Source organism: Cupressus sempervirens, chromosome 3, assembly GCF_028749045.1.
Source record: "Cupressus sempervirens isolate cs-2001-9-10 chromosome 3, ASM2874904v1, whole genome shotgun sequence".
Lineage (NCBI taxonomy): Eukaryota > Viridiplantae > Streptophyta > Pinopsida > Cupressales > Cupressaceae > Cupressus > Cupressus sempervirens.
This window is the reverse complement of record NC_143120.1, coordinates 1,109,990,921-1,110,057,431: the sequence shown is the minus strand read 5'-3', so window position 1 is coordinate 1,110,057,431 and position 66,511 is coordinate 1,109,990,921. Positions and strand designations below refer to the sequence as shown.

Below are 66,511 nucleotides of genomic sequence, written 5' to 3'. Positions count from 1 at the left end.
GATGAGGTACTTTGTGATACCATACCTATAACATATGTCATACATTGCTGGGTAGGCCATGGCAATTTGACAAGAATGCTGTACATGATGGACGAGCAAATACCTACACTCTGACCAAGGATGGAGTGAAACATAAGTTGAAGCCATTGAAAGAGGAAGCAAAAAAGGTATGTAGTGCTGCTAGAATATGTTTTGTTGATGGAAACAAGTTTGTCAAAGGTATGAAGCATGAATATATGTGTTTTTCTATAATTTCAAAAGACAGTAAAGAAGAAGTAGAGGAGGTATCTGCAAAAGTTGCATATATGTTGGGAGAGTTTTTTGATATTGTATCAGATAATGTACCTGATGGATTGCCCCCAATGAGAAAGATTAGTCAGCAGATGGATTTGGTTCTAGGAGCCAATTTTCTAAACATGGCAGCACATAGATTGACACTAGCAAAAAGTGAAGACTTGAACAAGCAAGTTCAAGAGTTGTTGTAGAAGGGGTTGATTCTAGAGAGTCTAAGTCCATGTGCTGTACCAACTGTGTTAGCACCAAAGAAGAATGGAGAATGGAGGATGTGCACAGATTCTCGTGCTATCAACAAGATCACAATCAAGTACATATTTCCATTGCCAAGGATGGATGATATTATGGATTGTTTGAGTGGAGCTGAGTATTTCACATAGATAGATCTAAAGAGTGGGTACCATCAGATTCATATAAGAGAAGGTGATGAGTGGAAGACTACTTTCAAGACAAAATAAGGACTATACAAGTGGTTAGTCATGCCTTTTGGGCTAGCCAATCCACTGAGCACTTTCATGGGGCTCATGAATGAGGTACTGAAGGAGTTTATGGGTAAGTTTTTCATTGTTTACCTAGATGATATTTTGATCTTTAGTAAGACATTGGAGAAATATTTGAATCATATTCACAAGGTGTTTGATAAGTTGAGGGAAGAAAAGTTGCTGATAAACTTGAAGAAATGTGCAGTTTTGTAAAGGAGTTGATGTATTTGGGATTTGTAGTCTCAACAAAAGGTCTAAAAATGGATCCAAAGAAAGTGAAGGCTATCCTTGAATGGCCTACTCCAAGAAGTATGACAAAGGTAAGATCTTTTTATGGACTAGCTAGTTTTTACAGAAAGTTCATAAGAGGTTTTAGTTGTATTTGTGGACCCCTGACTACAATGAGAGGGGATAGAAAAGAATTTAATTTGTTGAACAAAAAGTTACTAAGCAACCTGTTTTAGCACTTGCAAATTTTAACAAGGTATTTCAAGTAGACTGTGATGCTAGTGGTACTACAATAGGAGTTGTTTTGAACCAATAAGGTAGACGTGTTGCTTATTTTAGTGAGAAGTTGAATGATACAAAAAGAAAATATTCTATCTATGATTAGGAATTTTATGCTATAGTTCAAGCATTGAATAAGTGGAAACACTATCTTTTTCCTAATGAGTTTTTTGTATACTAATCATCAAGCTTTGCAATATTTGAATAGTCAAGGAAAATTAAACCAAAGGCATTTGAAATAGGTTGAGTTTTTGCAGAGTTATACATTTATTTTGAAATACAAGAGTGGGAAGTCTAACAAAGTCACATATGCTCTTAGTAGAAGACAACTTTTGCTAACATAAATGCAAATAGAGGTGGTTGGGTTCAAGGAACTCAGTACTTTGTATCCAGATGATCTTGATTTTGGTGAAGTGTAGAAGGCTTGTATAGAACTTGTTACACTTGACAAGACAAAATGGTTGGATTTCATGATCTAGGATGATATGTTGTTCAAAAGAAGCCAGTTGTGCATTCCCATAAGTTCAATGAGAGAGAATCTCATCAAGGAGAAGTACAGTGGAGGATTGACTAGACATTTTGGTAGAGATAAGACCATTTCTTTGGTTGCTGAAAATTATTACTAACCACAGTTGCAACAAGATGTGAAGAAGTTTGTAATGAATTGTACAATATGTCAGAAGGTGAAAGGAGTGAGGCAGAATATAGGGTAGTATCAATTATTACCTATACTAGAGAAGCCGTGAGAGGAAGTCAGGATGGATTTTGTTCTTGGATTATCGGGGATGCAACATAGGCATGATTCTATCTTTGTGGTGGCTAATAGGTTTTCAAAGATGGCACACTTTATTCCTTGCAAGAAGATTAGTGATGTTGTTCATGTAGCATAGTTATTTTTTAGAGAAGTGGTGAGACTAGATGGTTTACCAAAGAATATAGTTTCAGATCAAGATACCAAATTTATTGGGTATTTCTAGCATACATTATGGAAGAAATTGAAGACAAAGTTGAAGTTCAGTTCATCACATCATCCACAAACTGATGGATAAATGAATGGGAGTTTGGGAAATTTATTGAGATGTTTGGTTGGAGACAAACCAAAAGGATGGGATATGATTTTACCATAGGAGAAATTTGCATATAATAATTTTGTCAATAGGAGTATCGATAAATCACCATTCCAAATTGTATATGGGAGTAGTCCCAAAAATGCTTTTGAATTGTGGTAGTTGGATAAAGGATAGATAAGTAGTGCTAAAGAAGAAGAATTTGCTAAACATTTGAAAAACATCCATGAGGAGGTGAGGAAGCACATTATGAAGATGAATACCCAATATAAAGCTAAGGAAGATGTGAAAAGGAGGTATAAGGAATTTTAGATTGGAGATAAAGTCATGGTTCATTTGAGAAAGGAGCATTTTTCAATGGGTACATATGATAAGCTAAAGATGAAGAAATTTGGATTGTGAAATATGGTGAAAATACATGATTCTAGAAATGCCTATGAAGTAGAGTTGCCTACTGAATTGAATATTTCATTAGCATTTAATATTTCAATTTTGACAGAGTATTATGAAGGCGGTGATGGAGATGAAGTTGCAGAAGCATAATGGAGTATTTCAATAGCTAGTTTGACTACAAAGGAGATTGAGGAGATACTAAATAGTTGTGTTAGCAAAAGTATAAGGAATTTTTTATATGAGGAATACCTAGTCAAATGGAAAGGGATGCCAATAGAGGATTCATCATGGCTAGCAAGGGAGGAGGTTAACCATCTTGGTTTTCCTTTGAACACCTGAGATGTGATGGAGTCACTTCTCAAATTACCCTTGGTGTCTGATCTAGGAGCATCCTGGGTGTAAGATAAATCTTGCATCACCTAAAAATATTTCCTTTTTAGTCTTTTCTATTTTAATAATGACTAGTAGACAAGGGGTTTCTATTTTTTGGAAGTTGCTATTTTTATTAAGTTTTTAATATGAGCTTAGAATGTTCTCATTTTTTACATGAAGTTTCATTTTAGAGTTATAGGCCTACCATAAAAATCTTATTGCTCCAACTTAAGTATTAGAGAAGTTATTGCAAATTTTTGGTGGAAAATTTTATAGAAAATTCTTCAAGCTCATCGTTGGAGGCCTTAGAGTGCTCGGATGAGGTCCAAAAACTTGATGGAAGGGCACTTGCATAGCTTCGAGACTGTAGATTAGGAGCTGGCATTTTAAAAAAGTGGTTATAATAGCCAAGTAGAGCAATAGTTTGAGTGTTCTAGCCTTTCAAAATTGGGCTACCTGAAATTTCTAAAATAATTATCAAAGATGTATTTGGTCGACTCTATATGTATTGTTTGGGTCTGTCAGCCCTAAGTATTAAGTTTTAGTGTCTAGAACCTCCCGACTGGCATAAAATTGCCTATTTAAGAAAGGCCCAAACATTGTCTAGGACAACTTTGATGGTAGCTTGCAGCTTAGTCTTACAGATTACTGCAATGAAGGTACCCATGTGGGTTAGCATATTGTACTTGTGAGTTTTGTAATTCTGCATTTGCAACACAAATAAGAAGTCCATATTTTGGTTCTTGCATTTGCTATTGTTTCTTTGTTTCTGTTATGTGTTTATGGGTTTAAGGGGAGCATCCTTCATCAAAAATTCTCTCTTTACACATTCCACTCTTTTCCATCCATGCAATGTTTAGGGTTTTTCCTCCTTAAGAAGACCTAGGTGACTTAGGGTTAGGTATAAACCAACAATTGTGATTCACATATTTTTCCACTTAAAACACCCCTTAAAATGATTGGTTGCATGTTTGTATATGGATCCTCAATATAGATTCATCCTTATCATCTAGAATCAAAAAAGCTCCTTTAGTCTACTATAAAATGGTTTACATAGAATTTTGTGCCATTAGAAATAACTATGTCCAAAACTATTTACTCAAGACTTGAAGTGTCTAATGCTTGACATCCACTATCTCTTCAATACTGTAACTCAGCCTTTGAATGACTTAGCATCCATTGATCACTCGATATCTGAATGAGTCATCATCTACTATCTACTTGGCACTTGAGTGACTCGAGACTTATTAGTTACTTGACATATACTATATATCTCATTCGGCATACACTATCTGACATCTTATGCTCGACATACATTACTTGTTCGATATGAACTAAGAAAATGACTTAAGTGTATTGTCACTCATATGTCAAAACTAATATGAGATTAACAATCTCCCCATTTGACATGAATGGAAAAAACACTTGTTCATGCATGAATAACCTTAGCTCTTGAGCATAACTTAGATAATCTCTATACAAAATTTCAAAATATCAAAAATTTGTAAAACTTATGACTTATTAGTCAGACCTCAAAATTCTATAACTCCCCCTAAGTTGATTGTTCCATTCTGAATCTAAAACTGAATACTCCTACTGAGTAGATTTGCTACGTTGGCTCTATTTTTGTCTCCTTTTAGACTCTATTTTTGTCTTATTTTTCATGCATTCTTCCCCTTGCTTCATTCTCTTCCAAGAAAGATTTATGGACCTCCATCATTATCTTCAATGATGCATCCCAGTTGTCACATGCTACCTCTAGAGATTTTATCTATATATCTAACTCGTTAACAAGGGTGACTAAGCCTTCATGTGTAGAAAGATGGGGATCTTTCTCAACAATGTCTCTGCATAGGTTAGTTCCTTGTATAACACCTCAACGTGAGGGATTAAGATGGATTGGATTTTGATTATTGTAGCCCTAATATTTTCATCTTGAGCATGTAAAGCTACTAACTGACCTTGTGCCAATAATAAATTCTTGAAATAAGACTAAATTTGACTAGGAGATTGTTGTAGAATGTTACCTTTTTTCTTCAAATCTCCCTCCAGATGGTCAATATGTCTCTACACTTCTTGTGTGATCAGGGGAATATCACACACTTGGTGTGAAGAGATAAAATGTTCTCCAACACCTTCTTCACACCCTCAATCTTGGTTGCTAACTCAACCTGGTGTAGTTCAATGGCACTAGATATTTGTTCATCCACCTTTGTTTGAAATTTCTTCTCAAACCATTCCATTAATTTGACATTGGAATCTAGGTTTTAATCATTAATCTTTTCCACAAGATTTTCTAATTTCCCAATGATTACTTCATTAGGTATAGGTACGCTGAATGCATCAAGAAATATGTCCTTGATGTCATGAAGTGCTTGTTTCTGCCTAATCTCCCTTCTGAGTAGTTCTTGGTGTTTCTTCTTTGGTAGAGCATCTTGCAATATGCTCATTTTCTCTATTGTTATTGTTGTAAGATCATACTTTGGCAACTCAATCACCTCATCTAAGTTGATGTCATCATAGGATGTTACCTCATCAACCTTAGATGTGCTAGGACTTGGCCTTGATGCTTATAATGGTGTAGCTTCAGTACTTGACCTATGAAGTGCTTAACTAGGAGTAGGAGTATCAGTGTCTAGTAAGGTAACCAATATCTCTATTGCTATTATTTCCTCTAGCTTCGTATTCAAGACTAAATCTTTAGTCCTATCCTTCTCCTTTTCTTTGATTTTTGCTCCACCTTATGTTTGTGGTGTAAATGCAAGATTGGCTTCCTAACCTATTTGGACTGGTGCCCTTTCTTTCTCAATTATTGCAATTGTAGGTATTGAAACCTTTTGTACCTTGGTGCTGATATGTGAGGACATTATGTCCTTCTTTTGATATACTACAATATACATTGTAGGTTGCAACTCTATAGATTGAGAGGGGGTAATGGATAATGCTTATGTTTTCTCCCCTACATATGCCAATTCTGCCTTCTCAATCTCATCCACACTCACCAAAATAGGATGGCTTCATAGTTTGCCTTGGTGGTGGAATCAGTCAGTATTTTATGCATATCCTCCTTTGTTAGGGGATTGATGTTCTAAATGGTGGTACTATCATACATGTTCTTAACCTTTTCTATATTTGCTCATGGACTAACACTCGACATGTGCACTTCTAGTGCACTTTGGTCTTGTTGTTGCTCTTCCTCTACTATTGCCTTTATAAAGCATTCCCCATGTACTTCCATTAGATATTCTTCATTTGTTATTTCAACTACCTCTTTTTTTTTTTTTTCTTCACCAACTTCCTTAGGTGCTTTGTCAATAACCTTTGGTGTTATTAGCTCATAGATCACCTTCCATATTTGTGTGCTCTGCTGAACAACAATTTCAATTTTGTTTTGTAAAATATTAAAAGCTTGGTACTTTGGATAAAATATTCTCTTATACTTTTTTATGGCCTTTTTCATCTTAGATTTTTCCAAGTCTAGCATCACTCTTGCAAGTGTAGTCTCTCTAATGTTTCTCTCTATTGTGAGACTATATTTCCACCTTTGCTCAACTCTATCATATAGGCTCTTTGGTAAAGAGTTTCCAATCTCATTTGGAGTCATCTTAAAAGTTTCCATCATGGCATATATAGACTCTTCTACTTTATCCATATCTAACTTCCCAAGTTTATCAAACTCAACATGTGTAAATCCACTTAAATCAACATTATTATTGATATTTTCACACAAGTTGTCCAACATAGAAGAGGGACTATGACTTACCACTTTGAATTGATTGTTGTCATTTGAATTGGTCCTTTCCTCATTTGATTCAGTTGGGGAAATATATTTCCTTCTTTTCTTCTACTTAGGTTCCTCTTCTTTTGTAGCTTTGCTAGCTCTCTTGCCTTTAGCCTTTTGAACTTCTTGAGTCTTTTTGGCAGTAGCTCTTGTGCTAGCCCTGGTAATAGGAATTGTAGGATTTTTTTGTGAAGGTTTCACAACCTTTTTAGTTTTTCTTATTGCTAGCTTCTTTTCTTTTGTGGCAACATGTGCTTAATTAGCCTATTCTGCCTCAACACCTTCATCAATTTCTACTTCTTCTTCTCCTTGGTCCTCGCCTTAACCCTGTGTGAGAGCAAGTGGTGCTTAGGTAGGTTCATCTTCATCATCCTCATTATCTTCTTCCTCTTCATCTCCTTCTATCCCTTCACCAAATTTTTCCTTGAACTTCTTCACAAGCTTATTCTTCTTCCTTATTACAAAAGTTGTCTTTAAGTCCATTATGATCTTTGACTTTACTACATGATAATTTTCAAAAGCAGTAGCACTCTATCTACTTATTCTACTAGTAGGGTAGTGATGGTTGCATATGCCTCATCAACATTAATCTCATAAGGAAATGGCTTGATCCATCTTACCCTTGGAACAACAACTTGAACATGAGTGAAATCAACATCAACTAGGGAAAAAACATCATTGAAATGCTCATGTACTAGTGATACTAGAATCTTAAGTCTTTATTTCATTGACTTCTTAAAGTCTTCAAAATAAGTAGTCATTATAGTCTCAAAATTATCTCTTAGTTGCTCTATAAATTCACCAATCTGTACTACAATTGACCTATTGATCTTCCAAGCTACCTTTCCAAATGAGGGAAAAGTGTTCTGCATATAGAAAAATATACAAACAACTATTGAACCAAATTTTCATTGTACAATTTTTGTTTTCCTTAAGGCTCCAAAGTTTTTAGATAACTAATGGAGTTTTTAACTCGACAAGGTCATAAGAATGGTCTTTCTTAACTATCTTGTAACCCAAATCTACAACCATACGTGGTACACTGTTTAACTTGCTAGATTGAAAGAACTTATGTGCAATAATTATCACTACAAATGCAATTAGGGGATCAATAATTATGTCTATGGTCATCCCTCTCTTGTTCCATAGTGCCCCTGTATTCTTCCCAATTACCTCTTTTGCCTCACTTCCCATTATCTTAGGTTTGTCTAGGGTTGGATACCCTATGACTCTATGAATGATCCTCTTTGTGATTTTGATAGGGCCATCATCCAACTATACATAATTGTCATCAATTATACTAAGAACAATCTTAATCCATTTTGTCTTGAACACATTTGGAAAATCTAGGGCACAAGTTAACCCTTTTCTCTCTACAACCTTGTATTCTTTTTTCAATACTCTATTCTCACACAATTTTCCATATCTCTATTATTTCCATGTCTCCAATGCTTCCAACCTTACAAGTGTAGAAACACGTTACATCTTGTATCATCAAAACTTGTGGTGGTATCATAGATAATGCACTAGGTGGGTCTCCTTTATATACAATGTTAGGAATTGCCTAGAAATGTGGTTGCTTGATCTTATTACTTATCAATTAAACACTCAAAACTTCCTTTCCTTCCTTAACTATAGCAGCAGAAGAGCTAGACACCATAACAACTAACTAAGGTTGTGATTGTCCTTGTATATATATATACGTGTGTTTAAGTTGTGATTGTCCTGGTAGACATGCATGCAAAATTAACAATATCAGATTTCCACAATCCATTTGTAATGCAAGTTCGTTTTGGATTTGATTGTGTGTGTTTTTTAGCATCATTGTTTCAAATCACTCTCCGTAATCCATCATCAGCCGGATGAGAGAGTGTAGGATGCATGCAAAATGTCATATCATACGTAGGGATGTGAATTGTTTTATAGAATGCCTGAAAAACATCGATAGTAACTAATCAAACTGCCATAAACACTAACAGTAACTAATATGCTTCTTCATTAATATGCGCAATACAATAAGCAAACTTGGCAACTCTACACAACAAGTTATACGCTAAAAGGAAATCATTTAGGAGATATAGAATTTGAACAACCATATGTTAAGATTCTACAATTTGTATCACTTGCCTAAGTCTGACAATTGAGAATAATTTCCTCATCCTCCCTACAATATGTTCCGATGGCTTGCACATCCAAAAAAGTTCTAGCATCTCAAATTTTTAGAATATGAATTGTTTGGTAGTGAATGGACATGATTGACAATAAATCATCATATAAAAATACTCCCATGTGAAGCATGAATAACAAAGGAAATGAATATGGGTGATAGGGAAGAGAATTCAATAATAGAGGCTCTTAACTTTAGTTACAATCATGATATGGGTGATGCACAACTGCCTCCTGGATTCACGTTCGATCCCACTGATGAAGAGCTCATAACACATTATCTCATTAGAATGGTTTTCAATGGCAATTTCACAGGAAGGGCCATTGCTGAAGTGGACCTCAACAAGTGTGAGCCTCAGGGAGGGTTCAATTCCCTCCTTTATTATTCATTATGCATATAATCCCACACATCCATTTGATCTCGAATGATGATACGTACTGAATGCTGAGTGCTTGAAAACCATCCATTTCATGCCTTCATCTGTACACAATGTATTTCTAGTTTCTATCTACTCGCACACCCATTTTATTTCATATGATCATCTAAATATATATACAGAATGACAACACTCCAAAAGTATAGAACCATATCCTTTATAAATCCATTATACTTTTGTTGTATAAGAAAAGTTATAGCTTGATGTGTAAAACCTACTCATAATGACCTATACTACCATTGGAGGGTCCCATATTTCTATCCCTTTACAATACCTTGAGCTAGTAAATAGGAGTTCTTCTCAAGTGTGCAACTAGGATAACTACAAAATAACTACAACAAGGATAACTATAGCATTCCAAGGTGATCTACAGAGGTCTGGTCATCAGATAGTAATAAGCCGTCACAGTTGTAGAATGCACCAGCTTGACCAACTTCTTGCACTAATATCAACATAAATGAAGAAAACCTAATCTGAGGAAGAAATGTTTGCTTCTAAGAAATCCAACATCAACTAGCTGATTGTTATGTAGATTAAAAAAAAAGCATATCGATGCTTTGAAAATGATAAGGAAAACAATGCCTAGGAAAAATGACTAGAATGATGAAAAATTTGAAATTTGCCTATTCTAGAGAAAAATTGCATCTCCTCTTTCAATCTTAAAGTTTAGTTAGATAGCTCAAAAGTTAGGAATGATTAGCAGTCAAGTGTAGCAAGCTGCCTCATGTGGGAGTACATGTTCAAACTTCAATGAACCCTTATTAGTTTTAAGAGCCTATTATTTTCTGAGAAATGCATGCCAAGCATTAGCAATAATCCAGTATGTGTGCAAATACCTGCTTCCTTTCTTCGAACCAGAAGCTCCATCTTTAGATGACATGCCTATTATTATGAAATAAATAGAAAAACCCCTTTGTTAACAAGGTGGAAATAGTATGCAAAAAAAAGTTCAATACAAGTTTCTAGTAGGAAATGTCTACAGTTCATCATCCTCATACAGAAACCTCCTCGGTACAATTGAAAACATGGTTAGGGATTTAGGTTCTTGTCAACTCACGTGAAGCAAGCAGTTTTCCAATCTAGCCTTATTTGTATGGCTGACCAGAGATTTATAACCTTGACACCCATCTGTTTTCAGACTTGCACACAAGCTTCAGAATACTGATGACACAATTCATTTGTCCATACTATTGGAGCAAAAATACTACTATAGAATCCAAAAAAGTTAGGCCAAACAGGTAGATTATAGAATCATGAAATTGTGAACCATTACACACACACAAGAAGAACATTACCTTGAAGCACTACTAATCAAATCTTCATTAACTGGTGGGCAACTTAAAAAAATCAAGCGTGTCGACTCTGAGAGGTCTTGGTTTGTTTACCCCAAACTCAAATTAGATAATTGTCATCATAAAAGTTGAAATATCTGTATCTTTCAAATGAATTTGAAGAAATCCAAACACAAAATACTAATGAAAATTGTACTTGGAGATAGGTTGCCATTCTCTTAATGTTCTCAATGTATTCAGGAAGTGGTACATGAGGACCTAATCCTGGGGGGTGAGGATTCATAGAATCATTTCCACCGAAATATACAATGATTAAAGAGGGCTGTTGAACTGCATCCTGGGTAGATCAATATTTTTATAACATCAACGAGACCAAACAACTTATAGGACCATGATAACCAACAAATAGATAAGCTTGAAAAGCCCTAAACAGAAAGTCCTAATTTCAAAATTGTCTCCATCTTATTGTGATTTATGAATTATGTTTTAAAATAATAGCAAACTAGAACCCTTTACAGGACTTGAAGGCCAAGAGTTCCTCAGACTATTATAATAATAAGCGAAGTGAATAATCCTACGGGTCAAAGTAAACTAGCAATATTATTCAGCACATAAAGGATATGCTTCTACAAATAGGAATACATTCTGCTAAAATTGACACTTATCATTCATAGGAGATAAGAAAAGGAAAGAATGCTAGTAATTAAAGCAAACTGGAACATTGTGTGAAATATTCAACACATCCTAAGCTCAAAACCGAGTAAAAAATCTAGGGAAAATATTAGCACGCACATCTCAATCCTATTAATGATGTGTTTAATCCTTATAAGCCTTTATCATCAAGTTGACTAAGTACCCTCCACCTGCATGCATTGTGTGTTTCTCAACTTACAATAATTCATTGAGTGCAGTATGCTTGCAAAGTTCAGATCATTAAAACCACTGGCTTATATAACTGGTGTGCAGTAGTGAAGATTCTTTTCAAAATTGTCTATGCACCACTTTAGGCACTTTTAAAGTTAAAAAATGGCGTTTCATGGATTTTAATGACATTGCAACTATTATACACGTTATTCTTCTAGGAATCTTGTTATCAAGCAACATGTAAATGTTATTGTTATAAAATTTGTTCAATGCAAGGTGAACATTTGATCTGATTAGGATCTAGGACTATTACAGAGGAATTCTAATTGATTACATAAAATTAATTTAAAACTTTTAACGAATCAAATTAACGTAAATGAAATAAGAGAACAACAAGATTAAGCTGATAAAAGAGACAATGAGAGAAAGAAGACGCAAACAATTTGATCTCGGAGTTCATTCGTATGGACTACGTCTCTGGGTCCTACTCCAATAGGGGGACTGATCTGATTATCTCCAAAATCAGGTACAAATGTTTACAAAATCACTCCTTTGAAGTACAACAACATTACGATGTTTCAAAGTATAGGAATGAGCACTTCAAAAATCTCCCTTATACTCAGCACTTGGACGTTCTCTCCTTTTTCTGAATGCCCCATAAGAGTCTCCTAACCCCCTTTTTATACCAAAAAATAGCCAAAATAAGGCCATAGCAAATAATTGTAAAAATAGACTCTTTAACCAGTTTCCCTCTCGGAATAACCCTTTACCCATTTTAGAGGATTTGGCCCCATGTCATTTTTGGGGTCAAAAATAAGCAATAACCTTATTTTTCTAAGGTTAGGCAGGATTTGGATAAAGTTAAATAAAAATTGGTGCACAATGATTCTTAAGTGCTAAAATAGCGCAACAACCATCCAACTTTTATGGTAGCCGCCAGTTGGGGGTTCAAACCCCGCCGACGAGTCTTCCTTCTTTAAAACTGGCGCAAGTCTATGGTTAAAAATATATTGCCGCCAATATTTTTTGAAATCCATGTGTGGCATAGTGGAGGAAGTATGAATTTTGGGAATAAATGGTCATGGGTTCAAATCCGACCATAAACCTTTTTATTTCCCACTTTGTTGACGTCATGATGATGTCATCAATATTCATCTCTTATGCCGAACTTTAAAATGTCATAACTTTCACGTATGGGCTCCGTTTTTGATGAAACAAACACCGTCGAAAAGCTCTCAACGAGCTCTTTATTTTGAAATCCATTGTTGACCACTTTGGAGATGATTATTTTTTTCACCTTTTTGATGACCTTCGTTCTCTGTTTGACCAACCTTTGACTGACCATAACTTTTGCATATGGACTCCATTTTTGTCCGTTCAAATTGCATTAGGTCTAGAATTTCAAGGAGTTTAATCTGATGCTGATTTTTGGAGTTTTGGAGATACTTCAATTTTCACGAAAGTATCCCCCGGATCAAGCCTTCCCATTGAGGAGCTTTCGAACCACCGAAAGTTTGGATTACTCAGAAAGAAGGTGAGGGTATATATACCTCACTTTACCAATCTCCATCCATCTTGCCTTGCTTGGATGCATCCCCTTCAATTCCACTCGGAGGTATTCAACTGGTCCTCTTCGTGAAGTTTTGACATTCTTGTCTAGGATAACATCTTCTGGCAATTCTGACACATACTCTGGTGAAAGATCATCAACTGATGGAACCTAAACACTGATGTCTTCATCCAAGATCATTGGAGGCTCATACAACTTCAGATTCTCAACATTGACAACTGAGTAAATTTGCATGTATGGAGGAAGATTAAGGCGAAAAGCATTAGTACCGATCTTTTCCAAGATCTCAAAAGGACCATACCTGATAGCTTTGAGCTTCCTTCCTTCACCTTGCATTCTTTCCTTGCTGATATGTAACCAAACTCTGCCACCAACTTGGAATTGGTGATCAATGCGATGCTTATCATGGCAAGCCTTGTATTTTGTTTGGCTCTGCTCTAATTGTGCTTCTACTACCTGATGGATTGCTTGGACCTTCTGGATGAACTTTAAAGCCTTTTCTGCATCATGGCATCCATCTACAACATCGCCCTTCCCAAAAGCAAAATCCATTGGTGTCTTAGGCAAGTAACTGAAGCAGGTCTCAAAAGGAGACCTCTTTGTGGAAGAGTGTGCCGCATGGTTGTAAGCATGTTGCACATAATGAAGAATTTCATCCCACAACTTAGGATGTTTGCTGCAGTAGCCTCTAAGTAGATGCACAATTGTCCTGTTCACTACCTCTGTCTATCCGTCGGTCTGCGGATGGAAGGCTGTACTCTTCTTTAGCTTGGTGTCCATGAGTCCCCATAAAGATGACTGAAATTCCCCTAAGAATCGAGAATCTCGATCTGATACAATAGAAGTGGGTAACCCAAAATGAACCCATACATTTTGAAAGTACAAATGAGTAGTCAGTTCAGCAGTAACTTGCTTTTTACAAGGCATTAAAATACACATTTTGCTAAACCGATCAACTACTACATACAAATAATCACGACCCTTCCTAGAAATAGGTAAACCTCCCACAAAGTCCATAGATACACTTTCCCATGGACGGGATGGTACAGGTAATGGTGTGTACAAACCTAATTTCCTATTACTTGGTTTACTAGTTGCACACATTACACATCCTTTTATATACTTGGTGACAGTTTCCTGCATACGAGGCCAGTAACAATATTTTTGCAATTGAGCTAATGTCTTACTTACCTCGAAATGTCCTACAATGAACGAGGTGTGTGCTTCACGGATTACACGTGCTTGTTCATTTCTAGGAATACATAATTTTCCCAAGTGGTACAACAAATTATCTTGCACATAGTAATCTTTCTCTTCTACATGTTTACCCTAGATTAAAGCTGCATAGATATCCTTAAAGTTCTCATCATTAGCATATTGTTCCTAAAAAATTTCATGAACCATAGAACTATTTTGAAAGATTATCAAAGCATTCTAAACAGGAGGCCTAGAGAGCATATCTGCTACTTTGTTATGGGAACCCTTCTTATACTTAATTACCAAATGAAACTGTTGCAGAAAACCCATCCACCTAAAGTGCCTACTTTGTTGCAACTTAGATTGTGAGTGCAAATATTGTAGTGGTTGGTGATCAGTGTGGATTACAGTTTCCTTTCCCATTAAGTAGTGCTTCCGTTTTTTAACACTCTGAACTAAAGCATAAAGTTCTTTATCATATGCAGGATAGTTACTTACTGCTCCTGAAAAAGTTTCAGAGTGGTAGCATACTGGTTTACCTCCTTGCATGAGTACAGCTCCCATGGAAAACCCACTTGCATCTGTCTCGATCTCAAATGGTTGATGTAAGTCTGGTAAAGCCAGAACTGGTGCAGTGCTCAACTTTTCCTTTAAAGTGTCGAAAGCCTTTTGTTGCGGACCTCCCCACTGAAAGGTTGCCTTCGTACTGGTTAATGCATGCAATGGTGATGCATTGTAAGAGAAGTTTGCAATGAACTTCCTCCAATATTGAACTGCACTTAAAAAACTCCTAACTTCTGTGACTGTACTTGGCTTAGGCCATTTTACAATACATTCAACCTTCGCAGGGTCTACTTTCAATTGACCATTCCCTATGACATAGCCTAAGTACACTAAGGATGTCTTTGCAAATTCGCATTTTGACATCTTTACATATAGTTTTTCTTTTCTCAGTATTTCAAATACTTTCTTTGCATGAATTACATGATCATCCCAAGACTTACTGAATACAAGAATATCATCTAAATAGACTATGACAAAATCATCAATAAAGGGACGAAAGACATCATTCATGACTCTCATGAATGTAGTTGGTGCATTACAAAGCCCAAATGGCATGACCAACCACTCAAAAAGTCCCTATTTTGTCTTAAAAGCAGTTTTCCAAATATCACTTTTTGCAATTCTTATTTGATGATATCCACTACGTAAGTCTAGCTTAGTGAAATAAATTGCATGTTTCAACTGATCAAGTAAATCATCAATTCTAGGAAGAGGGTACCTGTTCTTTACCGTTATCTTGTTCAAAGCCTTGTAGTCAATGCACATTCTCCATGTCCCATCTTTCTTTGGAACCAATACAATAGGAGAACCACAAGGAGAAGTACTAGGACGGATAACTCCTTTCTCGACCAACTCTTGAACTTGCTTCTTGATTTCTTCATTCTGCAACACTGATAAGCGGTACATGCCAATATTAGGAAGTGGTGCATCTTGCTGCAATTGGATCTCATGTTGTATCTCTCTCTTAGGAGGCAATCCTTTCGATTCCTGAAACAAGTCATCGTAAGCGAAAACAACTTTGACTATTTCAGCCTTATGTTTTGGATCACATCCCTTAAATGCCTCAGATGTTTCATCTTCTTTGGCTTTTACAAGCATCAACACAAAATTCTTACTAGAGTTGACTAACCTTTTCATTTGACCAGCATTGACTAATGCCAGATTAGTCTTAACCTTATGTGCCCGTACAATGTATTCAATCTTGTCTTTAAAAAAATGATATTTATTTCCCCCCCTATAAAAGATAGCTTGACGATCAAACAAATAGGGACTCCCAAGTACAAGACCACATATATCTAAAGGGACTACATCAGCTTCTACCTCATCTACAAAGTTTGCAGTGATAGCAAATCTTAACTTGCATTGTTTAGTTACCTGTAACTATGCATCATTGCAAACCCATCCAAGAAGGTATGGTTTTGGATGAGGTGTTGTAGTCAAGTTAAGCTTTTTAACAACTTCCTCAGATATCAAATTAACTTGGGAACCCATATCAAATAATGTATCAACCTTATTATGCTTGATAACAACTCGAATGTGAAATAATTCATTCCTTTGCTTATCATTCTTAGGAGAAGATTCTTTACTTGTACTTGCACTTATGCTAGAAGAACTTGGAGCTGATGAAAGAGATATACCTTTTCCTTTACCTTGGATCCCGATAGCAATAATCTTTATCTCATCTCCGGAGTCAGATCCAAGATCTTGTTGAATTACAACAGTAGTTTTCTATTTACCTTTGTTTCCACCATATCGCTTTGGCCTCTTTTCAGGATGTAACTTCCAGCACTTAGAATCATCATGCCCTTCTTTCTTGCAACATGAGCATGTGGGTTTCTCACCCTCTTTCTTTATTGTTGCTATCTTTTTACCCTTCCCTTTTCCTTTGGAATTTTCCTCAGACTTGGATGGCTTTTTATCAGACTTATCAATGAAAGTACCCTTACCCCTTGATTCTATATGTGAAGCCTGGACACATACTTCATCCAAATTACAAGGATTCAGGACGAGAATAGAATGCCTTAGGTAAGAATGAAGACCACCTATATACTTGAGTAAAGTGTCCTGGGTATATAATGGGACATTTAATGAAATAGCCTTTTTACAAAATTCATGGGTGTAATCCTGGACAAATTGACCTTTCCCTTGCTTAAAATGTTGCCAGTTCATCATTAACTGTTGCATATGGCCTAGGGGGTAAATTTTTTTCTTTAAAGCAGTAACAAATTCTGACCAAGAAAAATTAAACTTACTATGTTGTGAAGTTTCATCCCGAGACCTACTCTCCCACCAAGTTAGGGCTACACCACCTAAACGAAAAGTGGCTAACTTAATTCTGTCAACATCATCTACAAGGTTTTGAACTCTACAGTAGACTTCTACTTGTTGAATCCAGTCATCTAGTTTCTCAGCATTTAACTCCCCACAATATTTTGGTAAGTCAAACTTTACATCCAACTTAATTCGAGGCTTATGTCCTCCTTTGAAAATATTAGAAGACTTAGAATGGGTAGAAGAAGGAGAAGAGGGGGAAGAAGGAGAAGAGGCAAAAGAAGGAGAAGAAGGAGGTGTCTTTGGTGGATCACGATCAGCACCTTTCTTTTTCCCTTTGTCCTTTTGAGCTGCACGTCTTTGCATCTTCTCTTCTCTTTTTCGTACCAAAACTTCTACCATTGTCTACAAATTCTGAAGAGTCTTCTGAATACTCTTATCTTGAAAAGCTTGTCCACCTTCATCTGCCATTTGTGATGATGGTTTAGTCCTTGGTTTTCCAATCTCAGGATTGTATTCCTCAAGCTTTCCTTCGCCTTTCTCAATCCTGGATCTTGTTAGCATTCAAATCTGCAATACTAGTCCAACAAAGGCTCTGATACCAAATTTGATCTGATTAGGATCTAGGACTATTATAGAGGAATTCTAATTGATTACATAGAATTAATTTAAAACTTTTAACGAATCAAATTAACGTAAATGAAATAAGAGAACAACAAGATTAAGCTGATAAAAGAGACAATGAGAGAAAGAAGACGTAAACAATTTGATCTCAGAGTTCATCCGTATGGACTACGTCTCCAGGTCCTACTCCAATAGGGGGACCGATCCGATTATCTCCAAAATCAGGTACAAATGTTTACAAAATCACTCCTTTGAAGTACAACAACATTATGATGTTTCAAAGTACAGGAATGAGCACTTCAAAAATCTCCCTTATACTCAGCACTTGAACGTTCTCTCCTTTTTCTGAATGCCCCATAAGAGTCTCCTAACCCCCTTTTTATACCAAAAAATAGCCAAAATAAGGCCATAACAAATAATTGTAAAAATAGACTCTTTAACCAGTTTCCCTCTCGGAATAACCCTTTACCCATTTTAGAGGATTTGGTCCCATGTCATTTTTGGGGTAAAAAATAAGCAATAACCTTATTTTTCTAAGGTTAGGCAGGATTTGGATAAAGTTAAATAAAAATTGGTGCACAATGATTCTTAAGTGCTAAAATAGCGCAATGGCCATCCAACTTTTATGGTAGCCACTGGTTGGGGGTTCAAACCCTGCCGACGAGTCTTCCTTCTTTAAAATTGGCGCAAGTCTATGGTTAAAAATATATTGCCGCCAATATTTTTTGAAATCCATGCGTGGCATAGCGGAGGAAGTATGAATTTTGGGAATAAATGGTCATGGGTTCAAATCCGACCATAAATCTTTTTATTTCCCACTTCGCTGACATCATGATGATGTCATCAATATTCATCTCTTATGCCAAACTTTAAAATGTCATAACTTTCACGTACGGGCTCCGTTTTTGATGAAACAAACACCGTCAGAAAGCTCTCGACGAGCTCTTTATTTTGAAATCCATTGTTGACCACTTTGGAGATGATTATTTTTTTCACCTTTTTGATGACCTTCGTTCTCGGTTTGACCAACCTTTGACTGACCATAACTTTTGCATATGGACTCCGTTTTTGTCCGTTCAAATTGCATTAGGTCTAGAATTTCAAGGAGTTTAATCTGATGCTAATTGTTGGAGTTTTGGAGATACTTCAATTTTGATGAAAGTATCCCCTGGATCAACATTTTAAGCATTTGTCCTCATGATCAATTGGGCCCATATAACTATTTTTATCAAATGCAAAGTACTGAGATAACTTAGTAATATATTCAAACACACAAAATGCACTGTGCACTCATAGACCTTTACTGGAAAGTACTAACACGATATTTGAAGACTTCAAGTTCAGATAAAATTGATAAAGCTAGATTGGAAAATAGGTATAGATGGATGAACATTAGAAATAAAATTCTTTAAGGCTTTAAAAAATAATAATATCTAGGGTTAAAAGATATGACAATGAGTAATTGATAATTAAGTATTCAAATCTCATTGCTAGACTTGGATCATATGTTTCAGATGATGCCTCAATTTTGAATTTATGAGAGGACTCAAATATAGATTTATAATGAATTATCCAGGAACTCAAACCATGAATGACCTAATCATATTCAATAAAATTTGTCAATTAGAAATCTTGTGTGTATCCCCTCTCTAAGTTTAAGTACTACAATCTGTAAAAGAATCTCAAGATCCATGCACATTCCATTATCGATGAATTTTTATATTACAAGCATATTTGCAAAATGCATATCCAAGCTTTCATGTGTTCTTTTGTTAGCATCATGAGATGGATAAGTGGTGAGACCCTTATGCTGAATAGCATCCTATCTTCTTTGTTGCCGATACTTCATCAACACTTATTTTTTGCCCCTTCCCAGGTATTGCTGCCGCAACCTCCCCTGCTTCAAGGGCCCTCTTGCTAACGATTTTGTACATTTGATTCAGTACATTCTTAAAAGTAGTTTCAACATTTTTACTCTCCAAGGCTGATGTTTCCATGAAGTAAAGGCCTTCCCTTTTAGCAAGTTCCTGACCTTCCTCTGGAGTAACGACTCTCAAATGGCACAAGTTTGCCTTGTTACCAACAAGCATGACCACAATGTTGGAATCACTATGTTCCCTTAGCCCTTTCAGCCAACGTTCCAAATTGTGAAAAGTTGCATGTCGGGTGATGTCATACACAAGCAATGCCCCAATAGCTCCTCAATAGTAGGCACTTGTTATAGCTCTGTATCTACAAACAAGAAAACCTGATTTCATATCCTCTATACAACATGACTATTAAAGAACAAAATACTTACCACATGTCAACATTTTGCTAACTGAGAAAAATAGTCAAAAATGTTGTGGTTGATATTATCTTATAAAAGAATGCGAGTTTTGGAGCCATAGGTTTCTAGAAACATTAATGGGTTCTTGGTTTGCTGGTGATATTGAGAGATTTTAAAAGAGGCTACCCGAGATCAAGTCTTTTGAGTGTAAGGGGCCAACACCATAAGAGCTGGGGCCAGAATTGTGCCCCAGTTGAATTCTGTAGAATTACTCATTTGATGGAGTTGGTTCTTAGTCAATTAGGTTCAACCTAAGGCTTTTGCTCCCGTATGGAATATCTAAAATGAATTTGTCAATGAAAAATCCTCGATACAATACTCAAGATTCTAGAAACTAAAAATGACATTTCAAGTAAAGAGAGTAGATCATATATACATACTTTCACGCTTGAGACACACAGATAGATCAATAAGAACTAGAAGAGAACTACTTGGGATGAAATCCTCTTGGATAATCTGTATGTGTTGCTTCGGAGTATGTTAGAATTGTGATATAGATAAGTTATGGCAAAGTTAAAGTTTAGTGTCCACACACTCAATCACATAAATATCCATAGAATGTTTTAATCAATGGCATATATATCCATTGAATGTGGCAAAGAAGAAAATCTCTACTTGAAAAGGCTTATAAAACGGGCTAGGCAAACAACCAAACTGCTAGTAATTATAAAAAATTCCATCATCTGGCAGGTCAAAAAACAATAGATATTACTTTTGTAATGCTGCCTCAATGCCAAAATAGTGTCCCAAATATTAAAAAATTAAAATCATAGCCCTCACCAAAAACTGTTGACAACTGAAAAAATCAGTGAGTTCATGACTCGTATTTAGTAACATTAACATGGGCTAGAAAATGTGCAAGAGGCAAGTATTTGCCTTCTTACATTTACTCAGATTATCACTCACTCTAGAAGGAAAGCAGAGGAGCATGCAAAGGGATCTAAGGAAACTTTGTTAATTTAACTATACAGAGGCACTACAAAGAAATGCATTTCAGTGAATACAAGAAATTTCTCTCATGATATCCTTCAATTATCAAGATGAAATGAAAAGTAAAAGACCGCCAAAAGAAGATTTTAGAACAAAATAACGAAGCACAAATGAAACATATGTTTCCAGTTTATATGATCAATGATTTTTTGGCAAATGAAAAAGACAATAGGCAGAATGTCAATATTCTAATAATTTCTATTCTTGCATTCTCTTATTCTAATGATGGATCACAAACTGTGATTTGAAACTTTGATGCTAAAAAAAACTTACATAGTTGAACCCATAAATAAATTCACTCATTCTTTTAAGTGTCAGACAAAATGGAGAATAGGGTGCTTATAGCTTGTTAAATATGCATTGCATTATATCCTGCAAAAGTCACGAGACAAAAAAAAAATACAACCACCACCTTGTTCTTATAATAGAAGAAAAAGATATAATCGTATTCATGAAAACCTTGCTATCAAAAGTGTTTACCTGTGGAAACCTCAAAATCCTCATTACAAATAGGAAAATTGTATAAAGTATAATGAGATGGACATATTGTAAATAAAAAAGATAAATTGGGTAATGAAAAATTGGATGAAACAAACTGATCAGAAAGCCAAAAGAGATATTATTTGATGCTTTTATTTGTGCTAGTAGGAATGAATGGAGGCAATATTTCAGCTAAAAGTTACGGCAATTGGAAAATTCAATTCAAAACTCACTTATGTCAGAGTGGTTGGGTTTTGTAGAGCACCATACAACTTATGATAGTCCTCATTTTGTATTCTATTTGAATGCCACATGATGTGACAATGCTTTCTTTGTTCGTCACAGGGACAAGGGAGCTGAGAGTTGATGACACAAACAATGGTAGGTTCGGCTCTTTGACCACATACCAGGTAATTTCCCCATTTCTCAAGAATTCAAAATTTTGACACCAAATGCAGAAGTTATAATTACTAGGCTTTACGAGCCCTGTATATTTGAATGAGCCTTTTCTCTATCTGCCAAATTTTGAGACTATGTCTTTGGCCAAATATTAACTTGTTCTCTTCGTATAGCCAAATTCATATGTCTATATATGATGATGGATTGAACTATATACAAGATTTCTTTCAACTCAACTAAGTGTGGTCCCAAATGTCAACTGGAAAATATACTTGGTTATATCCAATATACAACTTCATTGGCTGTAAAGAACTCACACCAGGCACCCTGAGCTGAATTTCTTCATTGAAATCCCCTATCATGGTCGGAGTAAAAGAAAAATAAATCAACTTAAAATATGAGATAAGTTTCACATAAAATCAGTCCACAGAAAACAGGAACAATGAAGAGTAATTCCTTCCTCTTTGATTTCTACCACAATCCAGCTTCCCAATTATGTAACCATATGGACACAAAATAATCATCACCAATCTAATATAAATTAGATGAAGATGGGAAATATACACGCACCCTTGACTTTAAATGCACAAGATCAAAGGAACTCTGAAATGATATATAATGCAACTCACAAATTTGTAATAGTCTCTTGCTTCTCACCCAAAACTCTAGAAATTATAATCAAATAATGCAAACCAAAAATGGCATTCATAGGAAACCATATGGGCTTCAAATACATTTCAGTAATCTGATATAAACTGATTTAAATCTGTTTGATACAACTTTGAAACTACAAAACTCAAAATAATTCACATTTCATGCATCCTGCTAGGAAATAGGTTCACAAATCCTTAATAAAATGAATTTAACAAGACAGAAATCAAATCAGCAACTTGCAAATAATATCACCATGAAATTCCCTAAAACCTTTGAGCCTAATATCTACCCAAGAATAGTCATCACCATCCTTAAACTTAAAGCTATCAAATTCCATAACAATGCACGTAGCTGGAAACAATATTTCTCGACTTTCAACTAGCAACAATAATCAATATAAATATAAATTTAACTCTTCTGCCTAACTTATCCCCAAATATAATATCTTCCATCCTTAAAATCTAAAACGTATTCATGGTATCCTTCTTCCTCCTTCAAAATTCCATGCCAAGGAAACCATTTTTTATGGATTTTGCTTTGAAATGCTGTCCATTAAAAAGCAAAGATATAAATTTAAAAATTGTTTAACAAAGTAGTTAGCTATAGATTGTGTTAACTATATTGAACAACCACTATAATAACTTTTAACCTTAATATTAGTACAATTATTTAGAGATGTGTTTCATTTCATTTGCTTAATGATCGTATCACAAAAGATATAATTGAAAAATAACATTTTATTATTTAGAAAATAAAAGAATATAATATTTATAAAGCACAACTTTATGTTAAAATAGGCATATAGAGTTTCTCTATCTATATAGAATGAGATGAAGAATCAATATTTAAATAGATGGAGCTCTACCGTTCTCATCACCAACTATTCCATCCTCTACTCCTAAGAAAAAATTTACAAATCCTCCACCCACTCTTCCCTTCCCTGCAACTAAACCTTCTACAACTAAATGTTCTAAAAGTCATATGAATATTCGAGCTGCTACTTATGTGGAGTTCCTTTGCTGGGACACTAAGTCATATGATTATTTGGGCTGCTACATATGTGGAGTTCCTTTGCTGGGACGCTAAGTCATATGAATATTTGGGCTGCTACATATGTGGAGTTCCTTTGCTTGGAAGTGCCCTGTTCGGCCCGAAAAATGGTTCAACCTGTGAAACTTTTGGCCGAGAAGTAAATGGAGATTTCTACAACACAACAAGGTTGTTTAGCCGCCACGTAGCTACTTGGAGGGAGCCCAGCCAGCTGCCCCACCAAGATGCTGCTAGCAAAGACCACTCGACATGCAGAGGAGGGAGGCCACAGAGCAGTGTTGGATACCACAGTCATGAGGAAGGAATTTCAGAGTGTTTTTATGGAAACTGTATTGCTTGTGCCTTCTGCCGCCACCGTGCTGCTTGTAGATGACCACCCTTGTTGTAGAGGGCAGAGGGCATAGATTTTCTTAACAACAACATGCTACTTTCGTGGCACGCTGTCATTTTTCGCTAGCAGTGGTAACTTCATTCTCAACTTATTTTTACTGTATTTTATGATTGATTCTGGATAATGATGGTAAATAATTTTGATAACATATAATGTATTACCCTTTAAAGTTCCTTGATCTATCAATCCAAACTATAGAATTAGTCTGGTGCACATAATTTTGACACAAATGGCACCATAAAGAAGATAAAGTCCAAAACAGTGTATTCACACACAAGGAAAGAACAATATTTGCAAGAATAATGAAGTTAAGATCTTAATTGATATGCGGGGTATGTACAAAAATCTCTAAGAAGAGAAGTGAAGCTAATGTTCTAAATTTTACAACATTAGGCAGTAGACCTATGTATGGCTCTCTTCAAAGCACACTGCTGACTGCGAAAAATCTCCCATGGTTCAGAAGATGTGCTTTGCAGGATTTGGTGATGTTCTGATAACTGCTAATGGCCATAAATGGTCTCAACAACACATAATTGTGGCCCCTACTTTTCACATTGAAAAATGTAAGGTAATCAGTATTATTTGTTGAAATTAATTATTATAGATTCAAATTCAATCTTCCAGATAAGAGAGACACAATTTGTCATTGTATTATAGACTTTTACTTCAATTTGAGACTTGTTTTACAAAGTGGGTTTTCGATCTTTTGAACCCTTCTTACTAATGAGAACTGTTGTGTACAGTTAAAGGCCTCTGTTGACACAATGTCCATGCATACAAATCAATTGGTAAAGGCATGGAATGAGATTATAAAAGAAGCTGCACAGAGGCCTTGTGAAATAGAGCTAACCAGTTATATGGGGAGGCTTTCTGCAGATATTTTTATGAGGGTAGGGTTTGCAATGGACTACAAGAAAGGGGGAACAGAAATATATGGTGACATCAAGGGATTAGAGGATATAATGAATTAGAACTATCGTTATTGGTGGCTTCCAGGTACTAGGTACACCATAATTACTCAATAGACTCTGTATAGAAAGAGTAATTTGGGATTTTTTTGTTTGTTTTGAACATTGAATTCACATTTCTATTTTCCAAAAAAAGCTCTATCCGCATGCCCTCAAATCTGGAGGCTTGGAAGAGGAGAAGAAGATTGGACAAAAACCTAAAGCAGATGATAGAGAAAAGAAAAGAGAGTGGATCATATGGCAACGATCTTCTTGGCTTGATGCTCTCAACAACAGAGAATGTTTCTTTAGATGACAAGAATTTCTAGTACAACATAGCAAGTAATTGATGAGTGCAAGGGATTTTTCTTCGTATCAAATGATGCACGATAAACTACCAAATTAAAGAGGCTCAATTATGTCGCTGCCTATTTATATTGGTTTTTAGGTCCTCGAAACAAATACGTGTCTACTCCCTATGATGTTTTCAGAAGCCAGTCGACCTGTCCAATCCAAAGAGAGGGCACGTTGGGAATAACGTGTTGATCGATTAAGGAAAGATATGAATGTATTCATCCTTACCTATTCTCATTTTCTATGTGCTATAGTCTATTTTTCTCGTATGCGATAGTCCCATCTACAGGTTTTTCGGCAATGCCAACCAATGCCCGATGTCGACAAAAACTATATGTTCTGATTGCGAAAGTCATTGAATTAAATAGAACACATAGAGAAGCAAAAACATACCTTTCCAATGTGATTAATGGTGTCTTCAAGAATCACAGAAATGAGTATAAAGACAAAGCATTCAAGAGCCACTAGCTAGGTAGGAGTCGTCGTCCTGCTACTATTTCTTGGTTTTCCTCTTCTTGCACAATCTTATCTTCTACATGCTTGTGGATTCAATATCTAAACTATTTTTCTTTTGTGATTCTAATTTTAATCAGATAAAATGAATTCATGGGCAATCACATATTCTCCAATCAGCTATAGGACACATAACAAGGTGTTAGGTGGAATTGAACAAATGTTCACTTGAAGTATGGGGTCCCATACCAATGGAGAGACTAAGCTCATTTCTTCTGAAAAAGAAAAAGTGGGTTTATTCCACAAGGGAAAGATCATCATATCTTTCTATTCAAATGGAAAATGTTGTCATATAAATTTGTCTTTTACTTCAACCATGATAGAGGATTTAGACGAAGAAATTCAGCTCAAGGTGCCTGGTGTGAGTTCTTCACAGCCAATGAAGTTGTATATTGGATATAACCAAGTATATTTTTCAGTTGACATTTTGGACCACACTCAGTTGAATTGAAAGCAATCTTGTAAACAGTTCAATAAATCATCATATATAGACATATGAATTTAGTCATACCAAGAGAACAAGTTAATATTTGGCCAAAGAAATAGTCTCAAAATTTGGCAGATAGAGAAAAGACTTATTCAAATATATAGGGCTAAGAATAAAACAAGGAGACTCTTCTTGACTATTTTGATTTTTGAACTTTTTGCACATAAGAACCTCTTGTGTCATAGCCAAGGAACTTGATTAAGATTTATGATTTATGTTTCAGTTTTTTGTTAGCATATCAGCTTGCTGTTTATCAAGCTTAATTAAATATGTAATTAATTTGAAACTTTGATACAATATTGATTAACAATAAACTTTATCACTCTTGAAGTTAGAAGTTTGACATTTGTAATATCAAATATGTCATTGTTATAAGATTTATCATCTTCTTGTTTATGTTTGAAGTTTTCCTTCTTTGTTATGCATCTAAACATTTAGCATATATTATTATTACAAACATATTGCAAATCTAAAACTGAAACAACACATTACATTTGCAAACTTCTATAAAATATTAAATTATATTAAAAAGAAAATTGACATAGCTAGGTACCCTTCCCTACTTTGGAAAATAGCCTTACCCCTACCTATACATAAGTACCACGTCCCTATGCAACCTTGCATTTTAGTCATTAAGTGTAGAATTTGTTTAGTGACAAAAATATAGAGAATTTCTTTTTTATTCTTTGGCTGGATTGTTCTAATTTCTTTTTCATAATCTACAAGATCATTTTGTCAGTGTTTTACCATGTGTAGGAGGCAGAGCTACTTGTTAACATAAAGGAACACGTTCTTGTGCTAGAGCACCAACTATTGACTAATGAAGAGAAAAAGGCACTACTGGAAAGATACACTGTAAAAGAAACACAAGTCTGTATTTTATTAGTATTGGATGTATCCCTAAATTCAATATTTTTTTTGGAACTGGAAATTTAATATCTCAGAGTACATACTGTTAATTCTTTTTAGTTGTTAAGGAGTTTGGAATGGCATGTCATAGAGACACAAGACACAATCAGTTATATTGCTTGTATAGTTTAATAGCTGAACTTCGTTGTTAATGCCTAAATTTATTGATTTGAGTGTCTAATTTCATGTTGCATATATATAAATAGATGAAGATTGAATTTTCATGGTTTAATTCTATTTGTCAATTAAAAAGAAATTAATGGATATTGGTGATTGCATCTAAATCAGCTGCCTCTCCACCTTGGAAATGCTCGACTTGAAAAAATGAGCTCTGAATCAAAGAATGTAGTATGATTTTACAAGTTTGTATAACAATGTCTAAATATGGCAACACTATTATACCTTGCGTACATGGCAAGGGTGTATCCTTGCACACAATCGATTGACTGCTATGCGGGAGCTCCCCAAGGTCACCTATTTGCAGCTCGATCGGCACAACATTTAGAATGGTTCGGCAATGGTTGTCGTTTCAATGTGTCATTAGGATGTCTTGGGATTTATAAATAATTATTGGAAGAACAACAAAATAAAAAGCCCACTCTTTAACTTATCCAATACAAAACCTTACACACAAAGTCAACTCCACACAAATCGCAATACAAAACAACATAGTCAATCAAAAGCACAAAATTTCAAAGCTAAAAAGATAGAAAACTACCTATGAATGAACTTCATCCGCCTCATCCTCCTTAGGCACAACCTCATCTCCAACTCAAAATCCTTCAGCAGCTCGACGAGTTGTACTTCAGAAAGATTACACTCCTCCTCATTAGGATACCTGATAACTACAATAGGACAGATGCAGTGGTGAACACAGTAGTCACTGATGCTACCAAGCCTACCCTTTGAGTTCCTCCTGGAAGCCCCAAATCCTTGACTCCCCATTATAACTACACTGAGGCCAAGCCTCTTGACCTCTAAACAGAGATGCTCCTTCATGTCGTGATCCTTGACAATGTGGATCTTAAAAGGAATATGGGCATCCACAAGGGGCTGTGCCAGATTAGTGGCCTTAGTAGATGTGAAATTGTTGAAGTCATCTTCGAGCTTCTGCTGTGACTCCTCATCTGTATTGTTGTCCTCAATAGAGAGATCAATGGAACCCCAATTGACACCGTAAAGGACACTTGAGGGGAACACATGAACCAGAATCATGTTGTCCCTAGGCCATAGATTGTTAGATTGTGGTGACTGATCAGGAAAGTACTGTACATACTTCATAAATAGTGGGGTTCAGGGCGTCGCCCCGAATTTTTTTTTTTTGGGAAGTAGCCGACATGGTAGCCGACATATTATAGCCGACATATTATGGCCGACATATGGCCGACATGTTATAACCCTAAAGTGGTTTAATACTTGTATAAAAAGGGCTTAGGGTTGGGTATTTTTTCATATGTGGTGATACGAAATTGGTTCTTGCGGCGGTATTGAGCTGTAAGGGATTACAGATTGTAATCAGGTTGTAATCACTGGATTGTAATAAGATCGGACTTGCTGTTTGGTGGACGTAAACCAGGGATCGGGTAAACCACATTAAATCTTGGTGCCTTGTGTTCATTTCTGTGTGTTCTATTATTTTCTGTTATTGGTTATATTTGCATGTAGTTTTTATTTCTGTCCGTGGTTTATCCTAACAAGTGGTATCAGAGCAAGGTTGTCTTTCAGTTATCCTCTGCAGGAAAGTCTCACGGTTAAGTGGGAGTCTCACAGTTGAGTGGGAGCGATGGCAGATGAGGGTAAGTTGAGGGTTGACAGGTTTAATGGGCAGAACTTTCAGTTATGGAAGATGCAAATGGAAGACTATTTATATCAGAAGGATTTATGGAAGCCGTTGGAAGGAAAAGCCAAGAATCAGGGAACTATGTCAGAGGCTGAATGGGATCTTTTGGACAGAAAGGCACTCGAAAGCATTCGGTTATGCTTGGCACCATCGGTGGCATTTAATATTACAAAAGCAAAGACGACAGAAGATTTGATGAAAACCCTAGCGACACTGTATGAAAAGCCCTCTGCTTCAAATAAGGTATTTCTCATGAAGCGTTTATTTAATATGAAAATGGCAGAAGGTGGATCTGTTGCAGATCATTTAAATGAGTTTAATACTATTACTAGTCAATTATCTTTTGTGGGTATCAATTTTGATGAAGAAATTAGGGCTCTCTTGATTTTGTGTTCTTTGCCTGAAAGCTGGAATGGCTTGGTAATGGCGGTGAGTAATTCTGTTCCTGGATCTAGTACCCTAAAATATGATGATGTGATCGGTGTTATTTTAAGTGAGGAAACTCGTAGAAAATCCTCAGGTGGATCTACATCAGGAAGTGCTTTAAATGCACAAAGCAGGGGCAGAACGAATGAAAGAGGAAGTAACTCTAGAAATCGTGGGAAATCAAGAGGAAAGTCAAAGGGGAGGAGGTCTCAATCGAGAGGACCAAATGATTGCTGGTACTGTGGGAAACCAGGGCACAAAAAGAAAGATTGCTGGACCCTACAATTGGTATCAGAGCCTGGTTTTGGCCTGGTCATGGGTTCAAATCTCCCCAGTGCTTTCCCGACCCGCGTAAGCACCTGGTATGCGTGTCGAGGGGGAGATTTTTGGGTGATGCGATTTGCTCCCCTGCCCACAGGTGGTTAATTATGTGGTGTTCCATGTTCACTAACAGTCATGGCTTTTGGTGCAACGACAAATGGGCCCTACAAAATGAAGGAGATAAATCAGATGGAGACAAAGAGGCAAATGTGGTAAGTAAAAAATCCGAAGAGGATGCTTTGCTTCTGTCTTTAGAGAGTGTTGATGATTCATGGGTTTTAGATTCTGGTGCTTCTTTTCATGCTACACCTCATAGAGGTTATTTCATTGATTATGTCCAAGGGGATTTTGGGCTTGTTTATTTGGGGGATAATGAACCCTGTCAGATTGTTGGAAAGGGAAAAATTAAGATTAAGTTGCAGAATGGGAATCATTGGCTACTACATGAGGTAAGACATGTTCCAAAACTAAGTAGAAATTTAATTTCAGCAGGGCAACTCGGTGATGAGGGTTGTGTAGTTACTTTTAATGATAAAAATTGGAAGGTTTCAAAAGGTTCCCTTGTAGTAGCAAAAGGTGTGAAAGTAGGCACCTTATATCTTTGTACAGGTCATATTGTTCCTTCTACTTTGATTGTTTCAGAGAAAAATGAATATTCAAGAACAATTACTGCAGTTGAGCAGGGAGAACAAATAGCTGCTGTAGATTCTGATACAACGCTGTGGCACAATAGACTTGGGCACATGAGTGAGAAAGGTATGAAAGTACTTCATTCAAGGAAAGTTTTACCAGGTCTAAAATGTGTGAATATGGATTTCTGTGAAAGTTGTGTGTATGGAAAACAAAAGAGAGTGAGTTTTGTAAAGACAGGGAAGGAAAACAAAAAGGAGAAATTAGAGCTTGTGCATACAGATGTATGGGGACCGGCTCAGGTATCTTCCCTTGGTGGCTCTCATTATTATGTTACATTTATTGATGACGCAACTAGAAAAGTATGGGTTTATTTCCTTAGACAGAAATCTGATGTATTTCAAACTTTTAAGAAATGGAAATGCTTGGTTGAAAATGAGTCTGGTAAGAAATTAAAATGTTTCAGATCTGATAATGGTGGTGAGTATTGCAGTCATGAATTTGAAGATTATTGTTCCACTAATGGTATTCGTAGACAAAAAACTGTTCCAAGGACTCCACAGGAAAATGGAGTGGCTGAACGTATGAATAGGACTATAATGGAGCGCGCAAGGAGCATGAGGTTGCATGCTGGGTTGCCCTTACACATGTGGGCAGAGGCGTCAATACTGCAATATATTTGATTAATAGAGGTCCCTCTACTCCTTTGGGCTGTGGTATTCCAGAGGAAGCATGGACTGGTAAGAAGGTGAGTTATTCTTTTCTCAAGACCTTCGGTTGTGAAGCTTTTGCTCATATAGACTCTGAAAATAGAACCAAGCTAGAAGTTAAATCAAAGAAATGTGTTTTTGTTGGATATGGCATTAATGAATTTGGCTATAGGCTTTGGGATTTTGAAAATCATAAAATTATAAGAAGCCGGGATGTCATATTCAATGAAAAAATGTTGTACAAAGATCTGTTGCAGCAACATGAGAAGAAAGAAGATGATTATGTAGTGCTGGATGATACTCCAAAAGCTGATGTTCCACCCATTCCTCATGATGTGCAACAACTGCAACAACAAATACCACACACACCAGTGAATGTTAGACGGTCAACAAGGCCAATTAGACCTCCACAAAGGTTTTCTCCCTCTTTGTATTCTATTTTACTTACTGATGCTGGTGAACCTGAAAGTTATGATGAAGCTGTGCAGGTGGATACTAAGATTCAGTGGGAGTTTGCCATGAAAGATGAAATGGACTCTTTGCTGAAAAATAAGACATGGGATTTGTGCAAGTTGCCTGCAGGTAAAAAGGCTTTACAGAATAAATGGGTTTACAGGTTGAAAGAAGAGGAAGGAGGTAAGAAAAGATTTAAGGCCAGGTTAGTTGTAAAAGGATTTGCACAGAAAAAGGGAATTGATTTTGATGAGATATTTTCTCCTGTTGTTAAAATGACTTCTATTCGTACTGTTTTAAGTCTTGTGGCTACTGAAGATTTGCATTTAGAGTAGATGGATGTTAACACAGCCTTTCTTCATGGTGATTTGGATGAAGAAATATATATGGCTCAGCCACAGGGTTTTGAGGTCAAAGGTAAGGAGAAATTAGTGTGCAAATTGAAAAAAAGTTTATATGGCTTGAAGCAAGCACCTCGGCAATGGTATCTGAAATTTGACAGTTTTATGCATGAGCATGGATATAATAGGTGTCATTCAGATTACTGTGTTTATTTTAAGAGGTTGGATGATGATAGCTACATTATTTTATGTTTATATGTTGATGATATGCTTATAGCTGGGTCTAACATGGATCATATTAAGGGGCTGAAATGCCAATTAGCACATGCATTTGCTATGAAGGATTTGGGGGCTACAAAACAAATCCTTGGTATGAAGATTTGTAGAGATAGGAAGAACAGAACATTGATGCTATCTCAAGCTGATTATGTTGAGAAGGTGTTGCAACGTTTCTTTATGGAGAATGCTAAAGCTGTCAGCACACCTTTACCTGGTCATTTGAAATTGACTAAGGAGATGTGTCCCAAGACACAGGAAGAGGAGGATAAGATGTCCAAGGTACCCTATGCTTCAGCTGAAGGAAGTTTGATGTATGCTATGGTATGCACTAGGCCAGATATTGCACATGCAGTGGGAGTCGTTAGCAGGTATATGAGTCATCCAGGATTTGAGCATTGGAATGCTGTCAAGTGGATTCTCAGATATTTGAGAGGAACAACCAATAAGTGTTTACACTTTGGGGGCTCTACTATTGATTTACAGGGCTATGTTGACTCAGATTTGGCTGGGGATATTGATACCAGGCGGAGTACTACAGGTTATGTCTTTACTGTTGGTGGGGCAGCCGTGAGCTGGGTTTCTAGGCTACAGAAGATTAATGCTCTCTCCACTACAGAGGCAGAGTATGTTGCTGCTACAGAGGCAGCCAAAGAGATGATATGGCTTCAGTTCTTCTTGGAAGAATTGGGACATCCTCAGAAGGATAATTATTTGTTCACAGATAGTCAGAGTGCCATTCATCTTGCTAAGAATTCAGCTCTGCATTCTAAGAACAAACACATACAGTTGCAGTACCATTTCATTCGGTCAGTTTTGGAGGATGGACAGTTAAAGCTGGAGAAGATACATACCAATGAAAATCTAGCAGATATGTTGACAAAGGTTGTAACAAGGGAGAACCTGAACTCCTCTTTAGCTTCAATTGGTCTTTTAGACTAAATGAGAATAAAAGAACAACAGAGTCCAGGGTGGTTTGATCCAGTGGGAGCCCTATGCGGTAGTTGTATTGCTACAGGATCAGTCTCCAAGTGGGAGATTGTTGTTTAGTGTGGAGCCTGATCAGTCCCCAAGTGGGAGATTGTTAGATTGTGGTGACTGATTAGGAAAGTACTGTACATACTTCATAAATAGTGGGGTTCAGGGCATCGCCCCGAATTTTTGTTTTTTGGGAAGTAGCCGACATATTATGGCCGACATATGGCTGACATGTTATAACCCTAAAGCGGTTTAATACTTGTATAAAAAGGGCTTAGGGTTGGGTATTTTTTCATATGTGGTGATACGAAATTGGTTCTTGCGGCGGTATTGAGCTGTAAGGGATTACAGATTGTAATCAGGTTGTAATCACTGGATTGTAATAAGATCAGACTTGCTGTTTGGTGGACGTAGCCCAGGGATTGGGTGAACCACGTTAAATCTTGGTGCCTTGTGTTCATTTCTGTGTGTTCTATTATTTTTTGTTATTGGTTATATTTGCATGTAGTTTTTATTTCTGTCCGTGGTTTATCCTAACATAGATAACAAAAGGAGGGAGTCTACGTGTTGATATAGTGCCCCAGTTGACACCAATGTCTACTGCCTTCACACTGCAAAGCCCTTTTACTTTTCCCGCTCAACAAGCACACTTTTATCTTCACGCGAAATAGAAATTTTTTTATTTTAACATAATGAAGCCTATTTTGGTCAAAATTTTGACCAACACGGGCATGGATTTAAAAAAAAGATGTATTTCCTTGCATATTTCGATGAATTTGACCCCATTTGAATAGATGGTCAAAAATTTTGGTCTAGAAATGGGGTCACATGTACTAGTGACTCAATTTCCATGAAATTCCTACTATGCTTGACAACCACAATGAGCTCGACCAACACTATCACCTTTGATAGCTCGGCAATAACTAACTTCCACTCAACAACCATAGTGAAACTTTTCATGGTTGGCAACAACATGAAAACTTATAGATTTCTTCTAAGTTCTAACCAACAATTTGCATCTTACTTCATGCACATATGATCTTTTCAAAACTAAATCCTTGGAACTGACATATAATTTAACTTTGAAATATTAGTCCTACACATACCTCTTAATTACCTAGTTGGGGGTGGTGTGATCACCTAATCCATTGGATGAAGTGACCCCATCTGAACTTGATGTGCTACAATCTTCCTTCTTCTTCCATATCTTGTTCATCTACACTCTGACTTCTTCAACATCAACCTTTCCTTTTCCTTTGTTGAATTTATTGCTAGGTATTTTTGAACTTGTTAGACAATTTTTGCTTATGTGACTAGTCTTCAAACAACCAAAACATGTGGTTTGACTCAACCATCTCTTGTAGTCACTTCTGAAATGTGTTCTAATGCAATTTTCAGCAACCTGTCCATACTCTTGTTAATAGTGACAACTATACCTTGTATTGTAATCTCAATTATAGGATATGCAAGTATGGTTTACCTTGCCTTGCTTGTTTGGTGACCAGTTAGGCTTTGATCTGCATTCATATGCTATATGTCTATACTTCTTATAGTTTTAGTAGTAACCTTCAAATCTTTGTGTGCTTGATATCTTGCTCTTGCATTCATGTGCATGATGTCCTTGTTTGTTGCACTTGTGGTAGTTACCCATGAATTTCTTCTTAGGGTTCTGATTTGCATTGTTAGTCCTGCAAACATTTGTGATATGACCTATCTTTTCACAATTATGACAAGTAGGTTTGTAGTTCTTACCTTTATTGTTCCTTTATTCACCAATTTTGGATGATTCTTCTTCTTTACTACTAGTGTAATTCAATCTAGTAGTATCACTGTTAGATCTAGGAGATCTCATCAATTGCTCAAAATACTTGATGGCTTCACTAGGTCTATTGAAACTTTCAATAAATTCTTTTTCTCTTTTTAGATCATTTCTCAATTGTTCATTCTACAACTTCAGTGTTATTATTTTAATATATTTTCCATTCAATTCATGATTGGCATCATCATTTGGTTAAATATTTCTAGTTGCATGTGAGAAATCCTATTCACCTCTGATGTCTTCTCTTTTAGTCTATTGGTTAGTATCCTTTTGTCATCTTCAATCATGACTTTGTCTTCTTCAGCTTTCTTTTTCTACTCGGTCACCTCACATAGCAATATTGATTGGACTTCTTGTTCTATCTTAAGATTTTTGACTTCTTCAGTTAGATCACCATTCTTTTCCATTAGATCTACAACTACTGCATCAAATTCATTTGTGTTTCCATTTGTAAACAATTCAATAGTGTCAATCTCTTGGTATTGTGTGTCATTCTCTTCAATAGCTATCTGTTTCCTTCTCTTTAATGAGTGCTTCAACTCATCTCTTTCTTCATTCAGTTGATGTAGGGCAAGCTGGATTTCAATCTTCTGATTCTCAATAGTCTTTCCCAACTTGTAGACTTCAATCTTCAAGATCTTTCCTCAAAGCTACAAAGCTTTCCTTTCCCAAGAGCCAACTCTCTGATACCAATTGTTGGAAATACAATAGGGAAAGTAAACTCTTATGGGGGGGGGGGGGGGGGGTGTGAAAGGTGAATCAGTCTTTCAAAAATTTAACCATAAATTCATTCACCACTCATTCATCTCACAATTTGTATGTAAACTGAAATATCTAGCTAAACATATTCATCCATAGAATGAAAGAAAATAACATTGAACACATGTATGCCACAAGATATTTGGTTACCCAAAAACCCTCTAATGAGAAGGTAAAACTGGGGTGGGGATGACATTGACAAATCTTCACTACTGCAGTAATAGAGTATATCTAATGAAGGCTACAATGTTTGATCATAAATTGTGATCTACCCTATGAAAGGTCTACCCTATTAAAGGCTTAGAAGATTGTTAGTTCTTACCCTGTTAAAGGATTTCAAGACCCTATTAGAAGTGTGCTTGATTATAGGACTTTAACTTAAAATGAATTAAGCACCTTGTTAAAGGATTTACAACAACCTTTTAGGACTACTCTGTTAAGAGATTTAATTGATTCACCTATTAGAATTTCTCATCAATGATCTTGCAGTTAGCACTCTACTGCTAGATAAAAGATCACCTCTTTTTTGATGTGTACTTGATCCTCTTGGATAAGATGTATCACTTCTATCCTCTAACTCCTTTCCTCTATTCTTCTCTAACTGATTTTGCAATGTATCTCAATTCACAAGTCCTTAGCCACGATAAATGCTCAATTTGAGCATGTGAACTTGTCTCTTTGCATATTCCACTCTTTTCCATCCATGCAATGTTTAGGGTTTTTCCTCCTTAAGAAGATCTAGGTGACTTAGGGTTAGGTATGAATCAATAATTGTGATTCACCAATTTTTTTGTTTAAAAAATCCCCTCAACTGATTGGTTGCATGTACTACATAGGGATCCTCAATATAGATTCATCGTTGTCATCTAGAATCACACAACAATCCTTAAGTCAGCTCAAAAAGAATTTACATAGAAGTTTGTTCCATTACAAACAACTATGTCCAAAATTGTTTACTCAACACTTGGAGTGTCTAATGTTTGACATCCACTGTCTCTTCAATTCTATAAATTGCTCTCTACATGACTCAACATCCATTGATCACTTGACATCTAAATGACTCGACATCTACTATCTGCTCAACACTTATTGGTTACTTGACATATACTATATATATCTCACTCGACATACACTATTTGACATCTTATGCTTGACATACATTACTTGTTCGACATGAACTAAGAAAATAGCTTAAGTGTTTTGTTACTCATATGTCAAAACCACTCTGAGATTAATAGTTCCATGTATCGAAGACCATTTCTTTTGTATCTGTGTGTGGAGAGAATATTGAATTTTGGATCATAGCGTGATCACAACTTTTTAAAAGGGGGATGATTAATATTATTGACATAGTTGACAACATTTACACTATCTTGCAATATAGAAGAATGATCATCCTCATTATAAAATGTAAATGAAATATTTGGAGTGTTAGGGTGGATACCTTTTATTTCATTCAAAGGACCTTGATAATCACTCATACATGCATTTGATTGAGAAGAAGACAAGTTGGAACCATTATTTTGATTAGGAACTAATGGTGGTGGAATAATACATCATGATGATTAAGGAACTGGAGTTTTAAAATAATTACAACTTGAAGACCAATTAGCCTTAGCCTCAAAATAATAATGGAGGGATGAAAAATTAGTCTTTATTATAACTACTTTCTCATTATAAATATTTTTGATAGATTTATGCAAGATATATGACACTCCACCCGTAGCACGAATCCACATTTTACCTTGAAGAAGATTATATTGCAAAGCATCTAGTATTACAAGTACCAAAGTAGGTAATGGGTCCAAGAAGAAAATGTATCCTTATTTTACCTAGAGATTTTCAACCAACATTATCAAACCCATACATAGATAGAAAAAAGGTTGAAAGAGAAATTGCATCCATATTTATTACAGGTAAAAGATCAATACTTAAAACATTGTATTCTAAATTGGTATCAATGAGACCATGTCTAATAAACATGCCATTTACAAAAAGAACTATCATTAACAGATCATATTAAATTTGATCTTTAGTACATGGAAATTTATATTGATGGAATGAAGTATATGGAGTAATAAAGAGTATACAATCCTACAAATCATTTTCATCATTGAGTCTAGTGGACGATGACACAAGGATATTTTTTAGTATATCTTAAAGCATACCTTGTTAAATGGGAGAATTTTAAAGAATATACCCTACAAAGACCTTTTTGGGAGTAAAGTGAAGTTGCTCGATATGATCACACTCTACTAGAGATAGAGATGATGTTTTAGGAGTAGAATACATGATAAGTTGATAAGATGGAAGAGATTTAGGAATATTAATAAGCTTAATTATACTAGTATGATAATTTTTGATAACTAGTATACATACACTTAGAGTTTATAAATAGAAAAATATCAAAGAAAAAACATGTAGGGAAAACCTTAGAAGGACCACCTCTAGTACTTGTAACTTTATTTGACTTTGGTGTCAAATCTTTTCCATTACTATAGATTATGTGTCTCTTATGAATTTTAGGGATAATATAGATAAAAATTACATTAATATATTTATTATAACTTAAGGTAAATTTGTTTGAAGGAATATTCTCCAGATCAACTCATTAGAGTTTAGAAATGAGATGAGATTACTTATTTTCTAACACATTATATTGTCTTAAATTGGAAGCACTCTAATTTAAAGAAAGTTTAACACCTATTTTATCTGATGACATCATTTATTTGCATCTTCCTTCCTTTCTTCCCTTTTCCATCTTGCCTCCTAGATAAAATTGGGACAAAACCTAATAGATCCTCTTTAAAGCTCCTATTTTCATGGCATAAAGCTCAAGGTAGGATCTATCCTCATGGGTCCTCTCCTCTCTTCATACTTGGAATATTCTCTCCACACTAAAATGACTATATCTCAGACTCTATGCCTAATTTTTGGGATTCAAGACTTATTTTGGGATCTCAGAGGGATTTTGAAGGTTCCGGGCCCTGGTTGTCTAGGATGTAGTGCATCCTTGACCAATCAGGGATGTAGCGCATCCCTAATGGTCCAATCAAGGATGTAGTGCATCCCTAATTGGGAACTATTTTTGGTCCTCTGTATAGGTCCCATGTCCAATTAGCTTTAGGGTGTTAATTCTCAGGCCTGTCAACTTGTTGGAGTTAGTCAATTTTGAGCCATTTATAAACCCCTCCATTTTCTCAATTTCTCATCTACAATCCATCACCTACAAGTGTTCACAAGTTCAAGAACTTGTGCTCAAGATGTCAAGTTATCAAGCATTCTTTAAGCATTCATGACATTCAATCAATTTCTTCATTGAAGATCAAGGATTCAAAAATTCAAGATATTGAAGGAGTTTATGCTAGATATTCTATTGGATTTTCAACATTCAAGATATCCCTTCATACATTTAAGTCCCTTTGTTGCATCTTCTATATTCATCCTCTTAAGATCTACATTCACAAGGAAAATTTTAAGCACATTCATTCATGAAGGTTTTGAGTTCATTTTGATTTGCTTTCTAGGGTTTTTAAAGTTGAGTCAAGGCTATTACATGTACATAGTTGATTACATTCCTAATTCAAGAGTATATTTATAGATTTATATTGCTTTATGCTAGATATATTACTACTACTTGTTAGCATTCTATCTTTATTTCAATTCAAGGTTAATTCCTAAACTAGGGGTTGACTAAGGAAAACCCCCTAATAACAAATAGACAAACCCTTTATTTTTTAGGTTTTGGATCTTGGGTTACAAAACAAGTTGTAGACTTAGATACCATTTTTGGCTTTCTTTAGAGTGACGAAACCAAAATCAGAGTCAAACTCATTCCTTTAAGGTCGACCGGGTTACCCTTGATGCACAATGATGACCAGGTCACCCTAATCATCTAATTCAGCCCTGATAGATCACTAAAGTAATTTTGGGTTTTGTCAATCACACAATATTTAGCCTAGATCTTATATTACATTAGTTTCTAATATTTTTTGACAACCCATTTTGAGGATTGTATTTTGTGAGGTACATCATCTTTTTTCTTTTTTTTCTTTTTCATTTCAATACTTTACATCTCAACATTACATTATGTATTTTATCTGTTAAACCCTCTTAAGGTGGAGGTGAGAGGGAAATAACCTTGAGTTATTCATATGTTTGTATTAATTTTATACATTAATACTTCCTTTTATTTTGTCAATAAAACCTAATCAAAGGGGTGGATCTTGGTCTTCCCCCTTCATTTATGTATTAGTTAGACTACTTCCACTTTCCAATCTTACATTTATTGGTGAACCCAACTTCTTATATTTACATTTTTTGATATAGAGTTAGAAAATGGTGTTCTCTTGATGAATGATGCTCCCTTAATACCACAAACACACAACAAAAATACAAGAACAATAACAATTTGTGAGAACAAAATATAGGCTTCTTATTATCACCACAAATGCAAAATTATGAAATTATGAAATAAAAATTGCAAACCCATATGGGAGCCTTCCTTACAATAATATGTAAGAAAAAGTTACGAACTATCACCAAACTTGTCCTAGACAACCCATGCACTTTCCTTAAATATGCAATTTTACACTACCCAAGAAGATTCTAGACATCAAACGCTAACCCTCGAGGCTGAACAACCCTAAATTTACATAAAACGTTGACTCAAAAAATTATGAAATTTATTTTAGAATTTTTGGATAACCCAACTTCAGGAGATCATATCTTGTGAACTGCTAAGTCGACAAGTTATTATAACCCCATTCTAGAATCCTCAACTTCTAATCTACAAGTCATGACTCACGCAAGCTTCTATTACGCTCATTTTAGTGCCCATCCATAAACTCTAAGGCCTTCAAAACTGATCCTAAAGTTTTTTTACAAAAATTTCATGCTAAAAAATTGCAATAACTTCACAAATATGCATGATATGGAAGTTAGCCTTAATTGGTAGGTTCATATATCTAAGAAGAACTTCCACCTATGAAATTAGGAGATTTTGATCTCATATGAATAACTTACTAAATAGAAAGCCTATAGAAATAAAAAATCTCCATTGAAACAACCCTTATTTAAGAAACATAAAGGAAATATTTTTGGGTGATGCAAGATTGCTCTTACACCCAGGATGCTCCTACATCTAACACCCAAGGTAATTTGAGAAGTGACCCTGTCACATCTCAGGTAATCAAAGGAAAACCAAGCTGATCAACTTCCTCCCTTACTAGCCATGATTAATATTCTATTGGTGTCCCTTTCCATTTGACTAGATACTCCTCATATGTTATGTTCATTGTACTTTTGCCGACATGACTATCCAATATCTTCTCACTCTCCTTTGTGGTTGAAGTAGCAACTAGAAAGCTCCACTACACTTCTGCAACTTCATATTGATCACCTCCTTCATGATAATCTATCAGATTTGAAATGTTAGAAATCGGTGAAATATTTAGTTCAATAGGAAACTCTCTACTTCATAAGAATGTCCAAAATCACACTTTTTCAATATTTTGCATGGTCCAAAATTCTTCATTTTTAGCTTGTTATATGTTCCTACTAGAAAATGCTTCTTCCTCAAATAAACCATGACTTCATCCCCAACTTGAAATTCCCTATACATCTTTTTCTCATATGCCTTAACCTTGTACTATTGATGAGCATCTTGGGTTGCTTTGTCATCTTGCTCATTTGGTTTGGATTTTTTTGGTTTCTTCTTTGGACATGCTATTAGAATTAACCACATACATATATAATAGTCACATGCAAATATAACTAATATTAGAAAATAATAAATCACACAAAAGAGAACACAAGACACAAAGATTTAATGTGGTTCACCCAATCCCTGTGCTAGGTCCACCAACATCAAGTCCAATAATATTATTATCTAATGATTACAATCCATAATTCTTTATGACTCAATTCCACTGCCAAAAGCTACAATTTTACCATACATTATGAAATCCTAAATCCTAAGCCATTTTATACTAGCTTTTGCCACTTACAAAATTAGGGCTAGAATAAGTCATCGAATAGAAAAATAGCACCCGACTCCTTTTATAATATAAGGTCATTTTTGGCTTCAAGGGTGTTGCCCTTGAAAACTCCCATGAGGGTGTTACCCCTCAATCATACCCTATACTATGACATGGAGTACAGCTAGGGTGCTACCCCAGGACCTCGTAGGGGCATTGTCCCTTGAACCCATCTTAGAGGCGCTACCCCCAAACCCTCATAGAAATAATTGGGGGGGGGGGAACTATGCCAAATAAATCTTCGAGTCTAATTAGGCTCCACATTAAAAGACTTTCTTGGTAGGTATTGTTACATTTTTCTCAGTGAATTTTCTCTATCTTCTTTCACCAACTTGGCCCAACTTGGCTCAGTGCACATGATCAATGAGTGATCCTTTTCTTCATTCCCTAAGTTGCTCCTATCTTCTTTCACTGAATGTGTTAGGTGATGCTTCTCTAAGTTTGTTTGGTGATGTCTTGTTCCTTTCTTCATCGAGTTATTTGTTTGGTTCTTCTTTGAGAGATGACCTGTGCATTTAATTTGTGAGATAGAATTAATGTATGAGATTGATCATTGGGAAGCATTTGGACCTATTATGGGGTTGTTTCTTTATCTAGTAAAAATCTAGAATCTTCTATTTTTTTTTGGCAAGTACAAATAAGGGAGTCGAGTCTTAGGTTAGGGGGAGATTTAGCAAGGTTTTAGTAGAATTTGAGGATCTGAGTAGTCATGGCTCACACAAGATACATGAAGGATTTGTTATGTATCTGAATCTTTGTATTTAGTCACAACCAAGAAGGCCTTACAACTTAACATTTATGAAGTAAATTGTTGAATCAATAAAGATCTATTGTTCTTTCTCCTTTTTGTATTGTCCCTTGATTATTTTGCTTTTGTTGTAATGCAGTGGATGGTAGGAGGAGTAAGTGAAACAAACTAAACTTAATCCTACTAAAAGCTTGATTAGAGTAGACATGAAAGCCAAACATAGAATTACAACAAAGAGATCATTGAACTCATAGATTGATTGATTGAATTGAGAAGATAACAACAACCAACATGCCTGGTTGTGAGGCCTTCTGGGTTACAACCTTAAACAAATAATTACAACATTAGATTTCAAATGTGCAGTCTTTATCTTTCTTCTACTAATCATACCACTTCATCCAATCTTTCTACTTACTATCCTACATCAAATCCAAGTGCTTATATAACCAACTAGAACACAAGTCACCCAATTAAATATTTAATTACATTATAGGTCCAGTCTTAGACATGTAAACCATAACCTAAGAAATGGGCATAAATTTTCCACACAGTCTTTGCTAGAGTAAAGTGTTAGTCCATTTCATTTATAAAATCACATTTACTCAATTTTTAAGATTTCACTTTATACACTTTGCATTTCCATTTAATAATTTATTGGTAATTATTAAATGTCATTTACCTCTTAGGGTTTTCCTTCTAGGTTTTTTGATCTCCTTCTATACAGATTGATATTATGTAATTATCTCTGATTATTTCTCTTGATTGCAATATGGTTAGATTGATTTCTTAATGGTTGTCATTTATGGCAACAGATACACAACATTTCATTTATGTATTCAGAGACAGGAAGTTGTCTAAGTATTAGACAATTTCCAACAATATAGTGAACAAATATTAATAGTATGGACAATGCACAAAGAGTTAGCTTATGTATAATTGAGGAAAGGCTTATGACATCATCATGATGACTTGTACCAATGCACATGTGTGTATGGTCTATATGATGTAAGTTAAAATAAGTTTAACTGTGCTAGTACTTAACAACATAGAACATAGCATAGCAGAAAACAAAGTTGTACAACTTTAGGAATTATTTTGATTTCAAAATAATTACTAAGTCATGTTAAGCCAACTATGGCTATTATGTCAAGCATGTGAAGACATGGAAGTCGACTGAGTAGCAATTTATGAATGCACAAGATATAAGTAAAGATCTTATGTTGCACAGATAATGTGAATTAGAGTTGTGCAATCAATGTGTGTATTGCGTAGATATTGTTAAAGGTGCACGATTAGATGTGACATGTGAGCTATTGTGAGAACCATCTACAAGACTTATGTGATGCAAAATCTGATGTCAGATTAGGGAAAGTGCAAGTTACAATAATGGGAAAGTATTGTATGTATATCTATCTTGTGACAAAATTGAATTGTATAATTGCATGTTAGGGCAATGGGATCTTTTTGCATAAATTTTAGTTGATCTACCAAATCCTAATAGGGTTGTAGCAACTCCTAATAGGGTTGAGGCTTCTAACAAGGCCTAGTCCTCTAACAAGGACTCAAGACACTATATATACTTTATAAACTCCTAACAGGGTCAATATCCTTAACTAGATCCTGTTGTTTAGTGAATCATCTAGTGGGTATCATCCCCACTGGGGTTTTCCCTTGGCTAGGGTTTACCTAGATAATAAATAATGGTGTTATGAGTTCTCTATGTGTATGGTTATATTTACTATTCAAAATTATTGGTTTACTTTCATATGCAGGTTATAATGTAATTAACAATATTCAGTTGTGGGAATTTTTTTGTAGAATACTGATTCATCCCCCCTCTTAGTATTATATATTTCTAACAATTGGTATCAAAGCACAATTATTTTGAAGAGGCTTAACAACTCAAATAAGATCCCAGTGAATATGAAATAGTTGAAGAAGAATCTTAAAGAAGCCCTTGAACAAATTGACCTTCTTACTAAAGAAAGAGATAACTTGAAAGATAGATATAAAGATGCAAAAGTTTACATTGGTAAACTGAAAGATGAAATTGATGATCTTAAAACTAGAAAAGAACCTTTTGCATAGATTAGTGTTAATGATGATACAAAAAATCTCAAGAAAGAGAATGAGATCTTGAAACATGAGTTGAAAATTGTTGAACTAAAGTTTGAGCCTTAAGACTAGTGGTAATAAGAGTGAACCTAATCTAAAATTTGAGAATGCATATCTTAGATCCTAGTTAAGTCACATGACATTTGAATTAGATTCTATTAAGATGGAGCATGCAGAGTTAAAAAAATACATCATCGTGAAAGGAGAGTTGACACAAGCTAAACAACAATTAGAGAAACTTTACACAAGTTATGAGAAAATTGATGAACAAATATTTTATCAAAGACCTTCTTATGACAAGAAATGCCTTGGATATCTTCTTGGAGAGAAATTAGCAAAGAAAGATGAGATTAGGATAGAACTAGATCCTATAATAGAAATCCCTAAAGAAAAGTTCAAGTGGTCTAATGAAGTTGAGAAAATTAAAGTGACAGAAATTTGATGAACCTAAAATGATAGAGCAAGTTGAAGAACCTAAGAAAGATGATTTAAAGAGGTAAGACATGAATTCAGAGGTAGATGCTACATATGCAGTGAAATTGGACATATGAAGAGAGATTGTATAGGTAAGTCTTTTAAACCTATTACTAATTTCTATTGTTACAATTGTCATGGTTATGGACATAAGGCAATAGAATGTAAGAAACCTAAGTTTGTTGATGATAATAAGAATATTAGAATGTTTAGGAATACTAACCTTGCAGGTAATGGAAGAAGTAGATCTTTGAGCATATGTAATGATGGAGAAAAATGTGATGGTGAGAAAAAGTAGTTTTTTTGTTACAAATGTAACAATCTTGGACATATTGCAAGGAATTACAGAGCACTTGAAAGTTAGAATAGAAACAATTAGAGGAGAAATTTAGCCGAATGCCAATTATGTAATAAATTTGGAAACACAACAAGATTCTGTAGAATGGATAGAGGGAATTTTAATAGGAACCATAATCACATAAGGAACAACAATAGGAATGATAGAAGGAACGAAAATCGAGGCAACAATAGTAAGAAAGAAGCATTTGTGAAGGCTAGTCATCTAGAGAGTTCACACACAATATTGGAAGAACAATTCTTTGATGCACATGATGGAAATTTGAAGTCATAGATTGTTTGTGGCTCAACCTATCTGAATTAAGTTATTTACTATTTACTATTTACCCTTTACTTAAGTTTACTTAGGTTAGTGCATTATTTTATTATTTTGCATTATTTTATTATTTCTCTTTATGAGACACTTAGGAGTTTGCGCACCTTCTTGAGTTGTTATGTAGAAAACACATAAGTATGCAACTCTAATTATGCACATGGTGTCTACAACATAGGAGTTTACATCATTCATTGAGTTGTCATGTAGACAACATAGTTATTCACACTCCTAATTTAGCACATGTTGTCTACAACACTAATTTGCGTGTCACACCTTTGTAGGCTTATCCTCTCATCATCGCACTTACTTCCATGCTTAATGATGGATAACCCATATCTGGTGGACATGTTCCTAGTTGTAGGACTTATCATGATGTGGATTTTGAGGCATTCTAGATGCATCTCAGAGGCCTTTATATTCAGGCACTCCTAGTCTACTTGTATATTGTATTGAATACTATACAATTATTTTGATCATACTTTGGTCTAATTTGTGCTTGTGTTTTGAGTTCTTTGGTCTTGGGTGAATTTCGCCCAAAGGTAGATTCTTACAGAAGCAACAGAGCATCAATGTTCATAACTGATGTTAGAGAGTGAGTTAGAGATTGCATAGTTAATAGAAGGTAGAAGACATCGAGAGAACGATATGTTTTAGTGCACAAGTCTTGATGTAATCACAATAAGTAGAAATTGTAAGATCAAGGTCACTAGTAAACAAAGAAACTATTATGAGTTTGTGGTCGATACACATTTATTGCGCAGTGTGATTTGAAATTATTTAAGAATTGTAAACAAGATTTGATGTACCATTTGTTCATGCGAAGTGTATTAAGCAAATTGAAGAGTGATTTGACAATAATTGAAGTGCAACACATGTTTGTGAAGAGAAAAAATGAAGCCCTAAAATCATGAATTTGAGGTATTTTATGATGTATTGAATCTAGTTTCTTGAAGTATTTATAGTTTTAAAGGAATGGCTAGTCAAAGAGTGCATGATGTTAGTGACAAAACAAGGTATGAGTTTAAGAAACACTCGTTTGTTTCTTTATTAGATGATCTTATAGGCACATTTTCACAAGTTCCAAAAAATGTGTTACATGTAGAAGACATAAGAAGTTATATACATTGCAAAATTGAGAGTATAGGTGATGAGGAAATTCACAAGGACTCAGGAGTCATGTGTAATAATGACTTATCCCTAAAATCTGATTATGCACACCTTGAAAATTTAAATTTGGTGAAGTATATTTTCTACACAGAATTCAAAAATCACGAATGGACTTGAATTATATTGAGTAGAGTACATGATGATATGTTATGGTTAGGTGATGCATAGATTGTCATAGAAAATGACCTAATCCACAAGGTCACATGATTTAGAAATGAAGGTTATAATCTTGTTAATGAGAAAAATGTTAGGAAAATAGTGGACACAAACTTGAAAGCCAAGTTTGATGGAAGGAATATGAGGGTTGATCCTATTTAGGATAAAGGAGTCAAATTGTTGACCAAAATCTTAGGGTACAAGTTTTACCATGGATCAAGGGTAAACTTTATACCAGCTAGATTCCTTCATACAATATATGTGATGGCCACTAAAAGGAGAAAATTAAATTTGTGTGACATTGTCAGAGTGCAACTACTGGACAATATTACAAAGATAAACAAAACAAAGAGCGTGGTATTTAGATTTGAGTCCCTATTGACTAATTTGTTCTTTTATGCTACAAAGAAGTTTCTTGGAGTGACAAATTGGGATAGCAATGAGTGCACAATAAAGATTGTAACTCAAAGCTATAGATCTAAACTTGAGAATGTCAGAGACATTGATATTGACAGGATGATGAAGAATTTTTAGTCTGAGATGAAATTGAGGTGTAGGACACCTCGCTCTATGTTAGAGAAGTATAAGTATGATTTGCGCTTCATGGTGGAAATTGATAGGATATGCATGGAAACAGTGATACCTAGAGTGAAGTTCATTGAGCCTATGTGCTATGAGATGAGCAAAAAACTAATTGAAGGGTATGAGCAGATCATACTTGAGTCTGAGAAGGACACAAAATGTCCTAGATGGGGGACATATGATGAAAGATTAAAGATTGTAGAGTCATAGCTCCACAACAAGGAGAGAAAGAATAAAGTAGAGAAGGAGACAGATTCCATACTCAAGCAATATGGCATGTCAAGATAATAATTCAATGAGCTGAAGGGAATTGCACTAGAAATGAAGGCCAGTGGGAAGACAAAAGTGTTGGCAACAACACCTATTGCAATAAAAAGACCTTCAAAAGGTGTAACCATGGAAAAGCCATGCACACAAGCTCCTATTGCACCATATGCAATAGTTGTGCAAGTACAACCAATTAGAGTCAACTATGAGCAATCAAGGAGGAAGTTAGAGGTGGAAGCACCTACTACATAGAGGAAGTTAGGGAGACTGGTGAAGGTTAAGCAAGAACCTACACCTCAAGAAAAGAAAAGAGTAAAGAAGATCTACAATGGGCCTAGAAAAAGGAGAAAAATTATGCAAGTGAGCAGTTCTGAAAGCTCAGATGATGATGAAGATAACCTATTGAGCAAGATGTGCACGAAGTCAAGATAGTCATAGGCAAGAAGGCATGGAAACCAAAGGTAGAGAATTTAAACATGCATATTATAAATGATAACAATTTTTTACAGTTGAATAAATTTAATAGAATGTATAGTAGTATGGATAGGAGGCAATTAGAGAATGCTATAATAAGAAACATGATTATGAGAAATAAGAGATTTGATAACATTTAGAATAAGATTCTTGGAGACCTATACAATAGGTTGATCAATAGGAAGAGAAGAGTAGTAGAAGAAGATTTGAATATAAAGATCACATCCATAAATAAGTTATGTGATGTTGGATCAAAAGAATAACTTGACAAAGTTTTTAAGGGTATTGAGCACTTGCCAAGGAATAGAAGAAGATAAATTCTTTTGATGGGAGGTAATTATGAAATAGGCAAGATAAATTAGAAGCTATAGTAAAGTACATGTCCTTAGTACCTAAGTAGAGTATGCAAGTAGAGGTTTATAGTCCAATATATGTACAAGCAGATACACCTTCCAAGGAAGAGGAAGGAGATAAAACACATCAAGCACTATCTCCACCCCACATTGTTATGGGTACTAAATCCATGCAAGTGGATAGTACACACATAATTGTGGATACAAAGGAGAATATATTTGTAGCATATGGGGAAAATATTGTTGGCAATATCACTACCTATAGAAGTTTTGAAGATGAAAAATGAAGAGAAAGGAACATGAAAAAAATGAAAGAAAAGAAGAAGAAGAAAAGAAGAGAAAAGAAGAATAGGAGAAGAAGTAGAAGGGAAAAGAAGAGAAGAAGAAAAAGGAAGAAGAAGAAGAAAATAAAAATATAAAAGAAGAAAGAGGCCAAGGAAAAGAAGAGTGAAAAGGAATAGATAAAAAATACTATTGTATCTTTAGTAGTATTAGCGGCTGGAACATCAACAAAAATACCCATTGCATGTGATGATGAAGATTATAAAGAGCTAATGAGCACCTTGAGCAAAATATTTGAGAAAACCAAATCTATAAAGTCCTTGGAGAAGATCCTTGCTGAAGTCTTAGAACACATGCAAAAGATAGTTTCCACAGCATTAGCTAATATAGACTTACAAGCCAAGGAAAAAGAGTTGGTGAAGACCTTTGATGGGGAATTCAAAACCTTAGCTGAAGTAGCCACAATGCAAGCATAAAATAATCATGATGCAATCCTATTCAACACAGTGTGTACCAATGTGCACAATGATTTGAAGGCACTTGATGGAAACATCAAGGAACTTAGAAAGTGTATTGCTGAAGGTAAGAAGTTGTATGGATAGTGCATGATGTCTTACACTTACTTGATTTTGATGCAAAGATAAAAAGGCCATATGAGTGAGCTTCAATCACTCAATACAAGATTGTAAGACCCGTAGATTAGAATTGATCAAGATTCTAAGAATGAGATTGAGAAGACCCTCAATGCTGTCAGAAGCATTGAATTTGACATAAAGAAGGTAATAAGAATATTCTTTGCTCTCATAGAATATCTGGCACCCAAGGTTATAATTTTACAGAGGCAATTGGAGGAATGTCTTTCAACCCTATGACAAATTTGCCTATACTAACTTGAGTGCATTTGAAGTGGCATCCTATGCACTTTGTGCACTCATTAGTATATTAGATATAGCCAAAGACAACTAGAAGAGGGAATTTGATAGACTAAAGATTGATTTTACAGATTGCATATCCATAATGACAAACTAATCAATAATAGGGAGCAAGTTTTTGTGATACAGTTTTGACAACTTTTCCATTGATGTCAAAGGGGGAGTATTGTGTTATTATGTAGAAGAAAATTGTATAGATATAAATGTATATGTAAGGGGGAGATTATACATGTATCAATGTAGAGGGGTGACAAGGAATGTAATGATCCATCAAAGCATGAATAAAATTGTTATGTTTTGAAGAAATTTTTTGTATAGTTATATTTATTTGTTTTGTTATGTATGACATCATTTTTGGACTTAGCTAATTTTCCCAAATGTCACCATCAATGCCAAAGGGGGATATTTTTGGCAATATGGTTAGAAAGATGTCTTGATGGTTGTCATTTATGGTAACATATGTACACAACATTTTATTTATGCATTCAGAGACAAAAAAAATCTTAATCCTCTGTTAATAGAGATGGTTGGTCAGAAGAAAGGGTTGTCATGTGCAAGAACCTAAGGAAGACAAGGAGTCTAGGGTATTAATTGATTCAATGACCTAAGAGAAGAAAATGCATTGACAAGAAAATCAAGAGGGATTAAGGGTATGGATGCTTGAAGGGTGAGCAAGCTATCAAAGATGAAGTGTGTGAAAGCCAAGCAGAATGGAGGAATAAAACAAAGATCTGTAATCTGCAAGTGTGTTGTAAGTTGTTATCAGGTCAAACCTTACTGTTACTTTCTAATCATTGTATCAGTCTAGGGTAAATCCTTTGGATTAAGGTTTAAATAATAGTCATTTGTAAATCCTTTAACCAGGTGACATTCCAAGTGAATGATCTAAAGTCGTCTAACAAGGCTCACTCCTAACATGGTGATTGAAATCCTTTAACTGGGTCACGTTTAACAGTGTGTATTGTAACCTTTAATAGGGTTGGCCTTTCATAGGGCATCACTTCATAAGAGTAAGAATGAGTAGCATGTTATTGATGGTTTTTCCCAAGTTGGGTTTCTAGGTTAAATCATTGTGTTAAATATGTTATTGAATCTGTTATGTTTCATGTTTACATTTCTACAAATTGATTTGATGGAAACCTACAAGTTTAAGTGATTGCATAATCTAATGGATGTATGCATGATGAAAATATTTTTATGGATATGGGTTCACTAAGTTGTGAAAAGTTTCAATTGTACATTTGGACCTTGAATAATTGATTCACACCTTCCCCCCCCCCAAAACCCAGTTATTCTAAAGAATTCCAACATTTCCTTGACTCAATCTATTAAAACTAATTTAGTAACCAACCCTTCCATTTTCTCTAAAAGATGATTATGGATCTCCTCTCCTCAAAATCTCAATATGAACTCCTTATTTGACATATCTATTCTATCCTTCACCTTTCTGGTTGCACTATCTAAACTCCATTCAAACTTAGCCTTCCTTGCTCTATACTTAGCTGATTTGCTCCTTCACTTCGCTTCTATTTACACACTTCTCATTTTTATTCTAGGGTAGGGACCCTTCTTAAATAGATAATATTTGAAATTTCTATATTAGGATCAATGATATATATTTCATCTTTTTATCATTTTCCATTCTAATTTTTTGATCGGTTAGTTTTCTTGCCTAAGGATTAATATCATTTGACAAATGTGTAATCTCCTCCTTAATTGTCTCTTTTATATTTAAATGTCATGTAGAGGTTGGATAGAATGATTTATATAAGTGTTTAAGCAATTAAAAAATTATATATCAATGGTGGTTTACTCAACACTTGAATGTTCTGATGCTCGGTCATAACTAGCATTCATGCTGTCACTCAACTTTTACGTGCTCTATATATTCTGTTCACTTGGAAAGAATTGACTTTTTGCTTGCTCAGTCTCAACTAAATTACTTCAATTATATTCTTTTTTTTGCAATATGGATAGGTAAGATGAGTTAGGGTTGTCATTTATGAAAACATATATCTTAGGATAAGATGACAGAATATATTGTTCAAGATTCTATAGTCAGAGATAGGAAATCGTCTAAATACTTAGACAGTTTCACTAGTAGCGTAAATATTGTTATTGGTATAGAAAAGGCTATAGAGATATTTGGAACACATAAAGTTAAGGGAAGGTGCATCAGAGTGTCATGATGACATACCTAAGTATGTAGATTAGTACAAATAGTATGAACAAAGTTACAAACTAAATACTAGTAAAAATAGTATGCACAATAGAATAGAGTAGAACATAAAAAAAGGAATATAGTGTTAAGGAATTATTTAGGTCACAAAATAATCACTTAATAATTTAGGGACAACATCCTAGATGTTTACCTTAAGTTAACATAATATGTGACTACATCAAGCCGATTGTATAAGAGTTTTCTAAAGGAAAAGAGTATAAGTAAAGAGTTTTTTTATGCAAAGAAATGTGTGTGTGATATATGTGAATGTGAAGTATATGATGAGTATGTGAACTATGTACATGAAATGCAAACTTATATGAGAGATATTTAATGTGAATTTTGATGTTAGATCAAGATAGGCAAAGTACAAAAGCCAGTAGTAAAGAGGTTTTTGTATCTATCTCTTTTGTATAAAGGAACAAAATTTTATAATTTATCTTAGGGTAGTGGGCTCTTTTTACATATAGTTGTACTTGTTATACCAACTCCTAATAGGGCTGAAGAAACTCTTAACAGGGTTGATGCTTTTAACAGGGACTAGTTCTCTAACAAGGATTGAGACACTATATGTATATCATAGACTCCTAATAGGGTCAATATCCTTAACATGATTCTTTTGTTTAGTGGATCATTTTGTGGGTGCCATCTGCACCAGGGTTTTCCCTTGGATAGGGTTTCCCTAATTAACAAAACATGTTGTTCCAAGTTTTCTTTTTGTATGGTTTTATTTACTATTTAGTATTATTGGTTTACTTTCATATTCATGTTGCAAAGTAATTAATAATACCTGTTTGTAGGAAAAAGTTTATAAATGATTAATTCAATCTCCTCTTAGTATTATCTATTTCTAACAATTGGTATTAGAACATAATTACTCAAAAAAGGCTTAACATCTAGAGAAATATCCTTATGGATATGGAACAATTAAGGAGGAATATTGAAGAAGCCCTAGAGAAAAATGATATTCTTTCAAAAGAAATAGACAATCTGAAAGAAAGGTAAGAAGATTAAAAGATTACATTGGTAAACTAAAAGATAAGATTGATTATCTAAAATATAGAAAAAGAACAAAGTAGAAGACTAATGACGTTGATGAAGTAGTAACCCTTAAGAAATAAAATGAGATCTTGGAACAAAAGTTGAAAATCGTTGAACTTAATTTGAGTCTAAAGAAAGATGATAGTAAGATTGAACCAGATTTAAAATATGAAATTGGAGATCTATGATCCCATCTAACACAAGTAAAATTTGAATTAGAATTTTTTAGAATAGAGCATGAAAAATTAGAAAAATACAATACCATTGTGAAAGGAGAGCTAACTCAGGCTAAACAACAATTAGAAAAAAATTATTCTAGTAGTGAGAAAATTGGTGAACAACTATTTTTCTGGAGATCTTCTTATGACAAGACAAGTCTTGGATATCTTATTTGAGAGAAATCAGCCAAGAAAATTGAAGTTAGGAAATAACTAGATCCAATTTTTAAAACCCATAAGCCTAAAGAAACTGATCAAAATAGGATTGAACCAAGAATATCTACAAAAGTATCTAAAAATGTTGAGCAAGTTAATCAACTAGAGAAATATGATGAACCAAAGTAGACAGAGCAATTTAAATCACCTAAGGAGACTAGATATGAATTAAGAGGTAGATGTTTTATATGCAATGAAGTTGGTCATATGAAGAAAAATTACACTTTTATGTCCTTCAAACCTATCACACATTTCTATTATAATAATTTTTATTATTTTGGACATAAATAAGTAGATTGTAAGAAACCTAAGTTTGATAGTAATAATGGAAATAGTAGAATGTTTAGGGATATTATCCCTATAGATAATGAAAGAAGGAGATCACAAAGTGGGTCCAATTATGGAGAAAGACCTAATGGAGTAAGGAACTAGATTGTATGTTACAAATGTAACAACCTTGGACACATTGTAAGGAATTGTAGCGCACTAGATAATCAGAATGGAACCAATCAAAGAAGGAATGCACTTGTATGTTAGTTATGCAATAACTTTAGAAAAACAATAAGATTTTATAGAATGGATAGAAGAAATTTCAACATGAATCCTAACTACATACAAAACAATAAAAGAAATGATAGAAGACATGATAAAGGTAGGACTAATAGTTAGAAGGAAGCACTCAAAGATCATGTCAAAGAATTTAAGGAGGTTTTTGTGAGATAAAACAATCTAGAAAGTTCCCATACATTTTTAGAAGAATAATTTTTTGATGCACCTAAAGAAAGAATGAAATTAGGCATAGTGTGTAATTCAACTTATTTGAATTAACCACCTTTAATCAAAGATAGAGAATCAAAAAGATGGAACATAAGTTATAAGTCAAGTTAAGAGTTGTGAAGTAGATAGGTGGTAGAAAAGACATTAAGGAATTGTTGGTTAAGAGCGCAAGTCGTTTGGTGATGAAATGAAGGAGAATGAAGCCAAACAAGTTTAGTGGTTAAAAGAGAAATAGTTTCATTAATTTTGGTAGATGCACAATTAATATAAAGTTCAATTTGAAAGATTTAAAGGATGCAAACAAGATTATGAGTATCATTCGATCATGTGAAGAGTTAAGGAGAAATTCAAAGTGATTTGACAATGAGTAAAGGCAAAATTGAAGCATTTATTGTGCAAAGTTGAAAGAGCCCTAGTTTCATGTAATTTAGGTATTTTGTGAAGTTTTTCAAGTATTTGAATTAGCTAAAATGATGAACCTTACTGCTAGTGATGTTAGTGAGAGTTTGGGGTATGTGTTTAAGAAAAAAACATTTGTTTCTCAAGTTGATGATCCCTTAGGAGAAATTTTGCAAGTTCCAGAGAATGTTCTTTATGTAGAGGATATTAGGTCATATATTTATTATAGATTTGAGAGCATTGGAGACAAAGACATTATTAAGGACCTTGACCTAGTGTACTAGGGTGACTTTTCATTTAAATAAGAGTTTGCACACTTGAAAGAACTAAACATTATAAACCACATTTCTTTATGAATTTTGACAACCATGAATGAAGAACAATTATAATGAGTCACATTCATGAAGGAATTTTTAAAGTTGGAGAGATACCTGTCATGATTGATAATGATATGATAGATAAGTTAACTAGTTTGTGCAATCAGGTCAAAAACCAAGTTAATGAAAAGAATTTGAAGAAGATGATGGAGACCAATCTAAAAACCAAATCACATGGTAGGAACATGAGGATTGACCTAATAAAGAAGATACATGTGAGAGTGATTAGAAAGATTATTAGATACAAGATGAATCATAGTTCAAGATTGAACTTAGTAACTATTGGTTTCCTACATGTAGCATACATGATGACAATTGAGAAACAAAAAGTAAACATGTGTGATATTCTAAGGCACCAATTACTAGACAACATAGAGAAGCTCAAGAAGACTAGAAGTGTGGTGCTTAGGTTTGAGTCATTAATGATACACCTATTCTTCCTAGTAATGAGGAAATTCCATGGTATGCCTGATAGGGAATGAGACAACAAGAAGTAATGCACGATGAGTTTGGTAACACATCATAATAGAAGAAAAACCAAGGAAAAGATTGTGGAAGACATCAAAAAAATGATGAAAAGTTTTCAAATTGCTATGAAGAAAAGGTATAGAATACCACCCTCACTTGTAGATAAGTACAAGAAGGATTTATGTTTCATGGTTGAAATAGATGTAACAACCATGGAGGTAGTTGTGCCAAGAGTTAAGATCATAGAACCCATGTGCTATGGACTAAGTGAAGAAATAATTGAAGGGTATGCAAAGATCATTCTCGATTCTAAAGAGGACAAGAATAATTCTAGATGGGGAACTTGTGTAAAGAAAATTAGGGAAGTAGAGAGCAATCTCCACAATAAATAAATCAAGAAAAATGTTGAGAAGAAAATACAATTAATTCTCAAAGAATTAGGAATGACTAGAGAAGAATCCAATGAGGTAAAGGGTATAGCCTTGGAGATGAAGGCTAGTGGTCAAACTAAAGTATTGGAGACTACTCCTATTGCCATAGTGACACCTTTAGAGGGAGTAATAGTAGAAGGATCTACTTTGTAGATACCTACTATTCCCTATCTAATAGTAGCTCAAATACAACTCACTATTGTACAACCATTAAATAATTTTGATGAAGAGGAGGTATAAATTATAGAAGGAAAATCATCTACTCCTCCAACTAGGAGAAAATACAAGAGACTCACCAAGATGAAACAAGAGGCTGAGTCACCTAGGAAGAAAACACCCAAGTAATTGTCACATGGCCCTAGAAAGAGAAGAAAGACAGTAAAAATGGTTGAATCTGATGAGTTTGAAGATGAACATGATAGACCTATAGAAAAATTAGTTGGAGAAGAAAGGACATGCATTGGAAAGAATCCTTGGAAGCAAAAGGTAGAAAATTTGAATATGCAGATCATAAATGAGAATAATTTCATTCAGTTAAATAAGTTTTATAGCATGTATAATAATATGGATCAAATTTAATTAGAAAATACATTAGTAAGGAATATGATATTGAGGAATAAGAGATTTGAAGATGTAAAAAGACATGAACTAGAGGACCTATATAATAGGTTAATAAATAAGAGAAGAAGAGTCATTGGTGAAGACAAAAAAATTAGAAAAAATATGATCAAGATTTTTTGTGAAGTTAACAATGATGAAGACTTGTAAGATATAATAAACGGAATTGAGCCCTTGCTATGAAATAAAAGAAGACATATTCTTTTGATGAGGAGAAATTATGAAGAGGTAAAAAAAGAAACATAAGAAGCTATTGTCAAGTATATGAATTTTGTACCCAATGGAGTGAGCACAAAGTCAAGGGGAGAAATCCCTATATCTGTTGAATAGAGTACTCTAGTAGCAATAGTAGTGGAAGCTAAGGACACTCACATGGTAGATCTATCTTTGTAGATCTCCATTGTAAAAGATACTATGAAAATTGGCACTACAAGTGTGAAAGTAAACATTGTAGAAGATCCTTTCAAGGATCTTGGGCCAAATATTGTTGGCAATATTATTGACTACTCTAGTTCAAATGAGGAGGAAGAGAAGAGAAAGAATGAGGCCAAAGATAAGAAGAGAAAATTAGATGAAAAAAGGGAAGAAGAAAGGAAGAACAAGAAACAAGTAGAAGATGAAAAGCAACAAAAAGAAGAAGATGAGAAAAAGAAGAAAGAGAAAGAAGAGAAAAGGAAGCAAGAAGAGGAAAAGAAGAAGAAAGAACAAGAAGAGTAGAGAAGGAAGGAAGAGGAAGACAAGAAAATAAAAGAAGAAGAGAAGAGAAAGAAGGAAGAGGAAGACAAGAAGAGGAAAGAAGAAGAAGAGAAGAAAAAGAAGGAATAAGAAGATGTGAAGAGGAAGAAGGAAGAAGAAGAAAAGAAGATAAGAGAGGAAGAAGAAGAGAAGATGAATAAAGAAGTAGAAGAAAAGAAGAAGAAGGACTAATAAGAGGAAAATAGGAAAAAGGATGAAGAAATCAAAAGAAAGGAAGATGAGAAAAAGAAAGAGGATTAGGAATAGAGGAAGAAGAAAGAAAAGAAGGGTGAGAAGCCAAGTGCACCCAACACATATCTCACCCTCACTACACTTACTGGTTTAGATGATGATGATCAATAAAAATTGATATAATCCCTCAACAAGATAATTAACAAGAACAAATAGGTAAAGAGTTTTCAAAAAATCTCATGAAGGTTACTAACAAGTTGTAGGAGTCATGACTGTGAAGTCACTTGATCTTAACCCCAAGGATAGAACCAAAGATGTGATTCAAGCATTTAATGCTGAATTTACAAGTTTGTCAAAGGTTGCATCAGTGCAAGCTAAAGGCAAGCATGATGTGAAGATAATTGCCATTGTTTGTCAAAACATAAGAAATAACATATTGACTCTTGATACTTGCATCAAGTCATTAAGGAAGTGTGAGTTTGAAGGAAAAGCTCTGTATGCAAAGTGCATGATGTCTTTTAGTTTCACAAAAGACATTGAAAATGAACTTAAAGTGAAATGCATAGAGGTGGAAGCATTGGCTAGTAAGCTAAGTCAACCTGGTGTGCAGATTGAAGTAGTTGAATCACAAGTTAGCAAGGCTTACAATGAGATAACCATATTGGAAGAGAGAAAAAAAAGGATAACTAAAAGGTTCTCACTTCTAAGAGAACACTTATCTATAAAATTGAGCACAATTGAGTGTCAGTTGGAGGAATGTCTATCAATAAAGACATCTTTTGACAATTTTTTGTACTCATATTTGAATGCAATAAAGATAACATATTATGGTTTGTGTGCTCTTCTCAGCATTTTAGAAGGAGTCAAGGACTCATGGGAGAAGAATATGAAGAGTCTTGTAGTCAATTTTGTTGATTGCATTTCTCAATTAGTAGCCTAAGCAGAGGTATGAAACAAAGTATTGACATGTAAATAAACTTTGACACCTTTGTCATTGATTCAAAAGGGGGAGAAGAAGGAAAATTGTATAAGGTAATAATAGTATGTACAATTATATACTTAGGGGGAGCAAGGTTACTTAATCTTATATTATATTAGGAGATATAAGGAAGATGGTTATAGGTGTATATTTTAGGACTTAGCCAATTTTACCATATGTCTCCATCAATGCCAAAGGGGGAGATTTTTAGAAATATGGCTAGGTAAGATAAGTTAGGGTTTTCATTTATGGAAACATATATCTTAGGATGAGATAACAAAAAATATTGTTGAAGATTCTACAGTCAGAGATAGAAAATTGTCTAAAGAATTGGACAATTTCACTAGCAATGCAAAGATTAATTGTTATAGAAAAGGCTACATAGATATTTGGCATGTGAAAAATTAAGGGAAGGTACATCAGAGTTTTATGATGATGTACCTGAGTGTGCAAATTAGTACAGAAAATATAGACAAAGTTATAATCTAAATACTAGTAAAAATAGTATGCACAATAGATAGTACAACAAAAATAGAGGAATAAAGGGTTAAGGAACTATTTCAGTCATGAAATAATTACTTAATTACGTAGATATGAAATCCTAGATGTTTACCCTAAGTTAACATAATATGTGATTGCATCAAGCCGACTATATAAGAGTTTTGTGAAGGAAAAGAGTATAAGTAAAGAGTTTTTTTATGCAAAGTAATGTGTGTGTGTGTAATATATGTGAATGTGAAGTATATAATGAGTATGAGAACTATATACATTACATGTGAAATTATATGAGAAATATGTGATGAAAATTTTGATTTTAGATCAGGCTAAGAAAAGTACAATAGTCAACAATAAAGATGTTTTTGTATCTGTCTCTTTTGTATAAAGGTACTATATTGTATAATTGCATGTTAGGGCAGTGGGCTCTTCTTGCATATAGTTGTACTTGTAATACCAATTCCTAATAGGGTTGAGGCTTTTAAAAGGGCCTAGTACTTTAACAAGGACCGAGGCACTATATGTCATTCATAGACTCCCAATAGGGTCAATATCCTTAACACGATTTTTTTACTTAGTGGATCATTTGGTGGGTTCCATCCCCATTGAGGTTTTCCTTAGACCAGGGTTTCCCTAGTTAACAAAACATGAAGTCTGACTTCTCTTTGTGTATGGTTTTATTTACTGTTCATAATTATTGGTTTACTTCCATATTCATGTTGCAATGTAATTAATAATATCTAGTTGTGGGAAAAAGTTCATAAAATACTAATTCACCCCCCCTTAGTATTATCTATTTTTAACAACATTCTCAGTCTCAATAGGAGTGCTCACTAGGGATAACTTTAAGAAACCTCTCCAAAAAAATGCCTAAAATGCTCATGAATCTAACATTTTATGGGTGGGAAAATTTTAATGTCAACGACGATCTTTTTGTTTCATGGAGGGAAATAAAATATTATATGTTGGAAATTTATTTCTTTCCCTAACAAAAATCATTTTAAATGTGGCAAATTTTTTCTTCTTCTTGACAAATAAATAAATGGTGGCTATTTCTTTCCTTGCCAAAAATGAGATTGTAATATCAGATGCGAATTACTTTTTTTGTGGGAAAACAAATAATAATGGTATTGGCTAATCTTTAGTGGTAAACTAAAAAATTGTTTAATCTGAAAGAGAATTTGCAAGTGTATTGACTAGTGACCTTTTAAGGCTTTATGGTTTGCACTGTACTGACTACTGACTAGTCTATGTCTATTATCACTAGTACATTTTGACTCATTTTTCAATGAAAATTGGTCAAATTTTTGACTCATGTTTGTCAAATTTTTGACCAATTTCTATTTTGTTACTTTTATTTTCAAAATTTTGAGCAACACTTGTATGTGTCAGAAGTTCAACAAAGCATTTGGTTGAAAATGACTTTTGTGGTTATGAGGACCATTGGTCAAAATTTCAACCAATTTTGGTGAAAATATCCACCAAACATTGGTCAAAATTTTGAGCAATGCTGGCCCATGATCGAACAACATGCCAAACCCATGACCAATGAATTGGACAAAATTTCCACCAAAGTTTGGTCAAAAGTTCAACCAATGCTGGTCCTTGATCGACCAACATGCCCAACCCATGACCAATGAATTGGTCAAAATTTCCACCAAAGTTTGGTTGAAAGTTCAATCAATGCTATCCTTGATCAACCAACATGCCAAACCCACAAACAATGCATTTGTCAAAATTTTGACCAAACTTGGTGGAAATGTCGACCAAGATTGGTTGAAATTTCAACCAAGATGATTTGTTTAAAAAAATATTTATTGAAATATAAATATCCAAAGTAATCCCTAACGAAAACTTGGTTAGTGATTAGTTTGGATATTTATCTACAGGTCTTTGATGGGTCTACCACCACCTTGAGATAAATTTTTACAAACCTATATTGATGGTGCTACAAGTGGCAACATATGGATGAGGTTCTTCGATATTGTATACATATACAAGTCTAAATGTGATTGTATCTTGATCAGTTCCCTCTCATACCCTTACAAATTAAGCCACTTCAACTAGGGAATATAATCCCCAATATTAACACACCCATGATACACAAAAGACTCCTCAATCACCTTAGAAATAATCTCCTCCTAGAGCCTCGACTCCTCTCCAAAATACTTCTCATTAATGATCATACACATGAGCATCTTGAAGTTGAAGAAGGAGAAGAACCTCTTCATGTTAACACTATTTTGTAGCTAAGCCAGCTCAAATAGAGAAGCAAGTCCTTTGCGAAGTTGTTGGGATCTCTTGGGAGCAAAAGACTGGATTCTCTTGGGAAAGTGAAGCTCAAGAACACAAATCCTTTGAGAAATTCTTCAGAAGGGGCCATATGTAGCCCAAGAAACCATTGAATAATTGTATCCCAAATGCTTCCCTAGTGAAAGCTAAGACTTTGATCCTAAAGCCTTGTCATTCACTATGAAACATTCTCTTGCTAACTCTGTAGCCCTTATGATCAAAATAGAGTGGCTACCAAAGTTGACATGTGTAACTGACCCATAGCTTTTAGCAAGAGAAGCTAAGATATGGTGAATTAGGCTTTTAATATCAAGAAGAATATGAAAGTGCCCAATTAGGGAAAGACTGCTTGGGGCTGGAGGAAGATGGTTCTTGTTCTTAGAACTTGCAAGGCTTCTTAGTAGAAAAAAAACAACATAAATTGTAGCAACTCCTGCCACAATAAAAGACCATGTCATTGTTAGCTCCATGCCAAACCTCTAATTTCTTTGTGAATGCTATTGAAAGTACATTGGGTTACAACACTTATATAATCAGACCAATAAAAAATGTGCCTTGGGCATTTTTAGACATCTAAGCATCTTTACTATTGGAAGATAAATGAACAAATTTCATATTTTGAATTTAATTTATCTATCATCCTCTACATCTCTGACAATCAAGATTCTCACACTGTACAACTTAGTTTACACAATATAATATAACATGATATCAATGCTTATAACAAGTAATTTTTTTTAGACCAAGTCATAGTTAGAGATAATAATGAAACATTTCTTCTTGCAATGACCTATTCCATAATCAAGTCTATGTAATTATCTCTATAAAAGTATCATATAGACTGAAAAAGAAGTCAAATATCATATAGACTAAAAAAGAAGTCTAACTCTCATCTTCCATTGGTTTTACGGAAAATGAATTTTTTTTCTAATAACCAAGTAAATGTAGCTATCTCAAATTAAGATACTATCAATGATTACTAACTTAAGGTGACTCTTTAGTAGTTCTAGAACCATACATCAAAAACAAGTTATGCAGAAAAAAAAGTATTTTTCACACGATTTTTTTAACAAAGAACAAAAAAAGACAACCCATTGTACTACATACCTTTTCTCAATAACTTCCAATTGCTCCTCCCTTTGGCTCCCACCTATTAGCTCCCCAGCCTATGAAGTAGTGTACATATCATCGAGTTTAGCTCAATCCTAGAGAATTACATCATGGTTAATATGCATTTTATTTCTTACATTTAGGTTCACTACCTAAACATATTAGGAGATTAGGAACCTACCTTTGGTACAAGTACATCCATGGTAGAAACAATCTTGTCATCCTCATTGAGTCACATGTAAAATGCCTTGATCATTTTTGGATAATTGTACACAATAACTAGCTTTTTAAACCTTAGTTAAATATCTGCATCAATTGGGTACTAAAAGTATCATACAATTTCCCAAAAGCTAGATCCAACACTCTCATGAATGTGGATAGTGCATGTATAATCATAATTTTTGTCAATGATTCTAGCATATCCTAGAAAAACATATAGGAATCTTATGCTTTGCATACCTTTCATGCTTTAATGCTAAATCAATGCCCCATTCTACCCTGTTCTCAAATTTCTTATATGTGACTTTCTTATTTGCAAATAGACACAAAATTCTCAAGTCCTTACTATCTTTAAAGTTTGTTAAGTCAAGAAATGTAAATGATTAATATATTCCTATACTTAGTTGCAAAATAAGTATAATCTTCTCTAATAGTTGAACAACCTCGGTGTAGGTAATATGTTCAAATGGAGTTGAAACTAAATTGCAAAGATGATCTATCGAAATTTGGTTGATTATTTGGTTTATAAATTCATATTATTAAAGAAATAATCAAGCAACCATTGACAAAGGAATTTCACATAATCTTCTACACAGTTCATGTCATCCTGCAAATGAGATATAAAAAAAATGTTATAGTCAAACCAACCATATAGTATTTGTAAGATTTTATCAATCTTCATCATCCCAATATCATTTAAGATTTGCACTAGTTATTTAAATCAAATTAAAATATCTCAATTTGTTCATAGTATTTTTTTCTCAAGGCATCAACTATGAGAATCCAATTTATTGTAAATCACATCAGATAACATATGAAAATGAGTAGAATAAACCATTGACATGCTCCCCCAACCATGCATCTATAAATAAAATTAATGAAAAAGAATAATATCAGCATAGATATACTAAATACATATATCTATAAATTCTGAACATATATAAGCTTGGAGTTATCTTATTTACTTGAGAGTTTTTATTTATTTTACTTTAAAATTATTTTACTTACTCCATGGACACATAAATTGATTTACTCCATGGACACATAAATTAAAAGATTTATTTTGTTTTAAAATATTGTTGTTTTTAAGAGCTATTTCCACAACTCTAGCTGTTTCCATACTTGCTCCTCCTCCTCCAGTAGCCCCTTCACCTAATATGGTTAATGGAACTTCGACAACAACAAAAAGTATGCTCAAAGAATTAGATTACTCTTTTCATTTCATTAAAGCATGTCCTTATTTCTATATTGGTTTGGATTGTGTTTAAATTTTTTACATCCTTTGTATTCTTTGGTATTTGGAGGAGACTTTGCTAATGTCTCTCATAGATTTTCTTAAGATGACTCATGGTGAAATGCATAACAACGTCACTTGAAATTTATTAAGAATTAATTCTTTAAATTGAATTTGTTCATTATTTTGAACTCAAAGCTCTTCATTTTTATGATTATAAATTGGGTCAACGATTGTGGTTTATATTCCCTGGATCGCAACATGGCGGAAGGGAAAATAGTGCTTTGCTATTTAAATTTTCTATTAGATGGTGGAGTATATGTCTCTGGAGGGGCAGGTGCCATAATAATGTATGACCCAATGAATGATAGATATTTCTTATTCATGGTCCCTGCCATAGTTATCTCATCCGAACAGGGAGAAATTATGAAATCTTATATCAATTCCATAGGGTAAATGCATAAATGAAATAAGTTTGCATTTGTTAATTTACATTTGCGATAAATAATATTCATTAAAATAAAAAAACTCTAATATGAATGCTCTAATAACAAAATTAAAACACTAAATAAAAGTCAAGCTCTTCATAGACCAAGTATAGAAGCTATACCCCTAAAATCATCAAGGCCAAGTCCAAGCACATTTAAGATGGATAATGTTACATCATTTGTTGATGTGAACTTGGATGAAGTGATTGAGTTTCCAAAGTTTTATTTTGTAACCATCACTATTGAACATATGAATATACTCCAGTATGCTCTTGCAAAGAAGAAGAACTAAGAACTACTGAGATAAGAGCATAGGCAGAAGGAATCTTTGATAGATATCAACGACATTTTTCTTGATGCATTCAGCTTGCCAACACCAAAAGAAACAAAGCCAATCATAGAGTAGCTAACCAACCTTGTTGAGAAGGTAAATGATGTACACCTAGATTCCAATGTTAAGTTACCTGAGTGGTCTAAAATAAAGTTTCAAAATAAGGTTGATGAAAAGATATCAAGTGCTATTGCACTATCACAGGTTGAGCTAGCAACCAAAATTGATAGTGTGAAGAAGGTACTAGAGAATATTTTCACTTTGTACACCAAATTATGTAATCCAACACTCTTCACACAAGAAATAAGGAGCCACATACTAAGTTTGGAGAGTCATATATAGTCATCTAGTATAACTCTGCCAAAATCTCTAGCCCATAGTGAGAAACATTTTAGGAATCTCCTGAACTCCCAAAGTTAGTTAGCAGTGTTACATATAGATGAAGCAATCATCAAGGCTAAACTGATTAGCATCCAGTCTATTTTGACTCCACATATGGATATATTGGACAAGGAACTAGCCTTTGCTAAAACACTCATGAAGAAAGATCCACATCTTTCTACTCATGATGACTTAGTTCACCTTGCTATTGACCTGGCCATCCAGATCAAATCATTAGAGGTAGCTTGTGATAATTGGGATGCATCTTTGAAAATAATTCTTGAGGTCCACAAAATATTTTTGGACAGTCACACTATAAGTGTATAACGCTTTGACATAGGTGTCAAAATGGGGGAGAAATAAGAAGGTATGGGAGAAATAAGAGTTATGGGGGAGATAATATTTTTGGGGAGTAGTCAATGACAAGAAACAGAGTACACAAATCAATCAATACAAATCTCTCAATAGGAGAATGATTTTGATTCAGATACTAAACAACACAATCAACTCAGGGGGAGTTATTGAATTTTGAGGTATGACTAACAAGTTATAAGTTTTTACAAAATTTTGAAGTTTTGAAGTTTTATATGTAAGTGGATATTGTCTGAGTTATGCTTGAAAGGCTAAGGGTTATTCATGCATGACCAAGTATTTTTCCACTCATGTCAAAGGGGGAGATTGTTAATCTCAGACTGGTTTTGACATATGAGTGACAATATACTTAAGTCATTTACTTAGTTCATGCCAAACAAGTAATACATGTCAAGCATAAGTTGTCAGATAGTATATGTTGAGTGACAAATATTTTGTATGAGTCGAGTAGCTAATAAGTGCCAAGAAGATAGTATGTGTCAAGCTATTTAGATGCTGAGTGATCAGTGGATGCTAAGTCATTCAGAGGTCAAGTTACAACATTGAAGTTACAATTGATGCCGAGCATTAGGGACTTCAATTGCCATGTTACACAATTTTAAAATAGTTGTTTTTAATGGCACAAACTTCTATGTAAATTATTTTTGGGCCAACTTAAGGATTGTTTTATGATCTTTGATGATAAGGATGAATCTTAATTATGAATCCCTATGCATTAA

General features: G+C 34.5%; 1 long non-coding RNA gene across 2 annotated transcripts; it reads left to right on the top strand.

Annotated features, from left to right (window-relative positions):
* The first annotated feature begins 22,023 nt into the window (after positions 1–22,023).
* LOC149570676 (uncharacterized) lies at positions 22,024–27,552 on the top strand. 2 transcript variants are annotated; one of them, XR_016363003.1, is made up of 2 exons: positions 22,024–22,090; positions 27,232–27,552. It is a non-coding gene; the product is annotated as an uncharacterized LOC149570676 (long non-coding RNA). The 2 variants fall into 2 exon arrangements; XR_016363004.1 differs by lacking the exon at positions 22,024–22,090 and adding an exon at positions 23,642–24,245.
* The last annotated feature ends 38,959 nt before the right edge of the window (positions 27,553–66,511 follow it).